This window comes from Artemia sp. Qi Xiang Cuo, chromosome 12, assembly GCF_049724085.1.
Source record: "Artemia sp. Qi Xiang Cuo chromosome 12, ASM4972408v1, whole genome shotgun sequence".
Lineage (NCBI taxonomy): Eukaryota > Metazoa > Arthropoda > Branchiopoda > Anostraca > Artemiidae > Artemia > Artemia sp. Qi Xiang Cuo.
In genome coordinates this window covers 288728-360816 of record NC_142805.1, presented here as the reverse complement: position 1 = coordinate 360816, position 72089 = coordinate 288728, and the positions used below count along the sequence as shown (strand labels likewise).

The 72089-nt window shown below is 35.2% G+C and overlaps 1 protein-coding gene across 1 annotated transcript; it reads left to right on the top strand.

The window, feature by feature from the left end:
• The first annotated feature begins 24206 nt into the window (after positions 1-24206).
• On the top strand, positions 24207-34045 carry LOC148945641 (uncharacterized). Its single transcript, XM_089098224.1, has 3 exons — positions 24207-25109; positions 29913-30080; positions 33474-34045. The coding sequence occupies exons 1-3, from the start codon at positions 25067-25069 to the stop codon at positions 34043-34045; spliced, it is 783 nt and encodes a 260-aa protein (XP_088954350.1). The 5' UTR covers positions 24207-25066.
• The last annotated feature ends 38044 nt before the right edge of the window (positions 34046-72089 follow it).

The following is a 72089-nucleotide window of genomic DNA, read 5'->3' as shown; positions in this document are numbered from 1 at the left end:
ATTTAAACCTAAAACAAGCAAAAATAAAGACATATAATATGAAACACTTGTCGAACACGAACGAAATTAATATGAAAGGGTGGGTGAAGCCTAAAGTGAACAGAAATATAGACGAATAATCCTGCAAAACTAAAAATAACAGAGATTAATATCGACGAATAAATTATACCTAAAACGATCAGAAAATAAAATGGATATTCAATTTTAAAACGAACTGAAATTACCAAATATTATTCCAACTTAAAGCCCTAAGAGGCTATATTATTTTTAGCGCTTCACTTAAAAAACTAAAAATATTTGAATAAATATTTGAATTGCGAAGTTTTATTTCGGTGTCAACTTTCTATACTTTTGAGTGAATTATAATCAAAATAAAAAGCTAGACCAAAAAGCTTCGGTTTAAATATCAAAATTAAATGAATGATTATTTTGCCATTTTTCGGAGAATGAGTACTTTTGTTTTCAATTTTGTTTGCACATTGGGGTCTTTTTTTCCCAAGGATTTGCAGATGTAAGTCTTATGCAAACGGGACAAAACAGTTTCTCAACCCGTTTAGGCCGTCTGTAAAAAATAGCCCATTTTTGTGTCCCATTTTTGGGGAATCATTATTATTTTCCCCCTCATTTTTCTAATCCAATGGGATCTCCTTGACCTAATTGTTTTGCGTCTCAAGGATACACATTTCAAACCGGTCAGGAAAAAGTTTTTTACCTCTTAGTTTTAGACCCTGTCTCTGAATTAATATTTTTGTACATTAGGGTCCCCTTGCCTCAGGGACTTGCTCTCCCTGATCCGACACAAAAAGGTCTTAGGCCCATTTTCATGTACTCTAACATCCACCCCCTTTCTTTAAGAAAGTGTGGTCCCATTAGCTCAGCGAACGATCCTTGAAAGTTTTAAGTCAATTGGAAACCCAAGATCAAAATATCTCTCTTTTTTATACTATTAGCCCATTGCTCTGTGAACAGTTGGCATTTTGCAAAATTTAGACCCCTTGCCTCTTGGACTGTGAGGGTCATCTTATTTCTGGAGGTATATCTATCGGACTCTATTCCCACTTGAGGAGTGGCGCCCCTCGAGGAAATTATAGCCTAGTAAACGACACAGCATTCGCACGGGATTCTGACTAATGGACAATTCTTCTGGGATTGGTATGTTTTGATGGGCTTCTTTGGGCTGAAAAACCTCTTCCTAGCTAATTTATCTATTATGGGTTGCCTCCCCGTAGTAAAATAATATTTGTAGGCATGAATATATAATGAGTTGGAGTTAATAGGATTGAGATTGTCTGTGCAGGATTTCGACTCTTGTTGATAGAAGAGCATCACCAAGCGCTGAAAACCATGTTGTGACCAAGATGGGTCCAGGATTTCACAAAGCCTCCATTTATACTGGGGGTCCTAGGGACTTCTTGCTTTCCGGTTCTAAGCTGGCTTAAACACTTCGGTGTAGACTTGAGAAGATATGTGATCCCCGTCCTGCACTGGTATCCGGGATCATTGCTTTTCCTGAGGCGAAAAAAATTTCAATGATTTAAAGAACATGAAAATTGAAACTTGGAGTGTCACGACATAAAAAAATAACTATCGTATCGACATTTTGACTGACGAATTCAGATGATTCGAACTGGATTTATTAGGAGTTTCAGAAACTCATATCCCATGGGTAGGAAGCATGAAATTAGGTGATATAGAATTTGTTTACTCAGGCAGGAAGGATGGGTTACATAGACAGGGAGTAGGGCTCATGATGAATAAGGAAGCTGCTAAGTCTTGTTTAGACTGGGAAGGTATTAATAATAGAACACTAATTGCTCATTTTATGACTAGTAAGTTCAAGGTATCAGTTATAGTAGTATACGCCCCTGTAGAACCGACTGATGGAGATACTAGTGACTCAGATGAATTCTACTTACAGTTACAGGAGCAGATAGACAAGGTCCCAGGTAGAAATATGATGTTACTACTGGGAGATTTTAAAGCCCAGGTTGGTAGAAATAAGGATAGATAGTATCCCAGCTTAGGTAAATTTGGTGTAGGAAAAGAAAACAGTAATGGATACTGACGTTTGCAATTTTGTAGGTATAACAATCTAGTTATAACCAATACGGTGTTTGGTCATAAAATGTCTCATAAGCTAACATGGTATTCACGTGATGGTAAGACAGCAAACCTTATTGATTATGTTATAGTTAATCGAAGACTGGCAGGATCAATACAAGATACTAGGGTATATAGGAGTGCTGTTATTGATGTTAAAAGTAAAGATCACCATCTAGTAGTGTCAAGGGTTAATTTAAAGCTAAAATATCGGAAGGGTAATTACCTCCCGGGAAGTTATGATGTTAGTAGACTCCAGGATGAGAATTTGAGAGAAACTTTCCAGGAACAGTTGAATGCTAAACTTTAGAGTTAAAAATTTGATAATGTGGAAGATGGTTGGAATAATTTTAGAAAAATAATTTGCGAAGTTGCTGAAGGTGTATTAGTGAAGAAAGCTAGAACTACAGCTAAGAATATTAGTGAAAAAGCTTTAAGTTTAATAGAAAGGAGAAAGGACTTGTACAATAATTATCTGAGTGATAGATCACATGAAAACAAAAGAAATGTAAAGAAAGTGGAGAAAGCATTGAAATATGAACTAAGGAGGTGTGAAGTGGAGGCCATGGATAAAATTACCGAGGATTTAGAAGATGCATCTAGACGGCATAATAGTAAAATATTGTACTGGCACGTTAACAAATTGAGAGGTAGTAGTCAATCCGGACTTGTCCCAGTTAAAGATAGGAATGGGGTGGCAATTAGCGATAAGACAAAAGCTAAAGCGAGATGGGCCGAACATTTTGAGAATTTGCTTAACCGAGATAGAGTTGCAGGAAAAAATACAGAGGAAAATGAAAAAGTTTGTGATACCTTGGATGTGAAGGAAGATTTGTTTTGTGAGGAGGAATTAGAAACAGTACTAAAAGGATTAAAGAATAATAAGGCTCCAGGTGCTAATAGGGTAGTAAATGAGTTTCTTAAATATGGTGGCTCTGAGGTTAGAAATAAGTTATTGGAGATTATGAATATGATTTTTGAAAAAGGGGAAGTACCTAATGATTTTAGGAAAACCTTAATTAAGCCACTTTATAAGAAAGGTGAGAAAAGTGAGTGTGGTAATTATCGAGGCATTAGTCTGGTCTCTGTAGGTGGCAAATTGCTAAGTAATATGATACTTTGTAGACTGAGAGATGCCGTAGACAAAGTTTTAAGAGAAGAGCAGTGCGGTTTTAGAAAAGGTAGAGGATGTGTTAACCAAATTTTCACTCTTAGGTTAATAATTGAGAATTGCCTAAGTGTTCAAACACCTTTGGTCCTCAGTTTTATAGATTATGAGCAAGCGTTCGATTCTGTTGATAGAGGAGCTTTAGTAAAGGTTTTATCCTTGTATGGTATACCAGACAAATACATTAAAGTGATCAGTGCTATGTACGAGAATAACACTGCTGCGGTTAAGGTAGGAAATGAGGTTAGCAGCTGGTTTTGTATTAAATCAGGAGTTAAGCAGGGTTGTGTTCTATCCCCCTTTATATGGATTATTTTGATGGACTTTGTTTTAAGGAGCACAGGAAAGGCAATGGGAGACCACGGAATCAAATGGGGAGGAAAAAGTCTCCTGGACTTGGATTATGCTGATGATTTAAGCATCCTAGATGAAAGTGTGAGCAAAATGAATGAAGTTTTAGAGGTTTTGCGAGTTCAGGGTGCTAGTATTGGTTTGAAAATTAATGTTAGGAAGACGTCACAAAGGCTAGGAATAAGTGAAGATGAAAAGGTGACGTTGGGTAATGAAAAGATTGATCAGGTGGGCAGCTTCACTTACCTTGGTAGTATTATTAGTAAAGATGGTGGGAGCAGTGAAGATGTTAAAAATAGAATAGCCAAGGCTCAGGGTGTTTTTTCACAGATAAAAAAAGTTTGGAAGAAAAGGAAGATAAATCTGCAAACCAAGATTAGAATCTTAGAAGCTAGTGATGACAGTGGTCAAATATGGCTCTGAAGCATGGACGCTCCGAAAACCGGATGAAGATTTGCTAGATGTTTTCCAGAGAAATTGCTTAAGGACTGTTCTGGGTACCCGGCTGACTGACCGTATTTCAAACAATAGGCTATACGAAAAATGTGGTTCAATACCGCTTTCTAGGTCTATAATGAAAGAAAGGTTGAGGTGGTCAGGGCATGTTGTTCGGATGAAGGATGACAGATTGCCGAAGATTGTTCTTTTCGGCCAACCATCTAGGGCTAAACGGAAAGCAGGTCGTCCCCGTCTGGGTTGGGAGGACGTCATAAAGAAAGATTTAAAGGAAATGGGGAACTTCGTGGGCGGGTGTAAAAAGGGAGGCTTTGAATAGATTGGGGTGGAGGAGGAGCGTGCGTAGCTTTGTTAGCCTCAGGCGGCTTGGTGCTGCGATGAGTTGTTAGTAGTAGTAGTAATTCAACGTTGTGCTTCTATCAGGGTGTTCCATCTGCTTAATTGTGTTGCGAGACCAACACTTTGGTTTTATTATTTTTTTTGCTGTCCACTGATTTCAGCTTATTGCTAAAAAGTGGTAAAGACCTAACCTCCGCGGTTTATTACGTACAGTGCTGACCTCAGGCCGGATTGATGAACATGATATTAGATTTTTGGGAGTTGCGTATAATTCTTGCCTGAGGCCAAAAAGAGGGGTTTTTGCTAGTAATTGAGCCAGAGCCTACAGTGTTTTGGTTGAGGTGGAGTTTTATGCGCTATGTTAGAAGGGACTATCTGAAGTTATGCAGCTAAGTTTTCGTTTCCTCGAGCCATGTTTCTGCTTCCGACCGGAAAGCTCCGTTCTAACAGGCAAGTAGGAGGCACAAGTCTCAAATTGATTGAAGTAAAATTGAAAAGTGCTTAAGATTTTCGAGGGTTACCTAGCCCCATCGTGGAAGAAATTTAAGCTTTTCCTTTGCTATTTTCTAAGTTGTAATATTAGAATGTTTATGCCCACGGAAAGAAAATTGACTTTTGAACCATGACAGATCGATTATTTTTCAACGCTGATCAATGCTCTTTGATGAGCTTATCAAAGTATATTACATCATTTTTTTTTCACAAAAATTTGTTCATGCGATTTAACACTTTAAAATTTCAAGGGGCTGACACCGTCAGTATTTTATTACAAATTAGAAAACAGTCTGGCTCAAATTTACGACAATGTAGGGAAATGTAAGTAACAATTGCCACGTAAGACTTGGCCATCTTTACGACGGCGGTTTAGATCATTGGCTACCTATTATTTGCTTCTGATATATTTTCCTCTTTTTATCATTTTTCCTAGGGATGATCACATCAAACTAGAGGTCGTATATGATTACTATAGGTATCTTTTTTTTTTAATCCTACCTTCTCTCCTATCGGTGACATAATAATCTTTTTCACTTAATTTCAAACTTTAATGTCACCTACACTTATTTAAAAATTTCTTTTATTTTTTAATTTGGGTAGCCAAACATAATTGAGGAAGACAAGGTATACTATTATAAATTTTAAGACCACAAAAAAATCCATTCCCGGTTTTGTAGGGTGCCCTTCCGCTATATGACACCCCTTTTACCGTGGAAATACATTAATAATGCACAAATATTTTTCTTAAAACCTTGTTCTCAATCAACTATACATCACGTAAAGATACTATAGGTATCTTTTAAACATAACTTGAGAGCTCCAGCGCCTTTTCTGTATTGAGAAAGAGATCGCACCGCAGCAAAGTCCCATTTTCTGGCGCAAAATAGCATTTTGGCCATATCAAGCGAAAATGCTAGTGAGTGAAAATATTTTTACTGCCAATCGGTCGTAAACCATGTAAAAGTTGTATATAAAATCCATCTCTCCCCTTCCCCTATAAATGAAGTTATTCTTTACAATTCTCCCTATGATTCGTCCACTTACAAGTACTATAGGAACCGCTCCTCAATTCCTTAACTTGCGCCTCATTTTTCTGAAATATCTACCTCCAATCCAGGCGTTTGAACTGGACATACTTTGTGTTGTTAATGTATTTTCGAGTTTCAGAATTTTTTTCAGGATTATTAGTAGTAAAATATATGTACAGGTGACTCTTTTTATCAGGAGGGGGGATATAAAGGAGTAAAGGACCATATAGAAAAAGTTAAGAAACAGACATACCGTTTGATTTACCAACTAGTTAGTCTTCAAATACACATCAGAGCAACATTTATTTGAGGGCAAAGCAACATAATTTATTTAGATTTTGCCTTTTGCACCTAGTTATGGACCAGAAAATCGTTACAAGATGGAACATTTACCATACAAATTAAAAACTGAAAGTTACGTGCAGTTACTTAAGCCATGGATATCTCCTTGGCATTTTTGCAAAGTTGTCCACAAGCTTTTCAAAATTGAGCTCCTTCACTGCAGCCTTTTCAGAGAACATAAGGAGCAAATGCGAAAGCTGCTCGTTGTCCATTGTTGTCTGAAGGTAATCCTTCACAAATGTCAACACAGAGAAAAATGTTCATTTGTGCATGTTGTGAGCAGGAGGGTGAGGACTACCCTCACAACCTCAAGAACCTCAGAATAAGCTTCTTTCAAGCCTCCTAAGCCTTTGAAAAGATCTAAAGTGTTCGCCGGTTTTTGTGGAAGCTGCAACACATATGCACGAGCTATCAAAGCTTGACTCTTCAGCTCTATAACATCGATTCCATCCATATCAATGTATGTCACAATCTTGAGAAGTAAATCTGTGTTCACAAAGTCTTCAGATTTGGGGTTAAAGCATTGTATGGCTTCTACTACTGTTAGCCGGACAGAAAAAACTTTGAAACTCATTTACCACTCTGTCGAAAATCTCATAGAACTCTCTTTGCATTTTCTCTTCTGTTCTTGTGCCCTCAGATTCAGTGCTGTGCTTTCCAAGTGTTGATCTCGTCAAATAGTCCCTGGGTCTTCTGGATATCTTCTGAACTCGTTTTGATTTTGCTGGTATGGTTGAAGCAAGAGCGCCTGTTTCCGACAGATCAGCTCCGACATTAATAGCCATCTCCTTTGACATGCCATATAGGACTTGAAAATACGAGACATCACGCATTGTCTTCAGTTGGTTTTTTGTTTTGGTGATTAAATTGCAGGCGTCTGAAATTGATCATATCTGGGGCCTGCAGTTGTTCAGAAAGAGGGTTGATCACTGCAAGAACTTTGTGAATAACATGCAAACTGAATATGAAGGGAAACGACTCTAGTTGATTCTTAAGACCTGCAGCATCTGCTGCTTCCTTCCTGTCAGAAGATTCTTGAACAGCTCACAGAACTGCGAGTATGCAGTCATATCTTACCAGAATTTTAATCACTATACCAGGAAGACAAATTTGTTACAACTGTTCCTTCGCGTTAGTATGACACGTTGGTAGTTTCCTTGGCCTCAACAAACATCTGGAATTGAATTTTGCTGTGGGAGAAAAAAACCATAAATTGTTTGCAAAATTGAAAATACTGACGAAATTCTTTACATTTTCTGCATTCAATTACCAATAACAAGGTTAATTCTATGGGAATGACAGTGAGTGTACACTGATTGTAGTGCTTTATCCCGAAGATGGGCCTGTACTTCTGAAAAACGTCCGCTCATTAAATTTGCCCTATCATAGCAGTGTCCAACACATTTTGACCAGTCAAGGCCAATACCCTTTATTTTGCTGTAAATAAAGTCGACCAAACTCTCAGCATCAACCTTGCACATGTGGTAGCAGCCTATGGATCTTTCTTTACTTTTCATATCATGAACATAGCATACTAAGATCGCAAGTTTTTTCTTTTTGGAGAGGTCTTTTGTTTCGTCAGTAAGAGTGGAAAAATATTTTGTTTCTCTGACTTCTTTTGCGATAGAACTTTTAATTTTATTTTCTATGACCTCATTGTATTTGTTTTGGTACTCGTGTGACAAGTAATGGCCATAGACCTTGTACGACTTGTCTATCAGGTCTGGGTTGATTTCGGTTAAAAGACGTGCCGTCTCAATGAAATTCTCTTGATTTGCACTTAACTCTCCTTCATAAGGGCCACTAAACGCAAGACCTTGCCGTCCAAGTAAGGATTTAGTTCTTAGCAGAGCCTTTACATATCGTCTGTTCTCAAATATCTCCTTGTCGCGTTCTTTGGAGTGGCATGAGGCAGCAGATTTGGCCGTGTCCGTCTCAATACCTTTAAATTTGGTCCAGGAAATGGAACATGCCTTGTGCCAGTCTCTGCTTTCGTGCTGCCATACAATCTCTTAAATGTCTTTCCACTTTCTCAACCTTACGTCAATGAATGCACCTTATCTTTTGCTTGATCTTAGCAATGATCCACTGAAGTGTCGGCAACAGAAGCAGAATACTGAGTCCTGTTCTTTTGAATATTCAAGCCATGGATATGGCAAGAAATAGGAGCTCTAGAAGATGCTACAGTATACAGTACACTAAGTACAAACTGAGAAGCAACACTACATGAGTCTTGAACCAAGACCCTTGTCTGGATACCCTGTTTTCCTGGATGCTGCAGATGAATTTACAGGCTGACCGTGTATATAAATTATTGGAGACAGTATAATGTGACAGGCCGAATCCGACGAAACCATGCCAAAGAAAATATTTTTCAAATCGATGACTTTGCTGCCAACCTTTGAGTTTCTGCAATTTGTTGTTTTCTAAATACCTGGTTTTTGGTTTTTCATGAATAAATCGAAAGCAACACAAATTTGGAAAAGGAAGACTAAACTAAGAGCCTAACTGGAAAATTGGATCCCTCAAGAGATCAGGGGGCGTGCCCCCCCCCTCAATCGCTCCACTGCCCTTCACCATATATAATGCCCATTCTTCTAATATCTTTTGAGTGTCATGGCTCCTGTTTCACTATCCAAGCTGATTCAGTAATTTATCTTAGTCTTCTTTATTTCCCAGACAGACATTCCTTAGCATCTTGAAGCCGCCATTCCGAAAGAAATAATTTTAAATTTTATCTCAAAATATTTTGTTGAAGAAACAGACAGCAATATTATTAGTATCCTCAACCAATTTCAGACTCCCTATTATCTCACAGAAAAACTCGATGAGTACTATTTATTTCCCTTTAAAGATACTTCAGTGGATTTGTGCATCAATTAATACAATTAAACTAATGGGGCTATATGATTACATTGCACAGAATTCTGGTAACATAGTGCGTTTTCAAGAAACAAATTTACATAGACTTCATTAATAATTTCATAAAGACAGGGATTCAAATAGGAAGGGTGGGCAGGCCTATTGTAGGGTAGTCACTCCTATTGTAATTCCAGTGGGCTTTCCTAGTAGGCATTGCTCATATAATATGAACAATCACAGTTGCCCAATTGCTGGCAAGTCCTGCTTTGTGGATATTGTTAGTTGTAAATCTTCAAATCATTTGTTTTCCTGGGACAGGGTAGGCACTCTAAGCCTATCTACCTTAGTTCTACCGTGAATTTCCATGGATGATAGACCATCACTCAACACTTTTATTCACTTTCACCAAGTTGATCTTAATTCAATGGCTTTTTTCCCTTTCCCTGATCTGATTGCCATGCAATTTCTGTTCGCCATGCCCTGTGAGTTTGAGCTTAATACCCTCAGGTATTCCTTAGATATTGCTGAATTGCCATTTTGACTGCCAGTAGACACATAGCATGTTTTGTTTTGTTTTCCACGCCTCTCAAAAAAATTTCTAAGTTTCAGCTTAATGCCTTTAGCCTTTTTAGAGTTGATGCCTTCTTTTTCTTTTATAAAACCCTATGTATACAATGTGAATTGTGCATATCTTACAACCCTTGACCTGGGGGTAATAGCAGGTTGATTTAAATCTGGTTGCATAAATTGACCATCAGACTTTTTAAAATAAAATAGCTACCCAAAAATTATGATGTGATGTCTTTTAGGAAAAGGGCAATGGAGGAAGGCTGATTACCTTTCAATCATCTTTGTCTCATAGGAAGGGTACTAGAACTCTTCAATTGCACACACTCCCATCCAACTATTCAACAATTCTTTCCAAATGAAGTTACTGGAACAAAGAAGATAAATAAAAATATGTTAAAGTCTAATGACTCTTTATTGTAGGAAATAGTATATGACTGCATCTAATAACGTATCTATTCTTCTTATGAATTTTTTACATGTCTTAGACCCCAAAACTAAGGGCTAGAGGGTTTTTACCATCCTTAGAGGCATATTTGTTTAATTTTCTGACCATTTTGATAACATTTCCATCTAAAAATTTTGGTCAGATGTCTTGGAGGATTGCTCGGTGTCAGTGTAGCAAAAAGCATGCTCTGAGAAGGGGGTGGGGTCCCAGCAGTCACTTTTGACTCTTGGAAAGGGTTCTAGAATTTAAAATTTCATGTCAAATGAGGGCCCTCCAAAATCTCTCTGATAACCCCGTCCATACAATGATGCTTATTGAAAAGAAATAATATGTTTTGAGTGTATAAACTTTACATTGATTCTGTTTTTTCCAGACATGTAATTCTCAACCATCACAGCAAATATTTTTTCCAAATCCAGTTTGCCAGCTATTGATAATCTAACACGCAATTAAATAAAAAAACAAGTTTAATTAACTGACAGTAAAGAGCGGCATTAAAACTTCAAACGAACAGAAAATATTCCGTATATGGAAGGGGCTGTCCCCTCCTCAATGACGTAATATTTAGGATAAATTTTTTTTTTTTTTTTTAAAAAATATTTTTTTTAGAAAGAGTTAAACTTTAGCGTAAAGAGCAAGGCGTTCAGGAGGGGACAGCCTCTTCCATATACGGAATAATTTCTGTTTGTTTTATGTTTTAATGTCGCTCCTTACTTCCAGTTAAAAAGAAACTTGTTTTTTGATTAAATTTCTGAACGTTTTTGAATTAACGCAGCTTTGATTTTGGCTCACCGTACATGAATAATTAAAACGAAATTTGCATATTGATTTTCTTTTTTTTGGCTTAATCGCTTTCTCGAAATTCTGTTCTGACCTAAATTACAAATTAACTTACGTAACGAATTTCTATATTCATATGTTTTTATTACGTATATTAGGGAGTTCACCCCCTGGTCAATACTTCGCTCTTGACGCTAAAGTTCGAATTTTGTTTGAATTAAAAACCCCTGAATCACAAAGGCCGTTTAATTAGAGAAAAGATAGCTCTTTTGAAAGAACTAAAAATAACTTTAGCGTAAAGACCGAGGTATTGATTAGGGGTTGAACCCCCTCATATACGTAATAATTTCTGTTCGTTTTATGTCTTAATGTTGCTTTTTACTTTTAGTTGAAAAAACTTGTTTTTTATTTAATTTCTGATCATTTTTTAAATAATACTGGGAAATCCGGCGGCCCATTCATAGAAAAAGTCCCTTCACCCAAGGAAACATCCTCTATGGAAAGATCCTTCCACGTAATTCCCTCTTCCGACCCGCCCCCCCCCAGAAAAAAATCCCGCCAGAAATTGTCTATAATTATCAATAAACAAAAAAATGTTCACACAAAGGGCAAAGTTAATAACTTACAGCCCTCCTCTCGGGGACAGTGGGGGACTAACTCATCCTTAATGATATAATTATTAGATTTTTGACTATGCTGAACAAAATGGCTCTCTCAAAATTTTGATTGGGTGACTTTGGGAAAAAATGAGCGTGGGAGAGGGCCACGTTTCCCTCTGATTTTTGGTCACTTATAAAAGGGCACTAGAACTTTTAATTTCTGTTCAAATGAGCCCTCTCACGATATTCTGGGAGTACTGGATCGACACGATGACCCCTGGGAAAAAAAACAAATAAACATTCATCCGTGATCTTTCTTCTGGCAAAAAATACGAAATTCCACATTTTTGCACATAGGAACTCGAAACTTCTACAGTAGGATTCTCTGATACGCTGAATCTAATGCTCTGATTTTCATTAAAGTTAGGGTTTTTTTCTGCATTAAAGACTTGTAGGGTTTTTTTCTGCCTTTTTTTAAAAATAAGTCCAATTTTCTCAGGCGCGTAACTTTAAATGGCTAAGACTAAACTTGATGAAACTTATATATTTGAAATCAGCATAAAAATCTAATTCTTTAGATGTATCTATTGGCATCAAAATTCCGTTTTTTAGAGTTTCGGTTGCTATTCAGTCGGTTCGCTCCTTACTTACAGTTCGTTACCACGAACTGTTTTATTTTCTGTTTTTATTCCATTCATAACTGAAGTAATTATTAAAAAATTCCCGTAGTTTACTTCTTTTTATTATACACTCTAGTTCTCTTGTTTTTCTCCCTTTTTGCGTTTTAATTAAGTTTTTTTATTTCTTTATTAATTTTAACATTTCCTAGTGTTTTTGAAAACTTTAACTTAAGATATGATTTCTATTTTTTGAAATCACCATCACAAGCCCCAAAAGACTGAAATCTAATTTCGGAGTAAAAAATATCATAAAAACACAAAAACTGGCAAATAATGCCAAAAAGAAAATCAGAATAAAAAATATTCTTCAGTCAATAATTTAACTGGAACTTGTTATGACATGTGGCTTTCTCTCTAACTTTGGACTAATATTACTGATTGGCTTATTGTTTAATGTAATATTCAATGGATTGTTATGCATTCTGTGCTATTATAGCCTATACTAATGGGGTCATAAGTCTTGTTCAAATGAATTTTTACTTAAAAAATTTTTATGTTTTGATATAAAATGTCTTTTCTATTAGACACAGTGACACATCTGGCAATGTGATTGACAAAAATTTGAAAGAAATATGTATCACCCATTCCCCCCAAAAGATCTTTATTATGACAAGATTTTCCCAGTTTTTTTTAAGGTTATTTTGTGATAGGGGGTTAAAAGTGTTTCTTGCAACCATTGTCTCTAATAAAAAAGCATCACCCATTCCTCCCAAAAGATCTTAGTTATCAGAAGATTTTGACAACTTTTTTCAGACAATTGTTGCAAAAAATTGATTTGACCCTTTGTCACAAAATAACCTTAAAACAAGTCAATTAAATGACCTGATTAAGTAGTCAGGTAATTTGTTCAGTTAATTAAGCCATTAATTAATTGATTATCAATTAATAAATAAGTAAAAGATTAAGGCTATTTTTATTGCTGTTGACCACTATGAAAATGGGATTGTCAATAAATTGATTTTGAGTGTGGAATTCCAACATTTATTATACTTTTATCTCCCAACTATTTTCTATGTTTTGTGCTCCTTCATCTCTTTGAGAAGATATGATACCATATAATTATGGCATAGTCTCTAGTACAATGTAATAAATAGTTAATTATTTATATTCTAAAGATTTATAAATGCCTGGAACAGCCAAGAGAGACTGAGTGTCTATTAGACTCAATTGGCAAACTATGGAAACACCCATGCTGTTGGGCATCACTATTGTTAAGCAAGGTAATTGGTACTATGGGTGGTCAAGCCAATTTGCTATTTATTTTTGCTGCTTTTGGTCAAAAATAGGAGAGTTGTTGCCATTCCTCACTCATTTCTGCTACTTTAACTTGAAAAATAAAACAAACCCTAAATTATAACTATTTTTAATAAAAAAAACTCGTCGCAAAGAAATTTTCCAAAGTTAAATCTTGCTAATCAAACCCTTAATGCAATTTTACCTTTACCCTTAAATTATATATTTAACCTATTTCTAAAACTTGGAATTTTAAAGAGTTTTTTTGTCTTTTTAAAGCCTCTTTTTCAAAATTTCTAAGAAATCTGAATATAAAATAAAGTAAAATAAATTAAAAAGAAAAATTTTCTTGTTATAGATTATTTTAAAAATTAGTTTAATTGTTGATTTCTGAGGCCACTGGAAGAGGGGCAAACCAAGACGGAATACAAACGACCAGTACAATTATAGCTGTCTTGTGGTTAAATATTTTAATGTAAGATGACAATCTTATATAATTTTCTAGTTAAGATTCAATTCCACCAACTTTCGAAGTACATTTTTGAAATGTATTATGTATTCTTTTTTAGATAGCAATCGGTCGAAAATTTTGAAAGAAGTTCAATTTACCAATTTGTAAAGAAAGTTTAGAACCTCTCCAAGGAAAAGGCTATATAAAATTTTGCCTCGGGGAATGGATAGTTTTGAAACTAATGAGCATAATGATATAAACATCTTTTCATTTTGGTGTAAGTTACAGAAATTGGCTTGTCACAAAAATTGCTTGTTTCAGAGAACACCTTTTTGGGAATACTTTTTTTTTACAATTCGGCTGTTTTTCTCAAAAGGCATATTTTAGTTTTCACTTTCTAAAAGAATTTGATATTCAAGACTGGATATTTTAAAACTTGGGCTAAGGGGTTTCAACCTTAAAGATACCCAAAATAACAGTCAACATTCTTGCGTCTCATCATCGTCACCTGAGTGGTAAGGCGCTAATCAGATTGGTGAGGCACTAATCAGAAATGCCATTTGTATGATTAGACTGTTTTTTTTCTCTCTGAATCAATCTTAATCTTTCTGTCACTACATGTGGTTGGCTCTTTGCTAGAACTTCAACCTTGATGAAAAACTTTTTGACTATGATAATTGGCCACTACCCTTATAATATTGCTTATTTTCCAAATCTAATGCTCTTTTTTTGCATATATTTACAAAGTGTCTAGATGCTGAGAGAATAAATTTCCTTGTACTTCTCTATAAACAGTTATATAAAAATTATGTGGCATTTTAAATGTTGACTTATCAACTTGTTTTGTATTTAGTATTTTTTTTAATTTCTGCTCTAATTTTTGTAGAAGCTGAAGACACATCTTCAAATGAGGAAAAAGATATTTTCGGAAGCACACATCCTACGCTATTAATGAAACATGAATCTAAACTTTTTGCTATTTCTCCTGGCATCTCTGGAAATTGTCAAAATATTGCTAACCATGTTAAATTATAGCCGAACATTAACGGGGACGAAGGTATGCTTCTGATATCTGGATATTCTGTATTTTTGCGCGTCCAAGATATGAAGGTGTATATTGATCTTCCATTGAATTTGTGGTTGGGCGTGAGAGATAGGTGTTTATTGCATCTTAGGAGCTTGGGAAAAAATATTTAGTAAATAATAATCCCAGATTGTTTTCACTATTAAAGCATAATATTTTGTAACCCAGTTGAACTCATTAATAAAACGACAAAAATTATTTAATTTGAAACTTTTTTCTGGCTTTCGGAACTCATTAAAAGTCTCTAACGATATTTAAAATATGGATTTATAAAATATAATATATGAAAATTATTAAATTAATATTAATAATTAATAATAAAAGATTTATAATAAAAATAATATGTTGTGCGTGAGAGATAGGTCTATTTTGCATCTTAGTAGTTTCGAAAAAAAAGGTTTAGTGAATAATAATCCCAGATTGTTTTGATTGCTAAAGCATAATATTTTGTAACCCAGTTAAAATCATTAATAAAACAACAAACTTAATTTAATTTAAAACTTTTTCTGGCCTTTGGAACTCTTTAGAAATCCTTTATAGTTTTTAAAATATGGATTTAACCGTACATGGCATATATGCTCAGATAATATCCCGGTGTAAAAACTCTGTAGTCTAATCGTTCTTTTCTAGAAACGCCTTAGTTTCGCATGTTGATGCAACACTGTCTCCAAAAAAGTCTTTCTTCTTCTATTTAACAGCAGGCGGATTTTTCAGCAGTACTATTTAGCCCTTTTCCTTTTGCTTCGCTCTGTAGGCTATAGGGCTATTGGCTTGATTGCCTCATATTTATTAGATATATTCAGATATCTTTCAGTAGATCTTTCGACTCTAGGAGTTCAATTATGAGATTATAGATGTTGATTTCTATGCTGTGTGTGCAGGTATAATTGGCTAGGCTCTTCGGTGATAGTGAGATTTTGTGGTGTTTGACGCATTTTAACAGTTTACAAAGCGAGGTATGTTGTGCAGACGTCAGCTTATTACATTCAAATAGGAAATGGTCAATTGTTTCATTATTCATATTACACTGCCTGCAAAGAGGGGACAGGGGAATTGAACCACTTGAATTAGAAAACCTATAAGAGACTGCAAGAAAATTTAGTCCATTTGTTCCAGAAAGAATTCTATAGTAAAATTTGTAAAAATACTTATTGGGAAAGGGCGAAAGGATAGGATTATTCTTATTAAAATTAATATTTGATATTCTCCATCGGTAAATATCTCTAATCGGGATTGGTCTCCCACTTGGTTGGTCAATATTTATAGCATTTTTTTCTATTTCATCAACCTGATGATTACCACTTATGCCAGAGTGGCTAGGAATATATTGAAAATAAGTTCTTATGCCACTTGAAGCAAGTTTATCTATAATACTGTGACAATGATAAGCGTCAATGTCCAGCTCATACTGAGGAGCTGAGGCCAGCAACTCAAGGCTTGATAAAGAGTCGGAATATACTATAATATTATTTGAATTTGCAATACAACGTTGGTTTTCCTTAAGCTGTTCTAATGCCATGATTATTGCATTTAACTCAGCAGACATTATAAATACATTAATATATAATCTCTCGCCCATTGCAATTTTCAGGTGAGGAAGGAAAGTACCACTTGCTACCTTCTCATTCATTTTTGACCCATCAACAAATATATGGAAGTGGTTTTTATAGGTAATTGTATTAAGTTCAGCAAATTTTTTCTGGACAAAAGCGATGGAGGTTAAATCTTTATTCCACTTTGAGAAATCAGTATTTATTATGGGAATTGACCAATTCCATGGAGGGGATTGGGGGAAAGCAGGTGCAATAGACTTTGCCGGTACAGGGAACTTCTTCTGAATATTGGCATACTCATCTGCAATGCCTCTATACATGGCTGGATTTCTTAACCAATTATCTAGGGTGTGTGATCTATTTGATTCAATTTTTGTAAGATGTTTTGTCAAGAGAAAGCTACGTCTCTCCCTTATTGTTGTTAAAACACTCTCTATAAGCAGAAACTCGGTGCTTATGGGTTTCCTAAGACCAAATATGAGACGTATTATATCATTTTGTGTTGTTTCAATTTTTTGCATCTGGGTCTTTGCACATGCACCATAGACGATGTGCCCATAGTCAGTATAGGGTCTTATATGTGATTTATAAAACTGGAGTAAGGTTTCCTCCTTACAACCCCAGGGTGTGGAAGGAAGTCTTTTTAGTATATTTTTTTTCCTATAGCATTTTTTTATTGTGTTTGAAATGTGGAGGTGGAAATTAAGTTTTTGGTCAAGCAAGAGATCTAGGTAATTAATATGGTTATCTTCTGAAATAGTTGTTCCATTTAGAGTTAGTTTTGCATTAACATGGTTTCGCTTTCGGTGAAATTGGATTATTTTTGACTTGGTAGGTGCAATGGGTAAATCTGAATGTTGAGAGAATTTTTCAAATTGGAAGTGACTTCTGCAGATTTGACTATGCTATCTCAAAGATGTTGCCAGATGACCATAGCACCAGATTGTCAGCAAATTGTAGATTCGTGTGGGGGAGGTTCATGTCCCAGAGATATAGGGCAAAGAGGAGGCAACTGAGGACTGCTCCCTGAGGTAGGCCTTTGGTTGTTGTCTTTAGGGGTGAAACGCTGAACCAACACAAACGGTGAAAATTCGCACTTCTATGAAGGATTTTATAAAAGATACTAGCTTGGGGGGTAGTCCAAGGCTTGCAAGTTTTTTTAAAAGGATTTGGTGGTTCACATTGTCATATGCCCCTTCAAAATCTAGGAAAGCTGCAACTAGGACATTATTTTTTGAGAATGATTCATTTATTGCATTCGATAATTTTCATTGGGCTCTTCTTCTTCTTCTTCTATTTCACAGCAGGTGGGCTTTTAAGTTGATACTATTCAGCCCTTTTCCTTTTGCTTCACTCTGTGGGCTACAGAGCTACTGGCTTGGTTGTCTTTTATTTTTTAGATATTCTCAGATATAACTTCCCAACTTTTATTGGCCTTGTCTTAAGTTTCACCTTAGGTTCTTAAGACTATTATATACCTACTTTTAATTTTTTATGCCTTGTTAGTAATTTTTTTACAAAACGACTCCGACATAAAAGAGCAAAATTTGAGTATTTCTCCAGTATTTCTATTAATCTCGGCCCGAGTTAACCACTGTAACGGTGGCTCCGTAGTATTAATACTACTTATTTTATACCTTTTAGTACAATTTTCATGCTAGTCTCGTTCGGTCAGTTCAATATGTGCGTATAACAGAGTTTAGCTGACTCCATTCAGTTTCTTCTCCTTTAATTTTGTCTGGCTATATTTTCAACTTTTCCACTTTTTCAGTAAAATAGGTCTTTTTTAAGCCTATATTTATATGTTTCATGTTTTTCAATAACCCTACCAAGTTTTTATGCTGATTGCCTTTCTATGGTCAAATTCATTATCTTTTTATTTTTAAGAGGTGGAGGTGTCTATTGTTGCAACCATGTATTTTTTGAAATTATTTAAATTTCTTCGTCCCAATTTGTTTGTGTTAGAAAAGTACTGTATTTTTTTCAGCTGATTTTTAGAACACTTTTAATTAAGTTTTGCCCCGCATTTGCTAATTCTCATTTATTCCTAAAAATGCAATTTTTAAGATATACTGGTTGCCAATTTTATACCAGCTTTAATTACAACTTTATTTGCCAAAGAAAAAGAGACAATAATTCCCTTGCAAGGCTAAATAACTTTGAATTCGGTGCTCATTATCTGTGGTTTATTGATAAGCTTGAATCTGGGAAAGTTGTATGAATGAATTTCTGTTCATTACTGTAAGTTTTTTTCGTTGTGTAATGTTATATTTTATTTTCAAAAAAAGTGGATAGGTTTAGTTTGTGTTACGGTTCAACGGATTGGGATTTGGGTGTTTGGGTTGGCACAGGTGAAAGCCAATTGTTTAAACTAGGGATATCCTGTGCCAATTTGTTTTCTCAGATCCAATACATCGCTAGAGTTAAAATTATTACCTTGAACTACTGTGGTTTGCTTGTGACGATGACATTTATTTTTGGTTATTTTGAATGAACTTGTCGTTGGCTTTTACCTCTTGGTAAGTTTGAAGGTTATAATTTATTTTTGTATTGCTTTTCGTTTGTTTTACCTAGCACTTTTTTTGCTTTCTAAGCTTGTTCTAAGTTTTGCTTAAATCTTTATAGCGCTTAATTATCGTCTTTAAATTTAAAGACAATAATTAAGTGCTATAAAGATTGGTCTTCCAGTTTTTCATTAAACAAAATTACATCATCTAAATAAGCCAAGGTATCTTTTTTCCTTCCTCGTTCGTTATCTTTTAACACCAAATTCATTAGTCGACTAAAACAATTTGGACTAAATGATAAGCCAAAACGCATACGTTCAAATGTGAACGTTCTTCCATCGTGTAAGATTACTGTTGCTTTATGCTTTGTTTCTGCATCTAAAGCGATTTGCCAATATCCTGCTATTAAGTCAAAATTAGTTTAATATTTTGTACCTCCCAGCGAATCTAAAATCGTATCAATTCTTGGTAGTTTCATGACGTCTTTTACTGTGACGGCATTTAGCGCTCTAAAATCTATACATAATCTCCAGGTGTTGTCTTTCTTTCTGACTATTACTAGTGGAAAACACCAATCGCTAAGACTTTCTTTAATTATTCTCTGATCTTCCATTTCCTTTATTTGGCTTTCCAGCCATGGTTTTAAATGATAAGGTGTTTTATACGGTGACTTTTTAATTGGAGGGCCCTGTGTTGATATTTTGTGCGTGATTAAGTGAGTTAATCCGTAATCCGCTTTTTGTCTTGCAAAAGTCCATCTAAAATCCCAAAGAATATTTTCCACCCGGGTTTTTAAGTTTTCCGGTAAATGTTTTAAATCAAATTGTTTCAAAAATTCAGTTTTCGACATTCCATACTTTTCTTGTGGTTGCGGTTTTAATGAGGATATTTGTTCGTAGCTTGTGAAATTTACGCTTAATTCTGGACTGTTTAGAGATTTTATTTCTGAATTTAAAATCTTTTCCACTGACCCAAGCTCTATTTGGTTCAGCTTTACTTTATTATTACTTAAATTTGATAGTTTTAAGCATGCGATACCATTTTCAATTTTCAATTTCAACAACAGAAATCTGGATTTCAGACTCAAGCCATGTTGGACCAATCTGCAAATCAATCATTGATGAGGTATTATCCCTAATATTGTAGTGCATGGGGAGGCCATGTGAAGTTAGAACTGTGAAACTGTTAGAGGTGAGTATAAATTCTTCTATAATCTTACCCGCAATGTTGGAGTGTATACAATTTTCTCATATAGTTCAAGCATGGTTTTAATATCATTACTGCCATTAGGATTGTAAAAGGATGAGATTTTTAAGGGATGTCTATCTTGGAGATTTAAATTCATGCTGACCATATGAATGTCATTCCGGTACTCTCATTGGACTATTGCCGAATGTCGTATATCCTTTTTTATGAGGATTGCCACTCCCCCTCCTTTCCTTCCGGTTAATCTATCCTTTCTATAAAGATGGAATCCAGGTATAATTACTTGCCTGAGACTGTGTAAATTTGTTTTCTGGAGGCAAACAAGATGAATATTATAGCTAATAATATATTCAATTAGTTAATTTAGCTTTAAAATATATCGAGACACGATGTTCCATTGCAAAATCGTAAAACTATTCATGGCTGGTACATATAACCTCCAAGTTTTCTTCTGAAGACATAAATTCTGAGTTATCACCACCTGTCACTGAGGGAGCATTGTCCCTCCGTAGTTTGCTTGTCTTTTTTGATGTCTCTTCCTTAAGATCAGAGGAATGAAAACTTGAGAAGGCCTTGGTTCTTTGTCATGTCTGGACTTCTTTTACTACTTCTTAAGAACCAAGAGGAAAGGCCAATTCATTCCTAAGTTTCTCAAATTCAAACGTTTACTTTGGCCGATAATAAGAACTACGGGTCTACCCAAGAAATATTGCTCACTTTTTAAAAAGCTGTATGAGGGTTTAGAAAGCTGCGTGCAAGTCAATGGAAGACGCAGTCCCACATTCTCGGTGAAGACTGGCGTCCGGCAAGGTTGAGCCACCGCTCCGGAGCTTTTCAATTGCGTCACAGACCATGTTATGACCTGCATGACGAATCCCCTTCAGTTCAGAGACCGGCTACTATCTGATGATGACTTCAACGACGACATAGTGCTAGTTCTGAGCACAGTCGTAAAGGTCACCAAAGCTCTCCAGGTGCTCTCAGAAGAAGCCTCGAAAGTTGTACTGAAGATCAACTGGCAGAAAACCAAAGTTATGCTCCTTGAGCCCCCCATGTCCTGTTCTACTGTCAAGCAAGTCAACACTGGAAGCAACCGAGTAGATGTCGTTGAAGACTTCAATTACCTGGGATCTATTCTGTCGAATGATGGCTTGATCACAAAAGAGCTTACATCTCGAATTGCAAAGGTTTCAGCACTTGTTGGGAGGCTTAGCAGTATCTGGCGAAAGCCAAACATAAGCCGCTTTACCAAAATGCTCATTTACAATGCGTCAGTCAGCACCGTCCTGCTATATGAAACGGAGACGTGGCCAGATGCAAAATCTATCCTCAGCGACGTCGATGTCGCAAAGACGAAAGATCTCCGAAGAATCGAAAGACTTCACAGGACTGACTTCGTTAGCAACCAGACTCTTCTGTCACGTACCTCTCAAACTCCTTTCTCGACAAAGCTCACCCAGCGTACTGTTCGGTGGTGCGGACACCTTTTTTTCATGTCCTGCGACGCCCAGCACGGGTCGCATTAGACTTCGACCCCACTCTAAATGGATGGAAGTGACCCAGAGGACGCCCACCGACTAGGTGGAAAAGGACAAAGCCGATGAATTCCTCACCCAAGCCCACATCTAGGTGGAAGAAGCTGCAAGTCTGGCAAGCGATAGGTCAACCTGGAGGCGCCTAATCTTATCGTTTTCTACTCTGAACCCCCGGCAGGAGCCTTAAGTCAAGTAAGTACTTTTGGCTAACTGGGTTATTTCTAGAACATCTGAGCTTTTGTTTTTACCCGTGAGGGTCTTTGAACAAGAAGTGCCTTCATAATGATAAGCTTGGATGTCGGGGATTTTCTGCACAACCTTAATTAGGGTGAGGACAGCACTTGGCTATGGAGTCTTAGGTATTCTTGCTGCGTCGAATGAGAAAGGAATGTGTTGCTCAGTTCAGATTCTCAGAATGTCTGCTCGTTCATGGTGGGTGGGGCATAGATCTTTATAAAATGCACTGTGCCCTATGATCTTACTGTTTTTGCTGCATGGCTCAGGAGCAGGACAGGATGATGAGTTATGGTTGGCTTTTCCATCTTTGGAGCAGGAAGGATTTCATTTTTGGTTTGATTTTGGAGGTGATCGCAGCATGTTCGAAGCTTACTCAGCAAGGGAAAAGTTGATCCCTGCTTACCTGACCCCTGCAGCTTAGGGGATTTCACTCCAGGCAGGTACACCGGTGCTGCGCTTGCGTCAAGTGACCATCCCTCTTCTGCTTGCTTAGTCAGTGCATCGACACTAGGATGTAGATTCACCGACTTTTTGGCTGAATCTTTGTATTCGCCCAAAAGAAAATTATACTGGCAACATCATAGCAGCAACAACAAAAAGAAAATTCGAAATCAAGAGACGTTGGAATCTCTAGAAAATTGCACTTATATATCACCAATTAAAAACACAATAAAAATCCTTGGCAAACAAGTAAATTATAATACTTTAGGTTCTTTTAATAAGGAAAATAACACTATAGGTTTGGAAAAATGTCTGACTCACAATTTGAGGCAATAATCCACAATTTAAATTTCACAATAATGCATGGATTTGTTGATCAACAGTATATTTAATATGCTATCTTTTGTTCAGACGAATTTAAGGTAAATTTCTACCAAATCATATTATTGACTTACACATAAAGTGAATATACCACCCAATGCCTTTTTTTATGCTGATTACAAATATAGTAATAATTTCTATCGGAAATGAATTTCAGCCCCCCTATATATGCCAATTCAGGTTATATATCTCTACAATCTAACATAACCTAACCCTGAATTGTCATATATATTGGGGGGGGGGCGTAAATTCATTTCCAATAGAAATTATTATATTTGTAAACAGCAAAAAAAAAGCCATCAAATAGTGTATTCACTTTATTCCTAACTCAATAATATGATTTGGTAGAACTTTACCAAATTTAATAGCAAATAAGAAACATCAACAGCATTAAGCTATGAAAAATCTCTTAAAGGATACATAGTTTTGACCATTTAACTGTTGTTTTAATTCATTTTAGCTATAAATGTAGTTTTGGAGATTTTTGACTTTATAAGGCAAAGATTGTGTGAGGTCATCATAGTGTAGTACAAAGGTGTGCCAGTTGAAACAAATTTTTTACCATTCTGCTATCTTCATAGCCTAATAATATTGCAATCTCTGTGGATTTACACAGGATTTGGTAAATTTGCAGGTGGCACAATAATTTAGCTAAGATGAAAGTGAAAATATTATTTGATGCCTTTTTTATGCTCTTTCATAATACAATAATTTCTTCTTTGCAAATTGTATCTCAAGCCCTTAAAGGGGCTCCAAAGGTATATCATTTTGTAACTGCACAAAGAAGTTATCAACACTAGTTAAGTAATTGAAAAGTGGTTAAAAACATATCACTAGTTTATAAATAAGTTGTTCAAGAGTAATATATTCCAAAAATACTTATAACAATTCAAACCTCATTTATTAGGCAACTCAATTCAAACTGTTTTCCTACTGTTTCATGTGGTATCAAATGACATTTACAAAAATAGTGCTGAATTTTGCAATTCAAAACTTTGCTGTCAACAATTCAGGGTATATATTTGCACATTATGGGGGGCTGGGGTGTAAAGTTTGAGGTAAATTTGCACTGTGTCATATAATTCAGCTAGGATGAAAGTAAAATATCATTTGATGTTTTTTTATGCTCTTTAATAATTCATATAAAATACCTTTTGGGGCCTCTTTAAGGGCTCAAGATGCAATTTGCAACAGAAGCAATTATTGTATTATGAAAGATTGTTCTTTTTGTCTACCATCTAGGGCTAAACAGAAAGCAGGTCATCCCCATCTGGGGTGGGAGGACATCATAACAAAAGATTTAAAGGAAATGGGAACTTTGTGGGCAGTACCTGGAAAGAAAATAAATTTTGAAAATTGCCTTAAAAGACAACCCACGATCATACCGGTGCAGACAAACGAAGGTACGATTCTGCGCAGGAACCGCAAACACCTATCAGCCCGCCCACATCGGAGTCCGAAAGGAACGAGTTTGGTTCGTGAAGGACTTGACGATGCCATAGTGCCAGACGCGACTGCTAAGTCACCACCCTCGCCGTTACCGGCTGACCAGTTCATGTCCCCGTTGCCGATCCAGGATTGGAATCCAATCCTTAGCGCCTGCCAGAGCGCTACTGCGGTGCTGCTCCTAGAATCAAGTGCGACACCAACAACAGCATGCACGAGATACGGCCGAATTGTAAGAAAACCCCTGAAACTTAACCTGTAAAGAGTGATTTTAGAAGTAGACTTGTAAATATAGACAGTATGAGAGGAAGAAGAAGTGAACTAGTTAGTGAATATGTAAGAAGTGAGCCTAGCGCCTTCTTACATATTCACTAACTAGTAACCTTTATACCAGAAAAGTATTACACTTTAAGCCTATCTACCTTAGTTTTCCCCTTACAGCCATGGATGATAAACCATCACTCAACACTTTTATTCACTTTCCTCAAGTTGATTTTAATTTACTGGCTTATTCCCCTTTCCCTGATCTGGTTGCCCTGCAACCTCTGTTTAATACCCTTCCCACTACACTTATCATGCTTTTATCTCCCTAATATTTGCCATGTTTTGTGCTCCTTTTGAAGATATGACACCATATAATTATGGTAAATACCATACCATATAATTATTTCATTTAGTACCATATGATAGATAATTGATTATTTAGATTCTAGAGGTTTCAAATTGCCTGCAACAGCTTGAAGAGACTGAGTGTGTTTTTGGTTCAATCGGCAAACTATGGAAAAACCCATGCTACTTGGTATTGCTGCTGTTAAGCAAGGTAATTGGTACTATGGGTGGTGGAGTAAATTTGCTACTTTTTGTGCTGCTTTGGCTGAATAATAGGATAGTTTTTACCATTCCTCACTTATTTCTGCTACTTTACCTAAAACAATAAAACAAACTATAAAACATAACACTGTTAATTTGATTAAACATTACCCTGAAGTTAAGTATTTAACCTATTTAATTTTCAAACAAGAGTTTTAAAGAGCTTTCTTTTACTTTAACATGAAGATTGAACTGTTGGCAAATGGCAGAAATTTTAGAAGCTAATAAAAAGAGCACAAATGTCTGAAACTATGTCTAGCCTTCAGTTTTTATTCAACCTTTCCTCGCTCTTCATTATCAAGCTTGTGTATATGGAAATTCACATCTTCCCCAAGCCCCCCCCCCCACTTTTTATTCTGAAGAATCAAGATATTATGGATACTAACTGTACTTCTGATGATGCCTATGCTGCATTTTATTATAAATTTTCTCTATATGGGAGAGGGGTGGTGTTTAAAGAACCTCCTATGCAAGAATAGTTTGTTTAAGTTTAAAGACATTATGTACTTTTCTTATACAAATACTCCTAATAATGTGTTTTTCTTATAAAAAAATACGTATTGTAAGGTATTACATTGAAAATAAAATTACTCGTTTTTCAAATAAAATAAACAATTGTGACAGGCTTATTTCCCTCTGCTTTTTACTCATGTTTTCTTTAGTAATGAATTGGATATCTTAGGATTTTGATTTACCAACCTTTTAGCTGTCGCAGCGTCCTTACTTAATATGGGCATTAAAGATCAACATTGCCATTCAAATCAGTTTTCTCCCTATATTTCAAACCTTTAGTTTTCACATAATCCTCCTTGGAAGAATGCAGCATTTGTGCTACCCATGCAAAAATATGATTTTCCCTGTTATTCAAGGTGGGATCTCCAAGATACCTGTTTAGTATTTTTTATGGAAACATTTCTAATAGCTTAGTATAGGTTTATTTCGATTTGACTTTAGAGGGTTATCAGACTGTTCTGTTGACTATAAAAAAGAATTAATTACAAGTTACCATTCCATTTAACCTGAATATTAGTTGGGATTTTTAAATAATCCCAACTGTACACTTTTTACTGTATATTTTTGTAGAAAATACACGTTAAATCTTGCACACTATTTGCTGAGGTTTGCTCTTTACTTGCTTTCATCTATTGGTCCAATTAGGAAATGTAAAAGAGGATATATCATCTAAGAGACGTGTGTCAGATAAACCATTCATTGAGTCCATAAGAGAAGTTCAACTTGCTAAAAAAAGAATCCAGCCTTAAATTAAACTTAACAAATTTGCTGGATAAATGCTAATAAATTGCCATGAAAAGAAACAATCAATAACAAGATACAAATGATTTTCTCTTTGTTAAAGGGAGGAGAGGAGGAACTGAATGTCCCTAGTATATGGTTTTTAACTGATGATATCACTTGTGTAGTTTTATTTCTATTTGATGGTAATTCATTTTTAGGCTCTTCTAAAAATCTCTCAAAATTTATTTCAATCCTTAAAAATTACTGTACTGCTAAATTTGACGAACTGTTACTGTTATTACCAAAATCTGAACGACCCAGCTGAATTTTTGACACCATATAGGATTTTTGCTAAAAAGTAGCAGTTTTGTTGAAAACAATTAAGCAATACAGGACTGAATTGAAAATTTACCTGTTACCAAGTCACTTCCGTTAGTAACTGAAAAAACTTCAGCATTGGGGTACCTAAAAATTACAAAATCAGCAGTTACCTATAAGCCCTGCATTTAGGTTTACATCAATATTTTGAATTGGTGAGTAATGGAAGATAACTATTGCAATGCTATTAATGGGACGACTAAGTGCTTTCGGCTCGATACTTAGATAAATTAAGGACAGAAGTAATTTTGGGGTAGATTACTCTCGGTAAACAAAAAACTATACCCTTAGGATCAAAAACTTAACCTTAGTAAACAAAAAACAACTAGATAATACCACCTTTTCTCCAACTTAGTGATCCGGTGGACTTTGCTTAATAGTCCAAATAATTTGAATTGTAAAGGGACCTTGGATCATGGGACTGCAATTTTCCTTGAATTCTTTCAATAGCCACTGAACTGATACTTTCAGACATCTATTGAACTTTGTGCTTGACAATAGAAATTGGCCACTTTCAAAATAACTACTTTAGATGCTTGGTCAATTTTTTGAAGTAAATCATAAAGTACATAAAAAATCCATTTGTATTTAATAACCAGTGATGCCTTTTGGACCTAAAAAACATGTAACATCAATTAGCCAATTCATTATATGAATTTGATTATATTTAAAAGTTTAACAGACGTGCTTATTTATTGTCCAGTGCACTGTACTTTTTGTAGTGGAAATTTGGACTGCACTTTTTATCCTGGAAAAGAAACAGAAGATTTGTCATCGTTTCAGGCTCTTTTTTTGGAATTTCTAAGGAATGTTAATATAAAACACAGAAATATTAAATAAGTAGCAACATTTAAATGTGTAGCAACATTTTCATGTGACAGATTTCTTTTAAATTAGTTTCATAGTTGTTTACTGAGACTACATGGAGAGGGACAAACCAAGACGGAATATAAATGACAGGTGCGTTTCTAGCTGTCTTATTGTTAAATATTTTAATGTAAGATGACAATCTTATATATTTTTCTACCGACGATTTAATTCGACCAATCCTTGAAGTACATTTTTGAAATGTACTTCGATCTGCACCCGGGGGGGGGGGGTACCCAAACCCCCCCCCTAATAAATTTGCAAAAAAATGGACAAAATTATATAATTCCAATAAATTATATAACCCGTGCCTTGTTTTCCACTGAGCATAAGCTACTTATTTCTTAAACCCAACAGATAAAACTGATTTGTTCTTGAGTTTTACACAACATAAACTTGAGTGTTGGCGGTATAATACATAAATACCCTTTAATATATCACACATTCAATTATTATGTATTAAAGATTAATATATTATGCCAAAACCTAGACTAAAAGGAAATAAGACTCAAACTAAATTGCAGAAAATAAGAAAAAGGTATCATCTTAAAGGGTTCATTTAATTTCTGAGTAAAACGAAGGTTATATTTTGAAAAAGCATTAAAATGGGTCTCGAGTGATATGTTCATCTAATATATAGCTCGATAATGAAAATATATCCAAATTTATCACGAAATTCCCTCCCCCGTCTTGACATAGGTACCGTGCTTTTTCTTTATCATTTTAGAACAATTTTTCACTCTAACTCTCTTAAATTTTAAGGCCTTGGAAAAATAAGAAAAATAGTAAAAGAAAACGAAATTTAAACTCAGTCTCCAGTTGTCTAAAATAAACTTCTTTGCACCAATGCTCAGAATTACACTTAATGTAAACGTGTAAAATGAAATTCTTTACCATGAGTCACAAGAGAATCTTTGATGAAATCATTTAGTCATATAAACAATATGCTTTTACTAGCATAGGAAGAAAGGTTAGTAATTCAATGGGGAAATTCCCAAAAACTGGGGGATAGAGGAAGCACTAGTATTTTCAGACAAAATCTGCCAACAAATTTTACTAAACCTCAAAATATGCCAAGTAGCATTGCTACTATGCTACCCCACTTTTTGCTTGGCGTAGTACAACTCGTGTTTTTACAACTTTTCTTTGAGCGAAAATTATTTTTATATGCAAAACTGGTATTTTCAGACGAAATATGACAACAAATTTGAAAAGCGACAAGCAACCTTGCTGCTTTGCTACCCTACTTTTTGCACGGCAGACTGGAGGAAAGTTGCACACAATTATTTTAGTTGGGGTCCTGAGTTCTGACTTTATTGGGATGTCAAATAAGGAGTTTAACTTTAGTAATTTCTCGGCTGATTTGGTATCTTGGACAACTTTGAGTAAAGATCTATAACGATTGATGTCTAATGAAAATATAGCTTTTATTGATTTGAAAATAGGTACCCTTATTAGTGTTATTTTTTTATTTGAAAAAGATATTTATTAGGAGATATTTTTAGATATTTTCCCAGGTTTGGTTGATGCAAGGGGAGGGGAGTTCTTTTGTTTGGTGGGATTTTTTTTCTCTTTTTGGAGCTCCTTGAAAGGACCTCTTAAAACTCATTTTCATCCTTGATTGTGATGTTTGTAACCACCTCAATCATTGTGTTATCTATTTAATTTTACTCGTCAACTGAGCTTTGTGACAGACTTGACAAGGCAAAAGGGGGACTGTGGAACTTTTTCCGGAATAGTTTGGGTAGAGTCCTGGAGAAGGGGGGATTGACTATGGGTGTTGTTAGCATTGCCAATTGGTAAAAGCTTTCATACAAAAGGATAAAAGATTACGATACCTGACCATCTGCATTTTTGTGAAGGGGAGTCATAATAATAATAGAGGTCGGGGGGCGTTTGGAGGTGTTCTTAGCGTTGCCTATTTGTAAAAGCTTTAATACCAAAGAATAAGAAATTACAATACCAGATTATCTGCATTCCTGTGAAGGGAAGTCTTGACTGTCCACCAAAAAAAACACCACAATGTGATCTAGAGAGTGGTTTGGTGCACGATTGGTTGAGATATACATGCACCAGAAATTTCTTTATAAATGGCTGTATAATTTTGCTGCTACTGGATAAAATTGGGGGGTTTACAGGCTGAGATGATCAATTTACTTTTACTCATCCATGAGCAACCATACAAAAATTGTGTGGTATTTTAAATGCTGTATGACTAACTGGATCGTTTCGTTGTGAGAGTTTTATTTGATTTTTACTTTAATTTTTGTAGAAGCCGAAAACACATCCCCAAATGATGACCAAAATATTTTTGTAAAAGCACATCCTATATTATTAATGGAAAATGAAGTAAATTTGTTTGCTGTTTCTCCTGGCATCTTTTCAAATTTTCAACATAATGCTGAGTATATTAAACTGGATTCTAACATTGACGACAAAGGTATGCTTTAAATGTCTCGATCTTATCCTGTTTTTTAACATGTTCAAAATTAGAAGGTGTATCTTAAACTTTCTTTGAAACTGTGGCGGGGCGTGTATTTCATCTGAGTACACTGGTTACATCCGAAAAACTAACTATTGAGTAAACAATAGCCCCAGATGGTTTCGATTATTAAGAAATAAAATTTCGTATCCCATTAAATCCCTGAATAACACAACCCACTCAATTCTATTTGGAACTTTTTTTTAGCTTTTGGAACTTATAATAACTTTTTTACAATTTTTTAATTGTGGATTTAGCCATATGTAAAAACAAAAAATAATACATCTTATTTGGCAAATATACCTTAATAATATGCAAATGCACTATTCCATAGTTTAATCATTCTTTTCTAGAAACGTCTTAGTTTCGTTTGATTTTAATGCAACACTGTCGCCGAAGAGTTAGATGATCTTTTGGGGTTCAATCCTTTAGGGTTATTTAAAAATCAACGGCTATTTAAAGCAATTAACTTAAGAAACTACGTTATTTAATAAGATTTGGTGTTGGTACAGTACATGGAGATGTTTACAGTGGAGAGATGTTTTTTTTTTTTTTGACAAAACCACCTTTCATAAATTGAATTATAACCAGAATTTCGAATTATCGAATAAAGAAAGGAATAAATAGTTTGGACTGTTATAAGAATAATGCCTCAAATTGGTTGTTATAAATAAAATACCGATTTATGAGTGATTGTAGTAAATGTGTAAGGCTAAAATTGTCGAAAGCTGCGTTGCGTAATAAATAAAAAAATGGGCGGAAAAAATATATGTTTTGTTGATTTATTTTGAGCGAATTTTATATTATTTTAGATCCTCCTATTACAAAGTTGCTTGATAATGATGTCAGCAAAGAAGGACCTGATTTACCAAGCCAACCTGGTTTTGCAAGCATATGGTTAAAAAATGAAGTGGCGTTGGATTGCCAAAATAAGATGCCTAGTCACATTTTTGGATTTCCTAAAAATGATCTGACGAAACAAGAAGTATCTCATACTATAAAAAGTCCTTTTGAGTGTGATATATGTAAGAAACTGTTTACTAAAAGTGTCAGTTTATCTCGTCATCATAGAGCTCATACTGGAGAAAAACCGTTTGAATGTATTTTAGTGAGAAAGGTTTTGGTGCTTATTAGAACTTTTTTACAATTTTTAAACTATGGATTTAGCTATATGTAAAAACAAAAAAATAATATACTTTTTATGGCAAATATACCTTAATAATATTCAAATGCGCAACTCCATAGTTTAACCATTCTCTTCTAGAAACGCCTTAGTATGGCCTTCAATCCTCAAGAGCTATTGAAAAATGGAGCTTTTTTTAAAATACTGTCTTTTTTTTAAATTGAAAGTAAGGTTGGCCCGATGACGTCGCACCAATTGCTTTAAAATCGTTTAGTACTTTTTTTAAATGATTTTTCTAAAACCCCTCTTGGGTACCTGCATCCTTTGGATTCGTAAGACAGAGATGAAAATTCTTTGTATTCAGGATAATCATAATTGTTGCATATTGCACAGTGTATATTTCATTGCTGATATGTTGTAGGTGGAGGTAGGCTAGTTCTTTGAGAATTGATTTGCTTCTTTTTTTCTGGCTACTGGTATAGTTTACGATATTAGCTTTTTGATCACCAAAAACGCCTTGATATAAAGAAAGAAAAACGAGCAAAAATGGGGTTTTTATAGGCCAAATGAAGATACTGAAAAAACACAAAGCGAATATTTCGAGAGGACAAACGCCTCTCTTCTTCAGCGCGAAACGAAACGATGTATCAAGAAAAGCTAAAAAATTAAAAGAATTAAAACCAACTACCTAACAACAATAAAAGCGAGTTATTCGCCAATATCCGCGACTTTGCACAAAATCCAAAAAAACATGAACTGCCATCGACGGATACTAGCGAACAACTGAACAAAGAGAAGGAAACCAATTCATCCACTCGAAAAAACAAAACGAACCAGCAATTAAATAAGTTGGAGAACTATGTAATTTGATTTCGGATTTTAATTAATGCATTTCTTGCAGACACCCTTTGAGACCTAAGGGGTTGTTCACGTGTTTGATTGGATGATTGAGAAAGTGGTTCAAGTGTTATTTCAGGGATTACTAAAGTATCGGCTTCTGTTTTGAGAAAACCGAAATATGACTCGTTTATTCTTAAATAACCGGAATCTCTGTTTAAAGATAGACCTAAATGTTGGTATTTATAAATTTCAACAGCTTCTCTGTAGTGCTGGACAATACGTTTGTCATGCGAAATAAGACTAGCTTGATGAAACAAAATAGTATGGTCTCGTTTTTAAAAAATGTGCTCTGCAAGGGCAGAGTCAAAATTTTCTGGTGTTTTCCGCTTTTTAAGTGTATTATTAATTGAACTAGAGTGCTGAGTTAATCTATCAGTTAGTCGCTGATTAGTTCGTCCGATATACCAAAGACCACACGAACAAGGAATTCTGTAGACACCGGAGTTTTCACCTATTGGGATAGGGTCTTTACCTTGATAAATTTGGGACCTGATAGTTTTTCTGGGTCTATAATAAGTGTAAATTTTAAAACCCCATTTTTGCTCGTTTTTCTTTCTTTATGTGATGTCAGGCCAATGTGGTTTAAGAAATTATCAACGCCTTGATTTTTCACGAAAAAAATTTATTTTACACCTTAATGGTAGTAAAAAGAGGGATGAGGTGAAACCTTTCTACCTTCCTACCTACCACACCTACAATGTCTACCTTCTTGAAATTAGGGATATATTAAGATATATTAAGGTATATAATGATATATAATTAGGGATACATTAAGGTATATTTTAAAATATAAAACAAATGTAACTGTGGAAGATTTAGTTAGAAAGAGCCTGATAAAAGGATCAGAAATCAGTAATTTTCTCTTAAGAAAAATCCATGATTGCTTTTACCATCCTTAAGAAACTTTTAGGATGCAGTGTCGAATTATTTACAGTATTATATTGTATTACCAAAATATAAAAAAAATTATAGAGATAAATATGATTGACTTATTTGAAGAAACTACGGTAATCGATAAGAGTAGGGGTTTATATAGTATATTTATATTACAGCACGGAGATGCTTTTTTTAGACAAACCCACCTTTAATAAATTGATGTACAACCAGACTTTTGAATTATCAAATAAAGAAAGGAATACAGAACTTGGAGTGTTATAAGAATAATGCCTCAAATTGGCTGTTATAAATTAAATACCGATTTAAGAGCAATTATAATAACTGTATAAGGCTAAAAATGTTGAAAGCTAAGTTGTGTACTAAATAAAAAAAATGGTTAAAAAATACAAGTTTTGTTGATTTATTTTGAGTAAATTTTATATTTTTTTTAGATCTCCCTATTGTAAAGTTGCATGATAATGATGTCAGCAAAGAAGGACCTGAGTTACCGAGCCAACCAGATTTTGCAAGCATATGGTTAAAAAATGAAGTGGATTTGGATTGTCAAAATGAGATGCCAAGTCATATTTTAGGATTTGCTGAAAATGATCTTACGAAACAAGAAGTATCTCATACTAGAAAAAGTCCTTTTGAGTGTGATATATGTGAGAAATGGTTTACTACAAGTGTAGCTAATCATCTAATCATCAAAGAACTCATACTGGAAAACAACCATTTTAATGTTATATATTTGAGAAAAGATTCCTTCGAAAAGCCAGTCTATTTATTCATACAAGAAATCATACTGGAGAAAAACCTTTTGAATGTGATACATGTAAGAAACGTTTTAATCAGAGTTCAGGTTTGTCTTACCATAAAAAAACTCATACCGGAGAAAAACCTTTCAAATGTGATATTTTTAAAAAATGTTTTACTTATATTTCCCGTTTATATGTTCATCAAAGAACTCATACGGGAGAAAAACCTTTTAAATGTGATATTTGTGGGAAACTTTTTACTATAAGTAACAATTTATCTATTCATCAGAGAAATCATAAGGGAGCAAAACCTTTCCAATGTGATATTTGTAAGAAAAGTTTTACTTAAAGATCCCATTTATCTGTTCATCAAAGAACTCATACTGGAGAAAAACCTTTCAAGTGTGATATTTGTAAGAAATGTTTTGCTCATAGTTCCCATTTATCTGTTCATCTCAGAACTCATACTGGAGGAAAACATTTATAATGTTATATTTGTAAGAAATGTTTTACTTTAGGTTGTGATTTATATGTTCATATAATTACTCAAACGGGGTAAAATCCTGTTGACTGTGATATTTTTAAGAAATGTTTTACTTCAAGTTCCAGTTTATCTTATCACAAAGAGCTCATACTGGAGAAAAACCTTTTGAATGTATTATATGTGAGAAAACATACCGCCGAAAAGAACATCTATCTGATCATCAAAGAACTCATACTGGAGAAAAACCCTTTGAATGTGATATATGTAAGAAATGTTTCACTTCAAGGAAGGGTTTATCTTATCATAAAGGTGCTCATACTGTAGAGAAACCTTTTGAATGTGATATTTGTCACAAATCTTTTACATCAGGTTCCAATTTATCTAATCATCAAAAAACTCATACCTAAGAAAAATCTTTCAAATGGAATATATGAAAGAAATATAATACAGTATATAGATCCGGTTTATATAATCATCAAATAATTCATATTGGTGGAAAGCCTTTCGATTATGATATATATAACAAATGTTTTACTAAGAGTTACGATCTAAATCGTCATAAATGATTACATACAAGGGAAAAACCTTTCAAAAATATATATGTAACAAATGTTTGTCCTTAATTTACGATTTAACTCGTCATCAAAGAATTCATACAAAGAACTGAATTTGACAGGATGCCCAATCACTAAATGCACATACCTATAAACTATGTTCTCTGAATTGTCTTCTTTTCCACTTTTGTTTTTTATTTGAAATATTGTTTTTTCTTTTCAATTTATTCCACTCCTTTCCTTTTTCACCTTTTTTTAAAAGTTTTAATATTGTCTGTGTTTTATTTGACTGTTATAATATATAATATATGGAAACATATTAATTTTAATAACACGATTGACTCTTCGTAGAAACTTTACAGGGCCTTATTTATGAAATGGTCTTTTTAAAAAAATAAGCACTACAGTTTTTTTTTAAAGAATTAAGAGTTTAATTTCTGCTTTTTTCAGAATAAGTCTAAAAAAAAATTATTTTTTTAAATCAAATGTGCCATTTTTTGTTTTCTTAATTCTAGTAGCCCTAATTTATATTTTATTTTTTTCAATATAATACTACTACTACTAACACCTCATCGCAGCACCAAGCCGCGTGAGGCCAACACAGCTACGTACGCTCCTCCTCCACCCCACTCTATTCAAAGCCTCCCTTTTTACACCCGCCCACGAAGTTCCCATTTCCTTTAAATCTTTCTTTATGACGTCCTCCCAACCCAGACGGGGACGACCTGCTTTCCGTTTAGCCCTAGATGGTTGGCCGAAAAGAACAATCTTCGGCAATCTGTCATCCTTCATCCGAACAACATGCCCTGACCACCTCAACCTTTCTTTCATTATAGACCTAGAAAGCGGTATTGAACCACATTTTTCGTATAGCCTATTGTTTGAAATACGGTCAGTCAGCCGGGTACCCAGAACAATCCTTAAGCAATTTCTCTGGAAAACATCTAGCAAATCTTCATCCGCTTTTCGGAGCGTCCATGCTTCAGAGCCATATTTGACCACTGTCATCACTGTAGCTTCTAAGATTCTAATCTTGGTTTGCAGACTTATCTTCCTATTCTTCCAAACATTTTTTAACTGTGAAAAAACACCCTGAGCCTTGGCTATTCTATTTTTAACATCTTCACTGCTCCCGCCATCTTCACTAATAATACTACCAAGGAAAGTGAACCTGTACACCTGATCAATCTTTTCATTACCCAACGTCACCTTTTCATCTTTACTTATTCATAGCCTTAATGACTTAGTCTTCTTAACATTAATTTTCAAACCAATACTAGCACCCTGAACTCGCAAAACCTCTAAAACTTAATTCATTTTGCTCACACTTTCATCTAGGATGCTTAAATCATCAGCATAATCCAAGTCCAGGAGACTTTTTCCTCCCCATTTGATTCCGTGGTCTCCCATTGCCTTTCCTGTGCTCCTTAAAACAAAGTCCATCAAAATAATCCATAAAAAGGGGAATAGAACACAACCCTGCTTAACTCCTGATTTAATACAAAACCAGCTGCTAACCTCATTTCCTACCTTAGCCGCAGCAGTGTTATTCTCGTACATAGCACTAATCACTTTAATGTATTTGTCTGGTATACCATACAAGGATAAAACCTTTACTAAAGCTCCTCTATCAACAGAATCGAACGCTTGCTCATAATCTATAAAACTGAGGACCAAAGGTGTTTGAAAACTTAGGTAATTCTGAATTATTAACCTAAGAGTGAAAATTTGGTCAACACATCCTCTACCTTTTCTAAAACCGCACTGCTCTTCTCTTAAAACTTTGTCTACGGCATCTCTCAGTCTAAAAAGTATCATATTACTAAGCAATTTGCTACCTACAGAGACCAGACTAATGCCTCGATAATTATCACACTCACTTTTATCACCTACCTTTCTTATAAAGTGGCTTAATTAAGGTTTTCCTAAAATCATTAGGTACTTCCCCTTTTTCAAAAATCATATTCATAATCTCCAATAACTTCTTTCTAACCTCAGAGCCACCATATTTAAGAAACTCATTTACTACCCTATCAGCACCTGGAGCCTTATTATTCTTTAATCCTTTTAGTACTGTTTCTAATTCCTCCTCACAAAACAAATCTTCCTTCACATCCAAGGTATCACAAACTTTTTCATTTTCCTCTATAGTTTTTCTTGCAACTCTATCACGGTTAAGCAAATTCTCAAAATGTTCGGCCCATCTTGCTTTAGCTTTTGTCTTATCGCTAATTGCCACCCCATTCCTATCTTTAACTGTGACAAGTCCGGATTGACTACTACCTCTCAATTTGTTAACGTGCCAGTACAATATTTTACTATTATGCCGTCTAGCTGCATCTTCTAAATCCTCGGCAATTTTATCCATGGCCTCCACTTCACACCTCCTTAGTTCATATTTCAATGCTTTCTCCACTTTCTTTACATTTCTTTTGTTTTCATGTGATCTATCACTCAGATAATTCTTGTACAAGTCCTTTCTCCTTTCTATTAAACTTAAAGCTTTTTCACTAATATTCTTAGCCGCAGTTCTAGCTTTCTTCCTTGATACACATTCAGCAACTTCACAAATTATTTTTCAAAAATTATAACAACAATATTCCACATTATCAAATTTTAAACTATCAAGTTTAGCATTCAATTGTTACTGGGAACTTTCTCTAAAATTCTCATCATGGAGTCTACTAACATCATAACTTCCCAGGAGGTAATTGCCCTTCCGATATTTCAGCTTTAAATTAACCCTTGACACTACTAGCTGGTGATTTTTACTTTTAGCATCAATAACAGCACTCCTGTATACCCTAGTATCCTGTATTGATCCAACCAGTCTTCGATTTACTATAACATGATCAATAAGGTTTGCTGTCTTACCATCACGTGAATACCATGTTAGCTTATGAGCCATTTTATGACCAAACACCGTATTGGTTATAACTAGATTGTTATACCTACAACATTGCAAAAGTCTGTATCCATTACTGTTTTATTTTCCTACACCAAATTTACCCAAGCCGGGATACCATCTATCCTTATTTCTACCAACCTGGGCGTTAAAATCTCCCAGCAATAACATCATATTTCTACATGGGACAGTGTCTTTTTTCTCCTGTAACTGTAATTAGATTTCATCTGAGTCATTACTATCTCAATCAGTCGTTTCTACAGGGGCGTATGATCCTCTAAATGATAACTTAAACTTTTTATTCATAAAATGAAGAATTAGTATTATATTATTAATACCTTACCAGACTAAACAAGACTTAGCCGCTTCCTTATTCATCATCAGCCCTACTCCCTGTCTATGTAACCCATCCTTCCTGCCTGAGTAAACAAATTATATATCACCTAATTTCATGCTTCCTACCCCTGGGATATGAGTTTCTGAAACTCCTATACTATATATTCATGCCTACTATATACTATATATTCTTTCTGAAACTATATATTCATGCCTACAAATATTATGCTACTACGGGGAGGCAACCCGTAATAGATAAATTAGCTAGGAAGAGGTTTTTCAGCCCGAAGACGCATAACAAAACATACCTAGCCCAGAAGAATTGTCCATTAGTCAGAATCCCTTGCGAATGCTGTGTTGTTTACTAGGCTATAATTTCCTCGAGGGGCGCCACTCCTCAAGTGGGAATAGAGTTGACCACAAGGTCCCCAGTCTTACTGGTACCCGGAAAAGGTCGAGGCAGCCCTTTGCAGAGGCTGTTGTCCATAGATCTGGATCTTACGCCCTGCCACAGTTGTCCTCCTATAGAGGATCCTCCCGCGATGGTGTTCTGCATCACCATGCAATTTAACCCATTGCTGGCAGAAGGTTTGCAACTCATGAAACTTGTGGATAAACAAGTGGGCCCTTTTGAGTGTACATTTGAGGGGCCTTCTTCCCCCTCCGCCTGTATTTATGACCCCGGGCAAGGGTGCCCCAGATTCTATTATGGACCCCCAGGGACAAGGTCCCCCCTTGGTCCATGCCTCCTATGGAGGTACCCTACAGATCTGTAGAGCGTTCCCCTATCGCCACCTGGGGACATGCTGAATGGCCTGGGGGAGGCCAGACAAACGGATCACTTTTGTTTTGCAAAGGCAATAACTCAGTGACATATTTAACCTACGACTTATAAATATACATAACTCACTGACTAGGCCTGTATACGTTATATACAGAAATATATAACTCAGTGACATATTTAGCATACTACTTAAAATATGTGTAACTCACTGACTAGGCCTATATAAGTTATATACAGAAATATATAACTCAATGACAGATTAAACCTACTACTTATAAATATCTAGCCTAATTTAATGATTCACTTCAACTAATATCTAATATCTTCAACTAATAAACTAATATCTATCCTAATTTATTGATTTACTTCAACATTAGCTTGCAAAACTAATGTAAAACCTATATCTAGCCTAATTTAATGATTCACTTCAACTAATATCTTCAACTAATAAACTAATATCTAGACTTGATTCACTTCAAAATTAGCTTGAAAAACTAATGTAAAACCAATATCTAGCCTAATTTAATGATTCACTTCAATTAATATATAATATCTTCAACTAATAAACTAATATCTAGACTAATTTATTGATTCACTTCAACATTAGCTTGCAAAACTAATCTAAAACTAATATCTAGCCTAATTTAATTATTCACTTCAAGATTAGATTACAAAGCTAATTTAAAACAAATATATAGGCTAATTTATTAATTAACTTTAACATTATATTGCAAAACCAATGTAAAACTATTATCTAGACTAATTTATTCATTTACTTCAACATTAGTTTGCAAAACTAATGTAAAACTAATATCTAGCCTAATTTAATGATTCACTTAAACTAATATCTAATATCTTCAACTAATGAACTAAAATCTAGCCTAATTTATTGATTTACTTCAACATTAGCTTGCAGAACTAATGTAAAACCAATATCTAGGCTAAATTAATTATTAACTTCAACAAATATCTAATATCTTCAACTAATAAACTAATGCTGATTTGTGGTAGTTTCACGCTTGGCAGATCACTCTACTCTACCTTTGCTCATTCTCTGTCTAATGGAGTTCCCCACCCCTCCCCGAAAAACCCACTTTGTAGAAAAAGTTTTTTTTAATAATTATGTTCATTTTATATTGACATAGTATTTTCAGGGAAAAAGAAAATAATACTTTAAATCTAATCGTTTTTTTAAGACTATATAGTTTGGCGTGCTATTTGTATGCTGGAGAATAATTTTCAGCAATTTTTGACTACATACCCACTTTTAAGAATCTGGACACAAAAAGCAGTGCTTCATTTAATTTCATACCTCCTCTAGCTGACCTGAAATGGAAAACTTGATACCAGTTGCAAAAAAATATGTTTACTTTCTTAGATAGCTTGGATACATTTACGCTATTTTGATTTGGTTAAATTTTAAGAGCAGAAGTAGCCCCGAAAGTTTGAACATAATACCCTCAGCCGTTCTTGGGAAACTTCTGAGATGCCTTATTGGGAATTAGCATTGACACAGTGTATTTTGATTTGATCTAAAGGCAACATTTAGTTTTTATACAAAATGGGCAAATGGGAGGGTGGGAGTGGTAGGGGAATTAGTTGCCCTCCAATCACTTTCGACTATTAAAAAGGGCATCAGCACTTTCTATTTTCAATCGAATGAGCCCTTTTCGAAGTTCCCACGACAACTCCTTCGATACGAAGTGCCCTGGTCTAAACAACCACAAAAACTAAAAATAATAAATTATACCCACATCGATATTTACTATAATTTAATTAAGAAAAACTTTTCTACAACATAAGTTTCTCAAAGAAAAGTAAAAAACTCCATTAAACAAAAAATTAGCAAAAATAAAATCAAATAATCTACAAAGCGTGAAACTACCACAAATCAGCATCGATAAATAAATGAAACTCAAAACGAACAGAAATTACAATAAATAACCGAGTCAAACTCAAAACGAGCAGAAACTAACACAAGTTGGGCTCAAAACCTCCACGCCTTCCCAAGGCCAGAACACAACCCGCCCCTAACCGAAACAAAACAAATGTTTTTAATTATAAAATTTTAATAAATCAAATAACATTAAGATTTTGATTACTAAATATCAGTATATGTATATTAAACTGAGAATGTACATTCATTTGTATTTTTTCAGTAAAGTGCAAATTATGTTCCGGCCTTGGGAAGGCACAGAGGTTCCGAGCCCAACTCATGTTAATTTTCGCTAGTTCCGAAAATTTTGATTGATTGTGTCTGGTAAAATGGTGGGCGTGAGAAGGGCGTTAGTCTTTCTCCAATCACTTTCAACTATTAAAAAAGGCGCTAACCCTTTCAATTTCCAATCAAGTGAACCGTTTTGAGGTTTTTACGATTACCCTGTCAATAAAAACCTTATATACCCCCCAGGGATGACTTCCACCCAGAGCCCTGAGGGCTGGGGGGGGGGGTTGTCATCCTAACATCCCTAATTTCGAGAACTTTCTACTACGTTGAACAAAAAGGCTATTCGGAAATTTTGATTGGATGTGTTAGTTACCGTTGGGGGAATGGTGGGCGTTAGTTATCGTCCCATAACTTTTGCCTATTAAAAAGCGCACTATCCATCTAAGTTTCAAATTGAATGAGCCCACTTTTAAAGTTTTTACCATATAGTCTCTATCAATAAAAACTTATATAACCCCCGGACATAACGTACACCCTTTACCCAGGGAGCTCTGGGGGGGGGGGGTTGTCCTTCTTACATCAATAATGGACTTAGAATTAAAATCCCTTGAACAAACGGGATGTCACTAAACTTGTATTGACTGTGTTTTGGGTAATGGTGGGCGTAAGACTGGGGGTTAATTACTCTCCACACACTTTCGACTATTACAAAGTGCAATGTCAATATTCAATCAAATGTGCTCTCTTTGATATTTCTACAACAACTTTCTGTATAAACCGTAAAGGCCTCCAGAACATAACTTAGAACTTTTGCACTGAACGCTCTGATGGGGTTATCATCCTAAAAGACCAATTTCCAGAACTTTCGAATTCTTTGAACAAAATTGCTGTCTCAAAGTTTTGATTGGATTTGCTTGGGGAAATGGTGGGCGTGAGAGGGGGGTTAGTTGCCCTTCAATCACTTTCTAATATTAGAAGCAATAGCCCTTTCAATTTTAAATTGAATGAGCCCTTTAGTATTTTTTTACAACATCAATTTAAATAAAAATCTTACCGTGTCCCCGGGCCTAACATAACCCCAGGGCCCTGAGGATTGTGGGGGGGGAGGGGGATTCATCCTTAAATACCTAAGTTCCACAACATTCACAGGCGTTTAAAACACGGCAATACTAAAATTTTTGAGGGAAGGGGTGGGTGTAAAAGGGGGGCGGGGGAGGGGGGTGTGTGGCCCTAAAATAAATTTCTAATATTGAACACGGCACTAGTCCTTTGAATTTCAAATCGAATGATTCCTTTTTCAAGTTTCTACGACAAATAATTAAATAAAAAACTTATATGCCCCTAGGGCATAACTTAGCCCCTGGGCCCTGAAGACTGTGGAAGGAGTCTCCTGCTCAAAGGTATAATTTCCTAAACTTTAAACTGCGTGGAACAAAATGATTATCTAAAAATTTTGATTGGATATGTTTGGGGAAATGGTGGGCGTGGAAGGGGTGTTAGTTGTCTTCCAATCACTTTAGACTATTAAAAAGGACACTAGCTATTTCAATTTCCAATCGAATGAGCCCTTTTTAAAGTTTCTACGACGCCACGTTCAGTAAAAACTTTATATGCCCCCAGGGCATAGCTTACAACCCTTGCCCTGAGGTCTGTGGGGGTTGGTTTTCCTCAAAAACATAATTTTTGATTGGATGTGTTTGAGGAAGAGCTGGGCGAGAGAGGGGGGCTAGTTGCCCTCAAATCACTTTCGACTACTAAAAAGGGCACCAGACCTTTGAATTTCCAATCGAATGAGCCCTTTTTCAAGTTTCTACGACAAAGATTTCAAAAAAACTTAGATGCCCCCAGGGCATAACTTATAACCCTTGCTCTGAAGACTGTGAGGAGAGTGTCCTGCTCAAAGGTATAATTTCCTAAACTTTAACTGCGTGGAACAAAATGGCTATTTCAAAATTTTGATTGGATGTGTTTGGGGAAAAGGTGGGGACTGAAGGGCTGTTAATTGCCTTCAAATTACTTTCGAATATTAAAAAGGGCTCAAGACATTTCATTGTCTAATGGAATGATCACTTTTTGAAGTTTCTACAACACAGCTTTCTATAAAAACGTTAAATGCCCCCAGGGCATAACTTACAATCCTTGTCCTGAGGGCTATGAGAGGGTTGTCAACCTCAAAGACCTATTTCCGGAACTTTAAACTACGTTGAACAAAATGGCTATCTAAAAATTTTGATATCTAATTAAGTAAACCTTTTTTGAGGCTTTTGATTGGTTTTAATATTTATATCGTGGCTTACCTTGTTGTGATAAGAAATATGTTTCCGACTTAGTAACTGCTCGTATAGTTTCGCCAATAGGGGGCTTTATTGAGAGTTTTAAAATCCTACCATCATTAGAAACTTCAAAAACAGCGGCTTGAGTTGAATCCCCAAAATCAATCCCAACTAAAGCAGTCCTTGTCTGACCACGCGGAAGAGAGCTTACCCCAGGAAAGTCGCAAATGGTCATACCAACAGGAAGAATCTAGAATCACTCATTCATGTCAACGCTTCATTTACAAATTTACATAACTGCCTGATTGACCTTTTTACAGTCGTTTTCAGGATCCCCCGGCACACCAACTTACCACCCTCAAAAAACTTTTACCTTAAAATAGAAATTTTCTGGCACACGGTGAGAATATGGGCGACATCCTCAATACCTAGGTTACATCTGGGGCAAGAGTAATCCGCATTTGCATCTGGGGCCACCCTATTTCTTTCAAACACTCTTTTTCTATTTTTTAGTGGCAGGCAAAACTGCCTTTATACTGGGACCACGCCTATCTTTCTTTCAAAAAACACCATATAGTAGCCACCCTATAGGTCTGGAAATATTAATGGCAGTACATGAGTTGTTCGAAAATAATAGACAAATTTCAATGTTCATTTTAACGATTCTCACTGCTAGCGCTTTATACGGGGACCACACCTACCTTTCTTTCAAAACCAGTATTGTCATAGCATTAGCTACGAATCAGTGACAAATTTTCGCAAAAACTTTTATTTGACTATTTTAGTATTATGTCAATCTTTTACTAAATTTTGAGGTTCATGCTAACGATTCTTACTGCTAGCAATTTATACCGGGACCACGCCTACCTTTCTTTCAGAATTACTATTATCATAGCATTCGCTGCAAATAAATAATGGATCTTCTTTGTGTAATGATGGTAAATCACAGATCATATATCCTCATTCAAAGAGCACTTGAGCGCAAAGAACATATATTACACAGTATAGGGGAAAGATGGGGAAACATGTAAAAGAACTGGTTCTGAAATGATATTATAAAGTCTTTTTAAAAGTGTTGCTTTGTGTTGGGATATGCATAAAATTGAAAATCAATGTTGAGAGTGAAAAAACATGTGGACTCCAACTTGAAAAAATCTAAGTCTGAAAGTCCCAAGAAAAGAAGTTGTTTTGAATTAATAAAATAAAGCCTTTTGAAGAGACTAAGAATTGTACAGACTGTTTAGACAAATTTGAAAAATCTGAAAATATGTTAAAGAGTTACGCAAGCTTGAATTTTTTCATGTGCTTGAACTTGGGGCACATATTAAAAAATTCTCCACGTTTTTTTGTTTTTTTTTGCAAGATATCCAAGGAATTTTATCTTTTAACCGTCTTTTTTTAAAGGAGACAGGATGCTGTTGAATAGCTCTAAGAGTAGCATTATTCATTTTCGAACTCCATACCAAATGTCTGAACCTTCCCCAACAATCTTTGTTTTTTATGGTAATGATGTAATTCCCCAGTGCTGAAAAAATATAAATATTTTACTTTTATAACTTTTATAAGGGCTCATTCGATTGAAAATAGAAAGGGCTGATGCCCTTTTTGATAGTCGAAAGTGATTGGAGGGCAACTAATTCCCCACCCACTCCCCCCCTCCCAATTGCCCATTTTGTATAAAAAAAAAATGTTTCCATTAGATCAAATCAAAATACACTGTGTCAATGCTAATTCCCAATAAGGCATCTCAGCAGTTTCCCAAGAACGGCTGAGGGTATTATGTTCAAACTTTCGGGGCTACTTCTGTGCTACTTCTGCTCTTAAAATTTAACCAAATCAAAATAGCGTAACTGTATCCAAGCTATCTAAGAAAGTAAACAGATTTTTTTGTGAATGGTATCAAGTTTTCCATTTCAGGTCAACTAAAGGATGTATGAAACTAAGTTAAACAGTACTATTTGTGTCCAGATTTTTAAAAGGGTGTATGCTGTTAAAAATTGCTGAAAATTTTTCTCCAGCATACAAATAGCACTCCAAACTATAAAGTCTTAAAAAAACGATTAGATTTAAAGTATTATTTTCTTTTTCCCTGAAAAGACTATGTCAATATAAAATGAACAGAATTATTAAAAAAAACTTTTTCTACAAAGTGGGTTTTTCGGGGAGGGGTGGGGAACTCCATTAGACAGAGAATGAGCAAAGGTAGAGTAGAGTGATCTGCCAAGCGTGAAACTACCACAAATCAGCATTAGTTTATTAGTTGAAGATATTAGATATTAGTTGAAGTGAATCATTAAATTAGGCTAGATATTGGTTTTACATTAGTTTTGCAAGCTAATGTTGAAGTGAATCAATAAATTAGACTAGATATTAGTTTATTAGTTGAATATATTAGATATTAGTTGAAGTGATTCATTAAAATAGCCTATATATTGGTTTTACATTAGTTTTGCAAGCTAATTTTTAAGTTAATGATTAAATTAGTCTAGATATTAGTTTTACATTGGTTTTGCAATCTAATGTTAAATTAAATTAATAAATTAGCCTAAATATTAGTTTTACATTAGCTTTGTAAGCTCATCTTGAAGTGAATAATTAAATTAACCTAGATATTAGTTTTACATTAGTTTTTCAAGCTAATGTCGAAGTTAATCAATAAATTAGGCTAGATATTAGTTTATTAGTTGAAGATATTAGATATTAGTTGAAGTGAATCATTAAATTATGCTAGATATTGGTTTTATATTAGTTTTGCAAGCTAATGTTGAAGTGAATCAAGGCTAGATATTAGTTTATTAGTTGAAGATATTAGTTGAAGTTAATCATTAAATTAGGCTAGATATATGGTTTACATTAGTTTTTCAAGCTAATGTTGAAGTAAATCAATAAAGTATGCTAGATATTAGTTTATTAGTTGAAGATATTAGATATTAGTTGAAGTGAATCATTAAATTAGGCTAGATATTTATAAGTAGTAGGTTTAATGTGTCATTGAGTTATATATTTCTGTATATAACTTATATAGGCCTAGTCAGTGAGTTACACATATTTTAAGTAGTAGGCTAAATATGTCACTGAGTTATATATTTCTGTATATAACTTATATAGGCCTAGTCAGTGAGTTATGTATATTTATAAGTAGTAGGTTAAATATGTCACTGAGTTATTGCCTTTGCAAAATAAAAGTGATCCGTTTGTCTGGCCTCCCCCAGGCCATTCAGTATGTCCCCAGGTGGAGATCGGGGACCGCTCTACAGATATGTATTGGACCTCCAGATAAGGAACGAGCAAAGGGGGGACAGAATCCCGGGGGGTCCATGAGCAAATCTGGTGTACATTGACACGGTGTCTTCAAGACCGGTGTAGTAGAACTAAGGCCACTCCCAGGTTAACTCAAAAGGGAACACTGGTTGGTAAAACCTTTCTTAGAGTCGAACATCTTCTCCCAGCAATGGGTTAAATTTCATGGTGATGCAGAACACCATCGCGGGAGGATCCTCTATAGGAGGACAACTGTGGCAGGGCGTAAGATCCAGATCTATGGACAACGGCCTCTGCAAAGGGCTGCCTCGACCTTTTTGGGGTACCTGCAAGACTGAGGACCTTTTGGTCAACTCTATTCCCACTTGAGGAATGGCACCCCTCGATGAAATTATAGCCTAGTAAACGACACAGCATTCGCACGAGATTCTGACTAATGGACAATTCCTCTGGGATTGGTCTGTTTTAACGGGCGTTTTTGGGCTGAAAAACCTCTTCCTAGCTAATTTATCTATTAAGGGTTGCTTTCCCGTAGTAGCATAATATTTGTAGGCATGAATATATAGTTTCAGAAAGAATATATAGTATATAGTAGGCATGAATATATAGTATAGGAGTTTCAGAAACTCATATCCCAGGGGTAGGAAGCATGAAATTAGGTGATATAGAATTTGTTTACTCAGGCAGGAAGGATGGGTTACATAGACAGGGAGTAGGGCTCATGATGAATAAGGAAGTGGCTAAGTCTTGTTTAGGGTAGGAATGTATTAATAATAGAAGACTAATTTCTCTTTTTATGACTAAAAAGTTCAAGGTATCAGTTAGAGTTGTATACGCCCCTGTAGAACCGACTGATGGAGATAGTAATGACTCAGATGAATTCTACTTACAGTTACAGGATAAAATAGACAAGGTCTCAGGTAGAAATATGATGTTATTGCTGGTATATTTTAACGCCCAGGTTGGTAGAAATAAGGATAGATGGTATCCCAGCTTAGGTAAATTTGGTGTATGAAAAGAAAATAGTAATGGATACAGACTTTTGCAATTTTGTAGGTATAACAATCTAGTTATAACCAATACGGTGTTTGGTCATAAAATGGCTCATAATCTAAAATGGTATTCACGTGATGGTAAGACAGCAAACCTTATTGATTATGTTATAGTAAATCGAAGACTGGCAGGATCAATACAAGATACTAGGGTATACAGGAGTGCTGTTATTGATGTTAAAAGTAAAAATCACCATCTAGTAGTGTCAAGGGTTAATTTAAAGCTGAAATATCGGAAGGGTAATTACCTCCTGGGAAGTTATGATGTTAGTAGACTCCAGGATGAGAATTTGAGAGAAACTTTCCAGGAACAGTTGAATACTAAACTTGAGAGTTTAAAATTTGATAATGTGGAAGATGGTTGATTTGACGATGGTTGATTTGACCAATCACTTTTGACTATTAAAAAGGACACTAGCTGTTTCAATTTCCAATCGAATGAGCCCATTTTAAAGTTTCTACGACGCCACGTTCAGTAAAAACTTTATATGCCCCCAGGGCATAGCTTACAACCCTTGCCCTGAGGGCTGTGGGGGTTTGTTTTCCTCAAAAACATAATTTTTGATTGGATGTGTTTGAGGAAGAGCTGGGCGAGAGAGGGGGGCTAGTTGCCCTCAAATCACTTTCAACTACTAAAAAGGGCACCAGACCTTTGAATTTCCAATCGAATGAGCCCTTTTTCAAGTTTCTACGACAAAGATTTCAAAAAAACTTATATGCCCCCAGGGCATAACTTATAACCCTTGCTCTGAAGACTGTGAGGAGAGTGTCCTGCTCAAAGGTATAATTTCCTAAACTTTAACTGCGTGGAACGAAATGGCTATTTCAACATTTTGATTGGATGTGTTTGGGGAAAAGGTGGGGACTGAAGGGCTGTTAATTGCCTTCCAATTACTTTCGAATATTAAAAAGGGCTCAAGACATTTCAATTTCTAATCGAATGAGCCCTTTTTGAAGTTTCTACAACACCGCTTTCTATAAAAAAATTTATATGCCCCCAGGGCATAACTTACAATCCTTGTCCTGAGGGCTATGAGAGGGTTGTCATCCTCAAAGACATAATTTCCGGAACTTTAAACTACGTTGAACAAAATGGCTATCTAAAAATTTTGATATCTAATTAAGTAAACCTTTTTTGAGGCTTTTGATTGGTTTTAATATTTATATCGTGGCTTACCTTGTTGTGACAAGAAATATGTTTCCGACTTAGTAACTGCTCGTATAGTTTCGCCAGTAGGGGGCTTTATTGAGAGTTTTAGAGTCCTACCACCAATAGAAACTTCAAAAACAGTGGCTTGAGTTGAATCCTCAAACTTAATCCCAGCTAAAGCAGTCTTTGTCTGACCACGCGGAAGAGAGCTTACCACAGGAAAGTCGCAAATGGTCATACCAACAGGAAGAATCTAGAATCACTCATTCATGTCAACGCTTCATTTACAAATTTACATAACTGCCTGATTGACCTTTTTACAGTCGTTTTAAGGATCCCCGGGAACACCAAGTTACCTCCCACAAAAAACATTTACCTTAATATAGAAAGGTGCTGGCACTCGGTGAGAATATGGGCGACATCCTCAATACCTAGGTTACATCTGGGGCAAGAGTAATCCGCATTTGCATCTGGGGCCACCCTATTTCTTTCAAACACTCTTTTTCTATTTTTTAGTGGCAGGCAAAACTGCCTTTATACTGGGACCACGCCTATCTTTCTTTCAAAAAACACCATAGAGGAGGCCCCCTATAGGTCTGGAAATATTAATGGCAGTACATGAGTTGTTCGAAAATAATAGACAAATTTCAATGTTCATTTTAACGATTCTCACTGCTAGCGCTTTATACGGGGACCACACCTACCTTTCTTTCAAAACCAGTATTGTCATAGCATTAGCTACGAATCAGTGACAAATTTTCGCAAAAACTTTTATTTGACTATTTTAGTATTATGTCAATCTTTTACTAAATTTTGAGGTTCATGCTAACGATTCTTACTGCTAGCAATTTATACCGGGACCACGCCTACCTTTCTTTCAAAATTACTATTATCATAGCATTCGCTGCAAATAAATAATGGATCTTCTTTGTGTAATGATGGTAAATCACAGATCATATATCCTCATTCAAAGAGCACTTGAGCGCAAAGAACATATATTACACAGTATAGGGGAAAGATGGGGAAACATGTAAAAGAACTGGTTCTGAAATGATATTATAAAGTCTTTTTAAAAGTGTTGCTTTGTGTTGGGATATGCATAAAATTGAAAATCAATGTTGAGAGTGAAAAAACATGTGGACTCCAACTTGAAAAAATCTAAGTCTGAAAGTCCCAAGAAAAGAAGTTGTTCTGAATTAATAAAATAAAGCCTTTTGAATAGACTAAGAATTGTACAGACTGTTTAGACAAATTTTAAAAATCTGAAAATATGTTGATGAGTTTTGCAAGCTTTAATTTTTTCATTTGCTTGAAATTGGGGCAAATATTAAAAAATTCTCCACGTTTTTTTTTTTTTTTTTTTTGCAAGTTCTCTAAGGAATTTTATATTTTAACCGTCTTTGTTTAAAGGAGACAAGATTCTGTTGAATAGCTCTAAGAGTAGCATTATTCATTTTCGAATTCCATACCAAATGTCTGAACCTTCCCCAACAGTCTTTGTTTTTTATGATAATCATATAATTCCCCAGTGCTGAAAAAGTAAAAATATTTTACTTTTATAACTTTAATAAATCAAATAATATTAACATTTTGATTGCTAAATATCAGTATATGTATATTAATCTGACAATGCACTTTCATTTGTATTTTATCAGTAAAGTGCAAATTTTGTTCTGACCTTGGGAAGGCATAGGGGTTTTGCGCCGAACTTATGTTAATTTCTGTTTTTTTTTTAGTTTGACTCGGTTAATTATTGTAATTTCTGTTCGTTTTGGGTTTCATTTATTTATAAATGCTGATTTGTGGTAGTTTCACGCTTGGTAGATTATTTGATTCTAATATTGCTCATTTTTGGTTTAATGGAGTTCTTTTCTTTTTTTTGAAAAACTTATTTTGTAGAAATTTTTTTTTAATTAATTTCCGTTCCTTTTATTTTGACATTGTCTTTTTCAGGGAAAAAGAAAATAAGACTTTAAATCTTTTTGTTTTTTAATACTTTATAGTTTGTCTTGCTACTCTTTTGCCAGAGAAAAATATTCAGCAATTTTTAACAGTATGCATCCTTTTAAAAATCTGGACACATATAGTACTGTTTAAATTAGTTTTACACCTCCTCTAGTTGACCTGAAATGGAAAACTTGATACCACTCGCAAAAAAAATCTGTTTACTTTCTTTGATAGCTTGGATACACTTACGCTCAGGGGCGTAGGGTGGGGGGGTGGCAACTGCCCCCCCCCCCCCTAGACCTTCAAATTTACATTAGATATGGCTGAAAAAGCAGTTGGTTGGAAAAGTATTTGGTGAAAGGCCCTCCATCACACTATCGACTGCCCCCCCCCTAGACAAAATGCTGCCTACGCCCATGCTTACGTTATCTGGATTTGGTTAAATTTTAAGAGCAGAAGTAGCCCCGAACGTTTGAACATAATACCCTCAGTCGTTCTTAGGATGCTGCTGAGATGCCTTATTGGGAATTATCATTATCACAGAGCATTTTAATTTAATCTTTAAGTCAACATTTAGTTTTTAAACATAGAAAAAATGGATTTGAGGAAGACTAAAATCTATTCTATAAATCATATATAACAACTTTCTATATAAACCTTATATGTCCCCAGGGCATAACTTACAACCCTTGCACTGAGGGCTCTAAGGGGTTTATCAGTCGCTTCCTGGCATTTGACCTGTTAACACCTATGCTGGGTTAAATTTTTGAAACCCGTTTTTGGAAGTTATTATAATCCAAGTTTCAATCATTGACCAGTTTCGAGCCATATTAACTGGATTTATTGTTTCGCTATTATGTCAAGGCCCATGAAATACACATGTCCTGAGTGCAGACTTCGTGCCGCCAGTGGAACAGTGCAGTGCAGTTGGTGTCAGCAGTGGTTTCATCCAAAATGTGCAGGCATTTCTATTGAGGAGAGAAAACAATGTGGTGAGTGGTTTTTTTTAAACTGCCAGTCCCCTTGTTCTTTGAATGAGGACCCTGCCCCTCCTTTAACACCACTTTTTCCACCCCCTGTCGCGAAACCACGCTCTACTACCAAGTCTGCCACAAAAAACTACAACCCCAAAATCAATTTAAAATAATCAAGCGTCCCAAGTCCCCCCTTGTGTTGACTGTATTAAACACATCAAACAGCTGGCTTATCTCCGAGCTAAATACAACTCCCATTTAGAGAAGAATTCAGAGCATGAAGTAGCCATTGAAGAGTTGAAAAAACAAGTTTAACTTTTTCTCAATGACTAAAAAATTGGTAACAATATACTACAGGAGCGTGATAATGAAATTAAAAAATTAAGTGAAAATATAAACTCTCATAATTCAGAACGCCTCCTTATGGACGATGAACTCTGCAGTCTAGAGAACAATCAGGACATCAGGTGACCATTAAATTGAAAATCACCAACTTACAAGAGGATTTAAAAAACAATGAAGCAATTATTATTACCCTAGGGAATCAATTATCTGAGTTCAGCAATTCCAGCATTAATTGCAGAGTATCCCATGAGAGCTTACAAATACCTACGTGTGATGACCTTGAGTTCGTTAATAGTCCAGTGACTTCCGGCTTTTCACATAAATTATCTGGTGATAATGAACTAAACAAAAAGGTTATGGAGAAGTCATTATCAGACGATGACATTTTTATTATCTTTGAAAAAATTAGTAAAGTGAAGGATAAAAGTGAAATAAATACAAAAATAAGCAGAAAGGAAAATGTAATCTGCAAGCATTTTGATAGTGGTTTCTGCAAGTTCCGCAAACAATGCAAGTTTCTGCATATTTGTAGCCAGTTTATTTCGGGAGTTTGTGCGTCTCATAAGTGTATTTTTGACCATGTTGATCTTTGTTCTGTTTTATCTTGTATTGATAAGTCGTGTACTTTTGCTCATGCCTCTCCAGGATTGGAGCGCAGGTTTAAAACCCAACGTTTTTTAGAGCGACGCCGAAAGTATTCGCGACCCCCCCCCCCCTTGTTCGTGTTCCATTCGACTTTCAGTCTTATCCCCCTGCATACCCGTTACAGAGCAGTATTCCACAGGAATCCATCCCTCGAAACAATCCTCCGCCCCAAGTTCTTACGCGTGCCCAGTCAGTCCAACCCCCAAACTTACTTCACTCAATTCAGACCATCCCCAAACCTCCCCTCACTCATATTCCTCCCAAAAATCCACTTCCTTTCGACTCCTTTCGTCTCCGTACGTCCAAAAAGTTACCAGCTGGCTCCCCTCTCAGACACCCTCCACCGTACTTCCCTCCCTCAGCATCATCTTGCCCCCCCCAACCCCCATATAAAGTTCACTCCCAATTTGACTTATTCCCAGATCACCAGGAAACCTTTCTCCCTTCCCTTGCACTTTATCCCCCCTGGCTACCCTACCAGTATGACTCTGGTTTAAGAGTAAGCAGACAGAACGATCCACAGGTAACACATCCATGCAGAGTTTCTAAAACTTCAAATAGTAAGACGAATTCCACCGTAGTTCCATCCCAACTTAATAATATTTTCATAATTTGTTCGCTGTCCTCCTTTTCTCTGAAGCCCGGTCCAGTCCCGCCTTTTAATAATGCCTCAAAACCACACCCTTACCCACAGACCCCTTCTCATAAACTTTAACCTCAAATAACTCCCTCCTGAATTGAAAAAATCCCAAGACCCAAATAGATTTGATTTTCCAACTTTCCTACTTACCAATGCTGAGAGCCTGAATTTTGACAAAATTATCGAACTAGAGGGTATCTCTGAAATTCATAAAATTAATATTATTGCTGTGACAGAGGTTCAGTCCCAGAACCCAGATTTCCTTAAAATTAGCAATTATACTCAGTTTATAAAACTTCGCCCTCCCGATCACCCTCTCGGGAAAAAAGGGGGTGGTATATTATTTTTTGTCCGAGATAACCTCCAACCTAAACTCATCCCCATCCCCAACTTATCAGATTATGATGAAATTCTATGGCTGAGCCTTCGACCGAAAGTACTTCCCCGCCCTTTCAATTTAATTGTATCCGCCGTCTTTTATCATTCCCCTAACCCAAGTATTGACCAGAAACGCAAATTTATCCAACAATTTCTAATAAGTGCTGACTTTGTGTTATCAAAGTATCCGAACGCTGGTATTTGCTTACTTGGCGATGCGAATAACCTGAGGATAGACTCTATCTGCACCTCTCTTAATATCAAACAACTGGTTAAAATATCTACAACAAAAGGTAACACCTCTCTGGATGTTATTTGTTCAAACATGAGTAAGTATTACAACTCCCCGCAGGCACTGCCACCAATAGGAGGCAGTTACCACTATTGTCTTCTTTTTTCTCCCTCCTCAGCCATTGAACATTCTTTTACTACCTCCATTGGGGTTTGCCGTCCCCTCAGTGACACAGGACTTTTTTCTTTTGGATCATGGCTGACCAGTGAAAGTTGGTCAGACCTTTATAATTCTAATATCCTTGATGACAAAATTTTGATTTTTCACAAAAAACTAATTGATTCCTACTCATTATGTTTCCCAGAAAGAAAAAAATCAGAAAGTGTCTCCAGTGATAAACTTACATAAATAATCACATAAAAATATTAATCCGCACGAAAATAAGGTTATTTAAGAGGGGTAATTTAGCTGAAGCAAATAAGTTAAGAAAGGAATTAAAAAGTCAAATTAGAAAAGCTCCCCGAGCCTATTATAAAAATAAAATTAAATAGTTGTGCCATGATAAACCAAAGAACTGGTACTCTGAAATTAAAAAACTTACCGGCAAGAGTCAAGAACAACTAAATTTTAATATAAATGAACCTCCAAAGACCACAGCTAATAACCTGAATAAGCTTCCGGCTTGTATTGCCCACAGTCTCCCACGACTATCTTACGAATTTCCAGATATTCCTGTTCCTTTCTCACTCCCACATATTTCTCCACTTGATGTTGTAAAAAAAATTGAAAAACTAAAACGATCAAGCATTTGCCCTTTAGATATTCCTGTTCCTCTGATTAAAGCTTTCTGTGATTACCTCTCAAAACCCCTATCCACCCTGTTCAATGAAATTACCGAATCTGGACAGTTCCCTCAATATTGGAAACAAGGCTTTATTACCCCAATCAAAAAGAAAAATGGGAAGCCTGGCTTTGATGGCATTTGTCCTATTACCCTCACCTCGATTTTTTCAAAATTGTATGAAAGTTTTCTCTCAGACTGGCATAAGATGAAAGTCCTCCCCCTCATTGTTCTTAGACAGTTTGGTAATCTCAAATCCACGTCAACCTCTCATTACCTGATCCATCTTGTTGATACCATGGGTAAATTACTTGAAAAACCTAACACTTGGCTTAATCTAATTTCTATTGATCTTCAAAAAGCTTTTGATTTGATTAACCACAATTTACTCATAGGTAAACTTATAAATGAATTCCACATTGAAACTTTCCTTGTTAAGCTCGTTGCCTCTTTTCTTTCTAATAGATCTCAAGCAGTTAAATATCTAAATTGTTTCTCAGATCATCTCCCCATATTTAATGGCATTCCTCAGGGGACTATTCTAGGCCCTCTCCTTTTTTCTCTTATGATTAACAGCCTTTCAACCCTTTATGACAATAGGTGGAAATTTGTCAATGACTTGACAGTTTTAGAGATATGTCATAAAAACATCTTTAGCAACCCAATGGGCATACTCCAAGATATTGCCTGTGAGGTCTCTTCCCTTGACATGACAGTTAACCCTTCTAAATCCGCAATAGTCTCAGTAAGTTTCCTTAAATCCCCTCCCCTTTTTCTTGCTCCTATTCCTCCTGAAACCTCTGTCACATCTCTTAAACTCCTTGGTGTTACAATTACTTCTAATTTGAAATGGGATGCCCATATAAATAAGATCCTACGAAAAGTAAACTCCTCGCTTTCCCTTCTTAAACTTTTAAATAAATTCAGTTGCCTCCAATCACATTTACTTCAAGTATACATTTCTTTTGTGCTTCCCATATTAGAGTACGCTTGTCCTGTGTGGCACCCTGGCCTCTCTAATGAAGCAACACAAAAAATTGAAAATGTCCAAAAGAGAGCTCTAAGAATTATTTTTAAAGAGGGCATGATACCATATTTGTATTTGTTAAATATTTCAAACCTAGAGACCCTCGAGAGACGAAGAAATAATTTGTGCCTTCGTTTTGCAAAAAAATGCCATAACGAACCCTCGGACGGCAAGTATTTTCCCCAAACGTCACTCACCATCCAGATTACGGCCGCCTCGAGCTGTTTCTGATCCCATCCCTGTTTTGTCCCCCATTCACTGCGGTACTTCGAGATACGAAAGAACTTTTGTCCCCTTTATTACAGGAAAAATGAATAAAATGTCCCAATAGTTTCTTTTTTTCCTTTTTTTTTGCCCCCCCCCCCTTCTTGACCAGTTTTTATTTTTTAACTCTTTTATTGACTTACTGTAGTTGGATTATTGACACTTTCTTAGTGTCCCTTTTAGTTTATATGCATTTATGTCTCGCTTTTTTTTCTGTGTATATTCGCTTATTCCCCCCCCCCTTCCTTTTTTTATGTCCGTTCTAATTCTTTTTCCGATTCGTATTTGTGTAAGTTTAGTTTGACCAGTTTTTATCTTTTTAACTTTTTAATTGACTTTTTAGAGTTTTAATTATTGACTGTTAAATGATTGTTTATTATGATTTTTCTATTTCGTTGTTGTTGTTTCATTTTTGCCAGTTTTAGTGCAACCATTTATATTGTCGACTCCGAAGTCCGAATTCGGCCCTTTGTGGGCTTGTGATAGTGATCTTTTTGAAATAAATATCTTATCTATCTTATCATCTTAACAGACCTAATTTCCAGAACTTTCAACTAGATAGATTGCCGGCAGATAATCTCTGGAAAATTCTTCCCTTGATGTGTTCAAGAGTTGAAGACTAATCTTCAAATTAGTCTTCAAATACACATTAAAGCAACATAATTTATTTAGATTTTGCCTTTTGCAACCTAGTTATGGACCAGAAAATCGTTACAAGATGGAACATTTACCATACCAATTAAAAACTGAAAGTTACGTGCAGTTACTTAAGCCATGGATATCTCCTTGGCATTTTTGCAAAGTTGTCCACAAGCTTCTCAAAATTGAGCTCCTTCACTGCAGCCTTTTCAGAGAACATAAGCAGCAAATGCGAAAGCTGCTGGTTGTCCATTGTTGTCTGAAGGTAATCCTTCACAAATGTCAACACAGAGAAAAATGTTCATTTGTGCATGTTGTGAGCAGGAGGGTGAGGACTACCCTGAAAACCTCAAGAACCTCAGAATAAGCTTCTTTCAAGCCTCCTAGGCTTTTGAAAAGATCTAAACTGTTTACCGGTTTTTGTGGAAGCTGCAACACATATGCACGAGCTATCAAAGCTTGACTCTTCAGCTCTATAACATCGATTCCAGCCATATCAAAGTATGTCACAATCTTCAGAAGTAAATCTGTGCTCACAAAGTCTTCAGATTTGGGGTTAAAGCATTGTATGGCTTCTACTACTGTTAGCCGGACAGAAAAAAACCTTCAAACTCTTTTACCACTCTATCGAAAATCTCATTGAACTCTCTTTGTATTTTCTCTTCTGTTCTTGTGCCCTCAGATTCAGTGCTGTGCTTTCCAAGTGTTGATCTCGTCAAATAGTCCCTGGGTCTTCTGGATATCTTCTGAACTCGTTTTGATTTTGCTGGTGTGGTTGAAGCAAGAGCGCCTGTTTCCGACATTAATAGCCATCTTCTTTGACTTGCCATATAGGACTTGAAAATACGAGACATCACGCATTGTCTTCAGTTGGTTTTTTGTTTTGGTGATTAAATTGCAGGCGTCTGAAATTGATCATATCTGGGACCTGCTGTTTCTCATAATGTGGGTTTAACACTGAAAGAACTTTTTTAATAACATGAAAACTGAATATGAAGGGAAACGACTCTAGTTGATTCTTAAGACCTGTAGCTTGCGCTGCTTCCTCCCTGTCAGAAGATCCTTGAACAGCTGACAGAACTGTGAGCATGCAGTCATATCTTACCAGAATTTTAGTCACTATACGAGTAAGACAAACTTGTCACAACTGACCTTTTGCGTTAGCATGGACACGTTGGTAGTTTCCTGGGCCTCGACAAACATCTGGCATTCAGCGTTGCTGTGGGAGAAAAAACCATAAATTGTTTGCAAAACTGAAAATACTGACGAAATTCTTTACATTTTCTGCATTCAATCACCAATAACAAGGTTAAGTCTATGGGAATGACAGTGAGTGTACACTGCTTGTGGTGCCTTTTCCCGGAGATGGGCCTTTACTTCTGAAAAACGTCCGCTCATTACACATGCCCTGTCATAACACTGTCCAACTCATTTTGACCAGTCAAGGCCATTACCCTTTATTTTGCTGTAAATAAAGTCGGCCAAACTCTCAGCATCAACCTTGCACATGTGGTTGCAGCCTATGGCTCTTTCTTTAATTTTAATATCATTAACATAGCACACTAAGATTGCAAATTTTTCCTTTTTTGAGAGGTCTTTTGTTTTGTCAGCAAGAATGGAAAAATATTTTTGTTCTCTGACTTCTTTTGCGATAGAACTTTTAATTTTATTTACTATGACCTCATTGTATTTGTTTTGATACTCGTGTGACAAGTAATGGTCATAGACCTTACAAGACTTGTTTATCAGGTCTGGGTTGATTTTGGTTAAAAGACGTGCCGTCTCAACGAAATTCTCTTGATTGGCACTGAACTCTCCTTCATAAGGGTCACAAAACGCAAGACCTTGCCGTCCAAGTAAGGCTTTAGTTCTTAGCAGAGCCTTTACATACCGTCTGTTCTCAAATATCTCCTTTTTCAGTTCTTTGGAGTAGCATGAGGCAGCAGATTCGGCCGTCTCCGTCTGAATAGCTTTAAATTTGGTCCAGGAAATGGAACATGCTTTGTGCCAGTCTCTGCTTTCGTGCTGCCATACAATCTCTTAAATGTCTTTCCACTTTCTCAACCTTACGTCAATGAATGCATCTTATCTTTTGCTTGATCTTAGCAATGATCCACTGAAATGTCGGCAACAGAAGCAGGATACTGAGTCCTGTTCTTTTGAATATTCAAGCCATGGATATGGCAAGAAATAGGAGCTCTAGAAGATGCTACAGTATACAGTACACTAAGTACCAACTGAGAAGCAACACTACATGGGTCTTGAACCAAGACCATTGTCTGGATACCCCTTTTTCCTGGATGCTGCAAATGAAACTACAGGCTGACCACGTAAATAAATTATTGGAGACAGTATAATGTGACAGGCCGAATCCGACGAAACCATGCCAAAGAAAATATTTTTCAAATCGATGACTTTGCTACCAATCTTTGAGTGTCTTCAATTTGTTGTTTTTCAATTACCTGGTTTTTGGTTTTTCATGAATAAATCGAAAGCAACACAAATTTGGAAAAGGAAGACTAAACTAAGAGCCTCACTGGAAAATTGGATCCCTCAAGAGATCAGGGGGCATGCCCCCCCTCGATCGCTCCACTGCCCTTCACCATATATGTAATGCCCATTCTTCTAATATCTGTTGAGTGTCATGGCTCATGTTTCACTATCCAAGCTGATTCAGTAATTTATCTTAGTCTTCTTTATTTCCCAGACAGACATTCCTCAGCATCTTGAGGCCGCCATTCTGAAAGAAATAATTTTAAATTTTATCTCAAAATATTTTGTTGAAGAAACAGACAGCAATATTATTAGTATCCTCAACCAATTTCAGACTCCCTATTATCTCACAGAAAAACTCGATGAGTACTATTTATTTCCCTTTAAAGATGCTTCAGTGGATTTTTGCATCAATTAATACAATTAAACTAATGGGCCTATCTGATTACATTGCACAGACTTCTGGTAACATAGTGCATTTTCAAGAAACAAATTTACATAGACTTCATTAATAATTTCATAAAGACAGGGATTCAAATAGGAAGGGTGGGCAGGCCTATTGTAGGGTAGTCACCCCTATTGTAATTCCAGTGGGCTTCCCCAGTAGGCATAGCTCATATAATATGAACAATCACAGTTGCCCAATTGCTGGCAAGTCCGGCTTTGTGGCTATTGTTAGTTATAAATCTTCAAATCATTTGTTTTCCTGGGACAGGGTAGGCACTCTAAGCCTATCTACCTTAGTTCTACCGTGAATATCCATGGATGGTAGACCATCACTCAACACTTCTATTCACTTTCACCAAGTTGATCTTAATTCAATCGATTTTTCCCCTGTCCCTGATCAGATTGCCATGCACTTTCTGTTCGCCATGCCCTGTGAGTTTGAACTTAATACCCTCAGGTATTCCTTAGATATTGCTGAATTGTCATTTTGACTGCCATTAGACACATAGCATGTTTTGTTTTGTTTTCCACGCCTCTCAAAACATTTTTTAAGTTTCAGCTTAATACCATTATCCTTTTTAGAGCTGATGCCTTCTTTTTCTATTATAAAAACCTATGTAAACAATGTGAATCGTGCATAACTTACAACCCTTGTCCTGGGGGTATTAGTAGGTTAAGTTAAATTTAGTTGCATAATTTGACCATCAGACTTTTTAAAATAAAATAGCTACCCAAAAATTTTGATCAGATGTCTTTAGGAAAAGGGCAATGGAGGAAGGCTGATTGCCATTCAATCATCTTTGTCTCATAGGAAGGGCACTAGAACTGTTCAATGGCATACAATCCCTTCCAACTATTCAACCACTCCTTCCATATGAAGTTACTGGAACAAAGAAGATAAATAAAAATATGGTAAAGTCTTGTGACTCTTTATTGTAGGAAATAGTATATGACTGCATCTATAACGTATCTATTCTTCTTATGAATTTTTTACATGTCTTAGACCCCAAAACTAAGGGCTAGAGAGTTTTTATCATCCTTAGAGGCATATTTGTTGAATTTTCTGACCATTTTGATAACATTTACATCTAAAAATTTTGGTCAGATGTCTTGGAGGTTTGCTCGGTGTCAGTGTAGCAAAAATCATGCTCTGAGGAGGGGGTGGGGTCCCAGCAGTCACTTTTGACTCTTGGAAAGGGTTCTAGAATTTAAAATTTCATGTCAAATGAGGGCCCTCCAAAATCTCTCTGATAACCCCGTCCATCCAATGATGCTTATTGAAAAGAAATAATATGTTTTGAGTGTATAAACTTTACATTGATTCTGTTTTTTCCAGAAATGTAATTTCTGGAAATGTAAACCATCACATCAAATATTTTTTCCAAATCCAGTTTGCCAGCTATTACTAATCTAACACGCAATTAAATAAAAAAACAAGTTTATTTAACTGACAGTAAGGAGCGACATTAAAACTTCAAACGAACAGAAAATATTCCGTATATGGAAGGGGCTGTCCCCTCCTCAAAGCCTTGCTATTTAGGCTAAAGTTTTTTTTTTTATTGTTTTTAAAAATAGAGTTGTTAGAAAGAGTCAAACCTTAGCGTAAAGAGCAAGGCGTTCAGGAGGGGACAGCCTGTTCCATATACGGAATAATTTCTGTTCATTTTAAGTTTTAATGTCGCTCCTTACTTCCAGTTAAAAAGAAACTTGTTTTTTGATTAAATTTTTGAACGTTTTTGAATTAACGCAGCTTTGATTTTGGCTCACCGTACATGAATAATTAAAACAAAATTTGTATATTGATTTTCTTTTTTATGGCTAAATGGCTTTCTCGAAATTTTTTTCTGACCTAAATTACAAATTAACTTACATAACGAATTTCTATATTCATATGTTTTTATTACGTATATTAGGGAGTTCGCCCCCTGGTCAATACCTCGCTCTTGACGCTAAAGTTAAAATTTTGTTTGAATTAAAAACCCCTGAATCACAAAGGCTGTTTAATTAGAAAAGATAGCTCTTTTGAAAGTACTAAAAAAAAAAACTAGTGTAAAGACCGAGGTATTGACTAGGGGGTGAACCCCCCTCATATACGTAATAATTTCTGTTCGTTTTAAGTTTTAGTGTTGCTTTTTACTTTCAGTTGAAAAAACTTGTTTTTTTATTTAATTTCTGATCGTTTTTTAAATAATACTGGGCAATCCAGCGGCCCCTTCACAGAAAAAGCCCCTTCCCCCGAGGAAACATCCTCTATCGAAAGATCCTTCCACGTAATTCCCTCTTCCGACCCGCCCCCCCCCCGAAAAAAAACCCACCTGAAATTGTCTGTATAATTCTCAATAACCAATACAATGTGTACACAATGGGCAAAGTTCATAACTTGCAGCCCTCCTCCCGGGAACATTGGGGGACTAACTCATTCTTAATGATATTATTATTAGATTTTTGACTATGCTGAACAAAATGGCTATCTCAAAATTTTGATTGGGTGACTTTGGGAAAAAATGAGCGTGGGAGAGGGTCAAGTTTCCCTCCGATTTTTTGCTCACTTAAAAAGGGCACTTTTAATTTCCGTTCGAATGAGCCCTCTCACGATATTCTAGGACTACTGGATCTATACGATGACCCCTGGGAAAAAAAACAAATAAACATTCATCCGTGATCCTTCTTCTGGCAAAAAATACGAAATTCCACATTTTTGCACATAGGAACTTGAAACTTCTGCAGTCGGATTCTCTGATACGCTGAATCTAATGCTCTGATTTTCAATAAAGTTCTATGACTTGTAGGATTTTTTTCTGCCTTTTTTAAAATAAGGCAAATTTTTTCAGGCGCGTAACTTTAAATGGCTAAGACTAAACTTAATGAAACTTATATATTTGAAATCAGCATAAAAATCTACTTCTTTAGATGTATCTATTCGTATCAAAATTCCGTTTTTTAGAGTTTCGGTTGCTATTCAGCCGGTTTGCTCCTTACTTACAGTTCGTTACCACGAACTGTTTGATTTCCTGTTTTTATTCCTTTCATAACTGAAGTAATTATTAAAACATTCCCGTAGTTTACTTCTTTTTATTATCCACTCTAGTTCTCTTGTTTTTCTCCCTTTTTGCGTTTTAATTAAGTTTTTTGATTTCTTTATTAATTTTAACATTTCCTAGTGTTTTTGAAAACTTTAACTTAAGATATGATTTTTATTTTTTGAAATCACCATCACAAGCCCCAAAGGACTGAATTCTAATTTTGGAGTAAAAAATATCATAAAAAACACAAAAACTGGCAAATAATGCCAAAAAGAAAATCAGAATAAAAAATATTCTTCAGTCAATAATTTAACTGGAACTTGTTTTGACGTGTGGCTTTCTCTCTAACTTTGGACCAATATTACTGCTTGGCTTATTGTTTAATGTAATATTCAATGGATTGCTATGCATTCTGTGCTATTATAGCCTATACTAATGGGGTCAAAAGTCTTGTTCAAATGAACTTTTACTTAAAACATTTTTATGTTTTGATATAAAATGTCGTTTCTATTAAACACAGTGACACATCTGGCAATTTGATTGACAAAAATTTGAAAGAAGTATGTATCACCCATTCCCCCCAAAAGATCTTTATTATCACAAGATTTTCCTAGTTTTTTTTAAGGTTATTTTGTGATAGGGGGTTAATAGTGTTTCTTGCAACCATTGTCTCTAATAAAAAAGCATCACCCATTCCTCCCAAAAGATCTTAGTTATCAGAAGATTTTGACAGCTTTTTTCAGACAATTGTTGCAAAATATTGATTTGACCCTTTGTCACAAAATAACCTTAAAAAAAAGTCAATTAAATGACCTGATTAAGTAGTCAGGTAATTTGTTCAGTTAATTAAGCCATTAATTAATTGATTGTCAATTAATAAATAAGTAAAAATTTAAAGCTATTTTTATTGCTGTTGATCACTATGAAAATGGGATTGTCAATAAATTGATTTTGAGTGTGGAATTCCAACATTTATTATACTTTTATCTCCCAACTATTTTCTATGTTTTTTGCTCCTTCATCTCTTTGAGAAGATATGATACCATATAATTATGACATAGTCTCTAGTACAATGTAATAAATAGTTAATTATTTATATTCTAAAGATTTATAAATGCCTGGAACAGCCAAGAGAGACTGAGTGTCTATTAGACTCAATTTTCAAACTATGGAAACACCCATGCTGTTGGGCATCACTACTGTTAAGCAAGGTATTTGGTACTATGGGTGGTCAAGCCAATTTTCTATTTATTTTTGCTGCTTTTGGTCAAAAATAGGAGAGTTGTTGCCATTCCGCACTCATTTCTGCTACTTTAACTTGAAAAATAAAACAAACCCTAAAACATAACTATTTTTAATAAAAAAAAACTCGTTGCAAAGAAATTTTCCAAAGTTAAATCTTGCTAATCAAACCCTTAATGCAATTTTACCTTCACCCTTAAATTATGTATTTAACCTATTTCTAAAACTTGGAATTTTAAAGAGTTTTTTTGTCTTTTTAAAGCCTTTTTTTCGAAGTTTATAAGAAATCTAAATATAAAATGAATTAAAATCAATTAAAAAGAAAATTTTTCTTGTTATAGATTTTTTTAAAAATTTTTTTATATGTTGCTTACTGCGGCAACTGGAAGTGAGACAAATCAAGACGTAATACAAACGACCAGTATGATTGTAGCTGTCTTATGTTCAAATATTTTAATGTAAGATGACAATCTTATATAGCTTTCTAGTCAAGATTTAATTCCACCAACTTTCGAAGTACATTTTTGAAATGTAATATGTATTCTTTTTTAGATGGGAAATCGGTTGAAAATTTAGAAAGAAGTTCAATTTACCAATTTGTAAAGAAAGTTTAGAACCTCTTCAAGGAAAAGGCTATGTAAAATTTTGCCTCGGGGAATGGATAGTTTTGAAACTAATGAGCATAATGATGTTAACATCTTTTCATTTTGGTGTAAGTTACAGAAATTGGCTTGTCACAAAAATTGCTTGTTTCAGAGAACACCCTTTTGGGAATACTTTTTTTTACAATTCGGCTGTTTTTCTCAAAAGGCATATTTTAGTTTTCACTTTCTAAAAGAATTTGATATTCAAGACTGGATATTTTAAAACTTGGGCTAAGGGGTTTCAACCTTAAAGATACCCAAAATAACAATCAACATTCTTGCGTCTCATTATCGTCACCTGAGTGGTAAGGCGCTAATCAGATTGAAGTGTCATTTGTATGATTAGACTGTTTTTTTTTCTCTGAATCAATCTTAATCTTTCTGTCACTACATGTGATTGGCTCTTTGCTAGAACTTCAACCTTGATGAAAAACTTTTTGACTATGATAATTGGCCACTATCCTTATAATATTGTTTATTTTCCAAATCTAATGCTCTTTTTTGCATATATTTACAAAGTGTCTAGATGCTGAGAGAATAGATTTACCTGTACTTCTCTATAAACAGTTATATAAAAATTATGTGGCATTTTAAATGTTGACTTATCAACTTGTTTTGTATTTAGTATTTTTTTTAATTTCTGCTCTAATTTTTGTATAAGCTGAAGACACATCTTCAAATGAGGAAAAAGATATTTTCGGAAGCACACATCCTACGCTATTAATGAAACATGAATCCAAACTTTTTGCTATTTTTCCTGGCATCTCTGAAAATTGTCAAAATATTGCTAACCATGTTAAATTATAGCCGAATATTAACGGGGACGAAGGTATGCTTCTGATATCTGGATATTCTGTATTTTTGCGCGTCCAAGATATGAAGGTGTATATTGATCTTCCATTGAATTTGTGGTTGGGCGTGAGAGATAGGTGTTTATTGCATCTTAGGAGTTTGGAAAAAAATATTTAGTAAATAATAATCCCAGATTGTTTTCACTATTAAAGCATAATATTTTTTAACCCAGTTGAACTGATTAATAAAATGACAAAAATTATTTAATTTGAGACTTTTTTCTGGCTTTCGCAACTCATTAAAAGTCTCTAACGATATTTAAAATATGGATTTATAAAATATAATAAATGAAAATTATTAAAATAATATTAATAATTAATAATAAAAGATTTATAATAAAAATAATATGTTGTGCGTGAGAGATAGGTCTATTTTGCATCTTAGTAGTTTCGAAAAAAAAGGTTTAGTGAATAATAATCCCATATTGTTTTGATTGCTAAAGCATAATATTTTGTAACCCAGTTAAAATCATTAGTAAAACAACAAACTTAATTTAATTTAAAACTTTTTCTGGCCTTTGGAACTCTTTAGAAATCCTTTATAGTTTTTAAAATATGGATTTAACTATACATAATAAAAATAATATGTCTTTTATGGCATATATGCTCAAATAATATCCCGGTGTAAATACTCTGTAGTCTAATCGTTCTTTCTTAGAAACGCCTTAGTTTCGCATGTTGATGCAACACAGTCTCCAAAAAAGTCTTTCTTCTTCTATTTAACAGAAGGCGGACTTTTCAGCAGTACTATTTAGCCCTTTTCCTTTTGCTTCGCTCTGTAGGCTACAGGGCTACTGGCTTGATTGCCTCATGTTTATTAGATATATTCAGATATCTTTCAGAAGATCTTTTGACTCTAGGAGTTCAATTATGAGATGGTAGATGTCGATTTCTATGCTCTGTGTGCAGGTATAGTTGGCTAGGCTCTTGGCTGATAGTGAGATTTTGTGGTGTTTGAAGCATTTTAACAGTTTACAAAGCAAGGTATGTTGTGCAGAAATCAGCATATTACATTCAAATAGGCAATGGTCAATTGTTTCCTTATTCAAATTACAATGCCAGCAAAGAGGGGACATGGAAAATGAACCACTTGAATTAGAAAACTTATACGAAAATGCCAAAAAATTTAGTCCATTTGTTCCAGAAAGAATTCTATAATAAATTTTAGAAAAATACTTATTGGGAAAGGAGGAAAGGATAGGATTATTCTTATTCAAATTAATATTTGATATTATCCATCGGTAAACATCTCTAATCAGGATTGGTCTCCCACTTGGTTGGTCAATATTTATAGCATTTTTTGCTATTTCGTCAATCTGATGACTACCACTTATGCCAGAGTGGCTAGGAATATATTGAAAATAAGTTGTTATACCACTTGAAGCAAGTTTATCTATAGTACTGTGACAATGATAAGTGTCAATGTCCAGCTTATTCTGAGGATCTGAGACCATCAACTCAAGGCTTGATAAAGAGTCGGAATATACTATAATATTATTTGAATTTGCAATCAAACTTCGGTTTTCCTTAAAGTGTTCTAATGCCATGATTATTGCATTTAACTCAGCAGACATTATAGATACATTATTATATAATCTCTCACCCATTGCAATTTTCAGGTGAGGAAGGAAAGCACCACTTGCTACCTTCTCATTCATTTTTGACCCATCAACAAATATTTGGAAGTGGTTTTTATAGGTAATTGTATTAAGTTCAGCAATTTTTTTCTGGACAAAAGCTATGGGGGTTAAATCTTTATTCCACTTTGAGAAATTAGTATTTATTTTGGGAATTGATCAATTCCATGGAGGGGATTGGAAGAAAGTAGGTGCAATAAACTTTGCCGGTACGGGGAACATCTTCTGAATATTGGCAAACTCATCTGCAATGCTTCTATACATGGCTAGATTTCTTAACCAAGTATGTAGGGTGTGTGAGCTATTTGATTCAATTTTTGTAAGATGTTTTGTCAAGAGAAGGCTACGTCTCTCCCTTATTGTTGTTAAACCACTCTCCATAAGCAGAAACTTGGTGCTTGTGGGTTTCCTAAGACCAAATATGAGACGTATTATATCATTTTGTGTTGTTTCATTTTTTTGCATCTGGGTCTTTGCACATGCACCATAGACGATGAGTCCATAGTCAATATAGGGTCTTATATGTGATTTGTAAAACTGGAGTAAGGTGTTCTCCTTACAGTCGCAGGGTGTGGAAAGAAGTCTTTATTTTATATTTGTTTTCCTATAGCATTTTCTTATTGTGTTTGAAATGTGGAGGTGGAAATTAAGTTTTTGGTCAAACATGAGACCTAGGTATTTAATATGATTATGTTCTGAAATAGTTGTTCTATTTAGAGTTAGTCTTGCATTAACATGGTTTCGCTTTTGATGAAATTGGATTATTTTTGACTTGGTAGGTGCAATGGGTAAATCTGAATGTTGAGAGAATTTTTCATATTGGAAAAGTGACTTTTGCGGACTTGACTATGCTATCTCAAAGGTGTTGCCAGATGGCCACAGCACCAGATCGTCAGCATATTTTAGATTCTTGTGGGGGAGGTTCATGACCCAGAGATATAGGGCAAAGAGGAGGCAACTGAGGACTGATCCTTGAGGTGGGCCTTTGGTTGTTGTCTTGTGGGGTGAAGTGGCTGAACCAACACAAACAATGAAACTTCGCACTTCTATGAAGGATTTTATAAAAGATACTAGCTTGGGGGGTAGTCCACGGCTTGCAAGTTTTTTTAAAAGGATTTGGGGGTTTACATTGTCATATGCCCCTTCAAAATATAGGAAAGCTGCAACTAGGACATTATTTTTTGAGAATGGTTCATTTATTGCATTCTTCCTTCTTCTTCTAATTTCTAATTCATTTATTGCATTCGATAATTTACATTGGGCTCTTCTTCTTCTTCGTCTTCTTCTATTTCACAGCAGGCGGGCTTTTCAGTTGATACTATTAAGCCCTTTTCCTTTTGCATCACTCTGTGGGCTACAGAGCTACTGGCTTGGTTGTCTCTTATTTATTATATATTCTCAGATATCTTTCAGTAGATCTTTCGACTCAAGGTGTTCAAATATAAGAAGAAGGATATCGATTTCTGTGCTCTGTGTGCAGGTATAGTTGGCTAGGCTCTTGGCTGATAGTGACATTTTGTGGTGTTTGAAGCACATTAACAGTTTACAATGCAAATTATGCTGTGCAGACGTCACCATCATACATTCAAATAGGCAGTGGTCAATTGTTTAATTATTCATAATACAATACCTGCAAAGAGAGACAGGGGAACTGAACCACTTGAATTAGGAAACTCATACGAGAATGCCAGAAAGTTTAGTCTATTTGTTCCAGAACAAATTCTATGATAAATTTTAGAAAAATACTTATTGGGAAAGGGGGAAAGAGTGGATTTTTTCTTATTAAATATAATATCTGATAGTCTCCATCGGTATATATCTCTAATGGGGATTGGCCTCCCAATTGGCTAGTCAATATTTATAGCACTTTTCTGCTATTTCATCAACCTGATGATTACCACTTATACCAGAGTGGCTAGGAATATATTGAAGATAAGTTCTTATGCCACCTGAAGCAAGATTATCTATAATACTAAGACAATGATAAGTGTCAATATCCAGCTTATACTGAGGAGCTGAAGACAGCAACTCAAGGCTTGATAAAGAGTCTGAATATACTATAATATTATTTGAATTTGCAATCAAACTTCGGTTTTCCTTAAGGTGTTCTAATGCCATGATTATGGCATTTAACTCTGTAGACATTATAGATACATTATTATATAATCTCTTGCTTATTGCAATTTTCAGATGAGGAAGGAAAGCACCACTTGCTACCTTCTCATTCATTTTTGACCCATCAACAAATATTTGGAAGCGGTTTTATAGGTAATTGTATTAAGTTCAACAAATTTTTTCTAGACAAAAGCAATGGAGGTTAAATCTTTATTCAACTTTGAGAAAACAGTATTTATTATGGGGATTGGCCAATTTCATGGAGGGGATTGGAGAAAAGTAGGTGCAATAGACATTGCGGGTACAGGGAACTTCTTCTGAATATTGTCATACTCATCTGTAATGCCTCTATACATGGCTGGATTTCTTAACCAATTATGTAGGGTGTGTGAGCTATTTGATTCAATTTTTGTATGATGTTTTATCAAGAGAAAGCTACGTCTCTCCCTTATTGTTTTTAATCCACTCTCCATAAGCAGAAACTTGGTGCTTGTGGCTTTCCCAAGACCAAATATGAGACATATTATATTGTTTTGTATTGTTTCAATTTTTTGCATCTGGGTCTTTGCACATGTACCATAGACGATGAGCCCATAGTAAATATGGGATCTTATATGTGATTAAATAAAAAAAACCAAGTTTTTTAAACTCAAAGTAAGGAGCGACATTAAAACTTAAAACGAACAGAAATTATTCCTTATATGAAAGGGACTGTCCTCTCCTCAACGCCTCGCTCCTTACGCTAAAGTTTTTTATTGTTTTAAAAAATAAAGTTGTGAGACAGAGTCAAACTTTAGCGTAAAGAGCGCGGCGTTGAGGAGAAGGCAGTCCCTTTCATATACGGAATAGTTTCTGTTCGTTTTAAGTTTTAATGTCGCTCCTTACTTTCAGTTTAAAAAACTTTTTTTTTATTTAATTTTTGAATGTTTTTGAATAAATGCAGGTTTTGATCTTGGCTCACCGTACATGAATAATTAAAAAAAAAATTCATATTAATTCACTTTTATTTAGTTAAATGGCTTTCTCGAAACTTGTTTAATTTTATTTACGAACGTTTTTATTAGTAATAAATATACGTATATGAAAGGGACTGTCCCCTCCTCAACGCCTGGCTCTTTGCGCTAAAGTTTTTTATTTTTTTAAAAAACAAAGTTGTGAGATAGAGTCAAACTTTAGCGTAAAGAGCAAGGCATTGAGGAGGGGACAGTCCCTTTCATATACGGAATAATTTCTGTTTGTTTTAAGTTTTAATGTCGCTCCTTACTTTCAGTTTAAAAAACTTGTTTCTTTTATTAAAGTTTTGAACGTTTTTGACTAAATGCAGGTTTTGATCTTGGCTCACCGTACATGAATAATTAAAACAAAATTTTCATATTAATTTACTTTTATTTAGTTAAATGGCTTTCTCGAAACTTGTTTAATTTTATTTACGAACGTTTTTATTAGTATTAAATATACGTAACTTACGAATTAAATTGCGTAACGAACTTCTATATTCATATATTTTTAATTTGTTTATTAGGGGGTCCGCCCCCTAGTCAATAACTTGCTCTTTAAGCGAAAGTTCGAATTTTGTTCCAATTCTTTAAAAATGACCGCTTAATCACAAAGGCCGTTAATTAGAATAAATAGCTCTTATGAAAGAACTAAAAAATTTTGGCTTAAAGAGCGAGATATTGACTACGGGGTGAACCCAATAATATATGTAATATTTTCTGTTCGTTTGAAGTTTTTATGTTGCTGCTATTGCAGTTGAAATACTTGTTTTTTTATATTAAATTTCTGATCTTTTTTAAAATAATGCTGGGAAGTCCGGCGTCCCCTTTATAGCAATGTCCTTTCCCCCATGAAAACTTCCTTTATGGAAAGATCCTCCCACATAACCCCCGATCCACCCCTCTCCCCCACTACCAGGAAAAATCTCCCCTGAAAACGTCTGTATACTTCCAAATAACCAGTACTATATGTTAACATTGGGTAAAATTCATAAGTTTCAGCCCTCCCCTGGGAATTTAGGGGGATTAAGTCATCGTAAAAGACATACTTATTATATTTTCGAACATGCTGAACAAAATGGCTATCTCAAAATTTTGATCAGGTGACTTTGGGAAAAAAATGAGCGTGGGAGGGGGCCTAGTTGCCCTCCATTTTTTTTGGTCACTTAAGAAGGGCACTAGAACTTTTAATTTCCATTCCAATGAGCCCTCCCACGATATTCTAGGACAACTGGGTCGATACGATCACCCCTGGGGAAAAAAAAACAAACAAACAAATAAACACGCACCCGTGATCTTTCTTCTGGCAAAAAATGCAAAATTCCACATTTTTGTAGATAGGAGCTTGAAACCTCTACAGTAGGGTTCTCTGATACGCTGAATATGATGGTGTGATTTTCATTAGGGTTCTATAACTTTTAGGGGGTCTTTCCTCCTTTTTTCGAAAATCAGCCGAATTTTTTCAGGCGCCTAACTTTTGATAAGTAGAATTAAACTTGATGAAACTTATATATTTGAAATCATTATTAAAATCTAATTCTTTTGATGTATCTATTGGTATCAAAATACCGTTTTCTAGAGTTTCGGTTACCATTGAGCCGGGTCGCTCCTTACTTACAGTTCGTTACCACGAACTGTTTGATTTATAAAACTGGAGTAAGGTTTTCTCTTTACATCCCCAGGGTGTGGAAAAAGTCTTTATAGTATATTTGCTTTTCTATAGCATTTTTTTATTGTGTTTGAAATGTAGAGGTGGAAATTAAGTTTTTGGTCAAGCATGAGACCAAGGTAATTAATATGATTATCTTCTGGAATAGTTGTTCCATTTAGAAATAGTCTTGCATTAACATGATTTCGTTTTCGGTGAAATTGGATTATTTTTGACTTGGTAGGTGCAATGGGTAAATCTGAATGTTGAGAGAGTTTTTCAAATTGGAAAAGTGACTTTTGCAGCTTTGACTGTGC

Bases quoted from the DNA above. Each gene is read 5' to 3' on its own strand.
- LOC148945641 (XM_089098224.1), top strand. From the start codon at position 25,067: ATGGAAAAACCCATGCTACTTGGTATTGCTGCTGTTAAGCAAG. The intron at 25,110-29,912 runs GTAATTGGTACT...TAATTTTTGTAG, and splicing joins TATTGCTGCTGTTAAGCAAG to AAGCCGAAAACACATCCCCA. The intron at 30,081-33,473 runs GTATGCTTTAAA...TATTTTTTTTAG, and splicing joins TTCTAACATTGACGACAAAG to ATCTCCCTATTGTAAAGTTG.